The sequence below is a fragment of the Glycine soja genome, chromosome 15 (genome assembly GCF_004193775.1).
Source record: "Glycine soja cultivar W05 chromosome 15, ASM419377v2, whole genome shotgun sequence".
Taxonomy (NCBI): Eukaryota; Viridiplantae; Streptophyta; class Magnoliopsida; order Fabales; family Fabaceae; genus Glycine; species Glycine soja.
In genome coordinates, this window is record NC_041016.1 from 37,067,660 (window position 1) to 37,139,748 (window position 72,089).

Consider the following 72,089-nt stretch of genomic DNA (forward strand, 5'->3'; position numbering starts at 1 on the left):
GGTGAAATAATCTATCGCTACGAGGATGAAGCGATGACCATTCGAGGCCTTGGGCTCAATGGCCCCGATGACATCTATTCCCCACATGGAGAAAGGCCAAGGGGCCGACATGACATTCAGAGGATGTGGTGGGGCATTGACATTATCTGCGAACGCTTGACATTTGTGGCACTTCCTCACATGGACACAACAATCACTTTCCATGGTAAGCCAGTAATAACCTGCTCTTAAGATCTTCCTGGCCATAGCATGCCCGTTGGCGTGTGTTCCAAACGAGCCCTCATGGACTTCTTCGATCATATGATTTGCCTCCTTGGCATCCACACATCGCAGGAGTGTCATGTCGTGATTTCTCTTATACAGTGTGCCTCCGCTCATGAAGAAACTGGCTGCCAACCTCCTCAATGTCCTTTTATCGTTGTCGGCAATCTCTGGCGGGTATTCTTTGCTTTCGACATATCGCTTGATGTCGTAATACCAGGGCTTTCCGTCCCGTTCCTCTTCCACTTGGCAACAATGTGCAGGTTTGCCACGACACTGAAATTCAATGTAGGGTAGGTCCCCGTGCGGTGTTAGCTGGAACATAGATGCCAATGTAGCAAGTGCATCCGCCATTTGATTTTCCTCGCGGGGAACATGATGGAAGGAGATCTCATCGAAAGTCTCAGCCAACTCCTTGATGTAGGCTTTGTAGGGTATCAGCTTGGGATCTCTAGTTTCCCATTCTCCTCTCAGCTGATGGATTACCAACGCTGAGTCGCCGTACACCTTGAGTAGTTTGACATCGGAGTCAATTGCTGCCTGGACGGCTAGGGCACATGCTTCATATTCGGCCATGTTGTTGGTGCAGTCGAATCCTAGCCTGGCTGTGAAAGGTACACATTGATTGTCCGGAGAGATCAACACTGCCCCAATGCCATGACCTAGAATGTTTGACGCTCCGTCAAACCATACAGTCCATTTGTCCCGATCTTCGTCCAACTTTTCCTCGAACAAGGCCATGATGTCCTCATCCGGGAATTCCGGATGCATGGGCTGGTAGTCATTAAGAGGCTGTTGAGCCAAATAATCTGCCAAAGCGCTTCCTCTTATCGCCTTTTGGGTGACGTAGACTATATCAAACTCAGATAGCAAGACTTGCCACCGGGCGATTCGTCCTGTGAGAGCTGGCTTTTCAAAGATGTACTTAACCGGGTCCATTTTGGATATCAACCAGGTAGTATGACTCAACATGTACTGCCTTAGGCGATGGGACGCCCATACTAAAGCACAACACGTTCTTTCGAGCAAGGAGTAATTCATCTCACAGGTCGTGAACTTCTTACTTAGGTAGTAAACAGCGCGCTCTTTCTTCCCGGATTCGTCATGTTGCCCCAGCATACACCCCATTGACTCGTCCAAGATTGTCATGTACAAAATGAGAGGCCTTCCAGGTACTGGTGGCATAAGCACGGGAGGATTCATTAGGCACTTTTTGATCCTTCCAAAAGCCTCTTGGCAATCCTCATTCCACCGATCAGTTTGGTTTTTGCGCAAGAGTTTAAACAACGGCTCACAAATGGCTGTGAGCTGCGATATGAATCTGGCAATATAATTCAAGCGCCCCAGGAAACCTCGGACTTGCCTCTCTGTACGGGGTTCTGGCATCTCAAGGATAGCCTTCACTTTTTCGGGGTCTACCTCTATCCCTTTCTGGCTTACAACGAAACCAAGCAATTTCCCTGATTTGACCCCAAAGGTACACTTAGCGGGGTTCAACCTTAATTGATATTTCTTAAGCCTTTCGAACAACTTCCGCAGGTTGACAAGGTGTTCTTCCTCAGATTTAGATTTAGCAATTATGTCGTCCACGTAGACCTCGATCTCTTGATGCATCATATCATGGAACAAAGCTACCATGGCCCGTTGATAAGTTGCCCCGGCGTTCTTGAGTCCAAAGGACATCACCTTGTAACAGAACGTTCCCCACAGGGTGACGAAAGTAGTCTTTTCCATATCCTCGGGCGCCATCTTTATCTGATTGTAACCAGAGAAACCATCCATGAAGGAAAATAAAGCAAAATTGGCCGTGTTATCTACGAGGATATCGATGTGTGGTAACGGAAAATTGTCCTTGGGACTGGCCCGATTCAGGTCCCGGTAATCTACACACATTCGTACTTTCCCACCTTTTTTAGGAACTGGTACGATGTTGGCAACCCATTCTGGATACCGAGCGACGGCCAGAAATCCAGCGTCAAACTGCTTCTTCACTTCTTCTTTTATCTTCAAGGACGTTTCGGGTTTCATCCTCCTCAATTTCTGTTTTACTGGGGAACACCCGGGATTTAGAGGCAATTGGTGCTGCACAATGTCAGAACTCAAACCGGGCATATCTTGGTAGGACCAAGCAAAGATGTCTTGGTAGTCTTTTAGCAGGGTTATTAATTCTTCACGGATAGGTGCGGCAATGCCTGTACCTATCTTTACTTCCCTCTTTCCACTGCCAATTCCCAAGTCTACTAGCTCTGTTTCTTCTTGATGAGGCCCCATTTCTTGGTCCTCTTGGGCGACCATTCTTTCTAGCTCCGAAGGAAGTCCCACATCCTCATCTCTTTCATCTTCCGTTTGGTTCATTTCTTGCTCGAAGTTGATAGACGGGTCCCAGGTATTAGTACCTTCGGGGGACTCGTCATCGAATCTGCCGTTTTAGAAAAAGAAGTAAACATGCAAATGAATGAGAATGGGTAGAGACTAGGAACAGATGAAGAAAGATCCTTGTATTATAAATTCAAAAACAAAAGACACAAAGCCTTAACAAAATGAAAACTCTAAAGCCTAGGCCCAACTATAGAGCTTTTAAAACCGTAAAGGTTTACATTATGCTCGTTGCGTAAATGCCGGGGCGTTCCTCCACTCGCCAATTTCCCAGCTGGAAATCAGGAGGGCATGGTCGGACCAAATCCAGAGTTCTTGGAACATCATCTTCACATATCGCGACCACTTGACCTTCGTCTCCCAGACCCGCACTTATAAAGCTTCTACTTATGTGGCAGGGCGGGTTTCCTTCACTTTCTTGTTTCCAACGCGAGCTCTGACCACTGTTCTTCCTTCCCGCGATGCTTCTTTTCATGTCCGCCTGAGTGGGCTTATATCCTAAACCATACTCCCCCCTAACCTCTCGACGAGTGCCGTCGAAGGCCCGAACCACCATTGAACTTGGTTTTAAATGGGAAGCATTGAATGGTAACTTGTCCAAAGTGCTCTTAGGCATCACGTTTAAACTGGAACCATTATCGATGAGCACCTTGGCCACGATATGGTCCATACACTTGACTGATACGTGTAAAGCCTTATTATGCCCTCTCCCCTCGGCGGGGATTTCTTCTTCGGCGAAGGCAAGATAGTTGTTGGCCGTGATATTGTTGACCAGCCCTCCGAAACCTTCTACCGAAATATCTTGGGCCACGTGAGCCTCGTTCAGCATTTTTACTAGCAGAGCCCGATGAGGCTCGGAGCTTATAAGTAACTCTAGCAGCGAGACCCTAGCCGGGGTTTTGTTGAGCTGCTCGATAACCTTGAATTCGCTCTGCTGAATTATCCGAAGGAACTCGCTGGCTTCCTCTAGCGACACCTCCTTTCTACCATCCCTTTTCTCTGGGGGCCCCTTTGCTGGAATATCTTTATTCGAAGCGTGGGGTGCTTCGCCATCTTGTTCCTCCACCACCTTTCCTTTTCCCTTGACGTCGGCGGGTTGGACCGGTAGGTCCGGAGGTGCGAACACACGACCACTACGGGTCACACCACTCAGTCCCGTGATATTTGTTACTTTAGCCGACAGCGAGCTGACGTCTGTGACTTCTTCTTCCTTCTTCTCCGGAGGTGTATATCTCCACGGGACCGCGTGACTATTCTGGTACGGGAAAGGAACAGGTTTGACCATTAAGGGATGTCCGGGCTTTTGCGAGGCTGCACTTTTAGTGAAGTAGATCACCAAGGGTTTGGGCTTCACAACACCACTCCCCTCCGTAGATTGCATGCATATATGCTGCTCTTCTTTTCCTTCAATGCCGACTTCTAGTCGACCCTGGTCTATCATCCGTTGTAACAATTCCTCTACTTCCAAACACGTCTCCATGTCATGCATCTTGCCGGGATGTAGCAGACAGGAATCCTCCTTACACCCACTATGGGGAATTACACCTCCCTTTTGTAGGGCCTCAAAGATAAACCTCCTAGGGGTTGCCACATCTCTCAACGGTTTAGACCTGTGGGGCCTATCGGATCCAACTGCATTAACTGCTCCCCCTCCATGATTGGCGAGCGGGTTGGTCCTCACATTGGGCCGATCCTCTTGGAAAGTCAGCCATCCGGCATCCATTAGATGTTGGACCTTGTATTTAAGGGCCAAGCATTTTTCGATGGAATGCCCCGGGGCACCCCCATGGTACTTGCAAGTTGCATTAGGGTCATACCACTTCGGGAAAGGGGGTTCGAAGACCCTTCCGGGAGTTACCACGGCCAAATGATTGGCGATGAGGGATGGTAGAAGATCTTCGTACGTCATTGGGAGCGGGGTGAATTCCGGCAACGGTCTCGGAGGGAAGTTCCTTGTCGTGTTGGAATTACCGGCCGGTCGAGTCGCGTTCGGAGTTGGAACTTGGGGAGCTTCCCTCTGGGTGGGTGCCTTAGGCTGCACGGGTGTTGAGCTAGAGGCGTTCCCAGCATGAGCCGAGAAGCTTGGGTGATGTTGCGCGTACTGATGGGTACCATGAGGTGTTTGCTGGGGTTTGACCCATGCGGGTGTTGAAGAGACGGCATGGGCATCTCCTTCCTTCCTTTTTGCCCCTGTTGCCCCGATTCTTTTGGCGTTCACGTTTGTGGAGGAAACGTAATCAAACTTTCCTCTCTTCAAACCCACCTCGATTCTTTCCCCGGCAAACACCAGATCCGCAAAGCTGGACGGCATGTAACCCACTAGCTTCTCATAGTAGAACACTGGCAGAGTGTCTACCATCATGGTGATCATCTCTCTCTCAACCATGGGAGGAGCTACTTGTGCCGCCAAATCCCTCCATCGCTGCGCATATTCTTTAAAAGTTTCACCCTCTTTCTTGAACATATTCTGCAGTTGAGTACGGTCAGGAGCCATATCAGAATTGTACTGATACTGCCTTAGGAAGGCGGTAATCAGATCCTTCCAAGTACGGATACGGGTAGCTTCCAAATTAGTGTACCACACTACCGCAGCTCCGGCCAAGCTATCCTGAAAGAAGTGTATCAACAGCTTTTCATCTTTAGAATGGGCGCCCATCTTACGGCAGTACATTTTGAGATGGTTTTTGGGACAAGTCGTCCCTTTATACTTGTCGAAGTCCGGCACTTTGAACTTCGGGGGAATAACAACATCGGGTACTAAGCAAAGATCCGTCATGTCGGCAAACGGATAGTCCCCAAATCCTTCCACAGCCCTCAATCTTTCCTCAAGGAGATCGAGCTTCCTCCTTTCTTCAGTTGCCGGGGGCGGCCCTTCCATAGACAAAACTATTGGCGACGCTGCGATGTTGGGTTGGGGCAACGTGCCTGGTGCCGGCCCTTCGGGGATCGGGGGATAAAACTCGACATCCCTCCGAGCATAATCTTGAGGGTCTTTATGGACTTCGTCGGGCTGCTGATGAGGCTCTTTTTCATGGACGGGAGAAGCAATGTGGCCCGCATCTTCTTGCAAGATGGGTGGTGAATAGTTGGGCGGCAATCCATAAGGGTAAGCCGCTCGGTTGTATCCCAGGTGAGGGCTGCCATCGTGCCCCAGTGCGTCCCTTCCCCGTCCTACTATGTTTGAGGGAGGATGGTGCGTAGTTGCCAAGGGAGTCGGGTCTGCTTCGGCAGCCGAACTGACAGCGGCGGCGGTGGCCGCGTTCTTCTCTATGAGCTGCTTCATACTTAACATGGCCTCCATCATGGAGGCCATTTGTTCTTTCAGAGCCGACATGTCGGCTTTCATCTGTTCCTGCGTCTCCTCTTGATCACCCATCGTTCTAGATTTGGATCTGGTGCGATAGGGATCCCTTGCGGCGCGTTTAGTTATGGTGTTTTCCCTAAAAAACCAAACGTGAGGAGTGGGTAAAGAAAGAAAATGCATGCTAGAGATGAGATGTGAGAGTGATTTGATTTGCACAAGCTTTTTGGAGTAGAAACATGGGACCAACTCATTTTATTTCAAAAAGGAAGTCATATCTAGTCAAGGTCTGGGAGACCATACAAGTTTCCTAACGATTTCTAATTATGTGGGCCATTAAGTCTATCATATGCTGACAATAGCCGAGAAGCCCATGAATCTCTTCGGGGGCGGAGTAGGTGTCTGCCATCGCCTTGGCCTTGGCTAACAATCGGGGAAGTTCTTGACTCCCGTTCAAGGTAAGAGCAAACCGATCCATCCACATGGTTGCCTCTTGGTGTAAAGAGTCGATCACCCTTCCTCTAGCCTCTTTTTCCGCATATACTTGGGCATACTCATCCGCGATTCTATACTCGTGGGCCGTGGCTAGACCCAGCTCTTCTTGGTACTTGGCGATGATAGCTAACATGTTGGTCTCTGTCTCGCATAGACGCTGAGACAAGCTTCTTTTGGACCTTGAACAAGCAATCAACTCCTCTTTCAGAACCATGCTATGTGCTCGCGACTGGTCCCTTTCTTCCCTTCGCAACTTGAGTTCACTATTGCTACCCCATAGAGCTCCGCGAAATTTGTTCCGGCCATATTCTTCCTTGCGAGCCCTCTTGGTCTCTCGTTCAAGGGCTCTTGCGGTGATTGCATTCTCTTCCCGTAACCCGGCACACTCCTTCCGAACGTGTGTAGCAGCCAACTTGAACTTCTCCTTGGCGAGTTTTGCCTTTCCTAACTCGCTTTTGAGAGCTTGGACTTCCTCGTCCTCTTCCGGTGCTTCAAAATTCTCTTCGCTGACGACTTTTAACTTGGCGAGCCAATCTAAACCTCGTATGCGAACTTTCAGCCATTCGTGGTACCCACCAATGATGCCATTACGAATGCCTCTAAGCTCTTGATCTTTCCTTAACGGGGTTTCCCATGCCTTATGGATTCTTTGTATAGTCTTGGAATTTTGTGCGCCGAGATCCCTCACAAGGAAAGGAGACATGCTTTCTTCCGTCGGTGCTCCCCTCATGGGGTACCCTAGTTGTCTTATAGCGAGCGCGGGATTGTAATTAATACAACCCCTCGTTCCTACCAGCGGAATGTTTGGGTATCTCCCACATGAGAAAAGGACTCCTTCTTTTCCTTCCTTCCATCGGGGGAACCAACTGATTGTTCTACCTCCTATCCTGGCCAAGAGCTGGTCCCAATCCATTCTCCTCTTTTCAGTACACGAGCGATGGCTCAGGAGCGGACATGGATGTCTTGTGTCTTGTTGGAACAAGTGTGAAACCAACCAAACACAGAGGGCGGGTAAGCAACAGATGATCCGTGCGCTACTCTTCTCGCACCTTCGGTCAAATGTGTCAAATAGATCTGCCAAGACAGCTACCACCGGACTTTCCTTGCTATGGTGGTAGGCAAGGAAAGCGTCGATTGATGCTAGGCCTACCAAACCATCCACGTTTGGGAAGAGGACGACCCCAAAAATTAGCAAAGCTAACACATCCATAAACGGGACCCATTCTCCTTGATTGGCCATACCCCTCGCTTTGTCTTCTAGGTACTTCTGTGGTAGGCCCGCTATGCCGTTCCGAGTCTGTTTTATGCGGTCCAAACCTCTTGTGGAATCCTTGACCACAGTTGCAATTCTGTTCAAAGAGGGGAGACACCCGGAGGAAAGATATGGTTTTCTTCCCCCGAGAGGACATCCTAGAATCTCCTCAAATTCTTCAATGGTTGGTACTAATTGGAAGTCCCCGAATGTGAAGCATCTCAAAGGCTGGTCGTAGTATTGGGTAAGTGATGCAATGGCTTCTATGGACACCTCTGCTATGGTCAACTCTAAGATCTTTCCGTAAGTCTTGCGGAAGGCTTGCATTTGGAGGGGTTCCATCAACCGCCCTAATTCCTTGATGCTGGTGGTATCTGGGTTTTTGACCTTGACTTGGTAGAACCTCTTGCCGGTTTGATTTGTTCCCATGCTTACTAAAGTGAGACAAAAGCTGGTGCAAATCAAAACTCCGATATCTCATGGGTGGGATGGATGAATGCATGATGGAATGCATATGACACAGATGCAATCTAGGAATGCGGGGGTCCGGGGAATTTGTCCCCTTCTTAGATACGACGTCTAGGGGCAGCAAAATGCCCCCCAACGCACGTTTTTAAGAAGGCGACACGGACCCTCCGTTGGTTTGTTTACAGTAGGGATCAAGACAGAACCCGTATGCAATGCCTATGCAAAAGACACAATGCGGGAATGTACACAGTATGATAATATTTACCGAACATAAGCGAAAGGGTATATGATACTCATGCATGGCAGCGTGAAAGATGGCACGCAGCGTGTTTGCTCCGTGCCCCTATTTAAGGGACCTATAAGGGAGAGAACTAACTAGGCTTTTAGCAATAAACCCCAAGGTAGTTATATCTCTCTTGATGGTTTCTAGAGGTATCATCCCCTTTGAAGAACATATTGCAGCAGTAGGGACTACTAGCAACAATAAGTTTTCAAAGAAAAAGCTCTAGATGAGGGTTCACTGTAATCAAGCAAGTCGGAGACCTAGCATGATCACAGATTCACCTCCACTCCTTATGTTCCCATGAACCCGGGTATAGGGCCCTTTTTTCACTCACAGTGTGTGCAAATAGTGTTAGTGTTTGTGTGCATCAAATGAATAAATATTTACCTCATGCATACATTCTAAAACACACTAAAAGCAACAAATAGTTTATATACACAAGAACATCATGAAAGGAAACCAACAAAGGGGTAAGTCACGGTAAAACATTGCACAAAATTAAATGGCCTAACTCTCAAAAAACAGTCCCCAGCGGAGTCGCCAACTGTCGCAACCTGCCCTTCGGCGGGAGGGCGACGCGTGACTCGCGGGATGCGTGTTCCACGAAAGGAATACGCGCGGAGTCGCCACCAACGTTTATTTGAGGAAAACGTCGGAAAAACCGGAAAAGACGCGATCTACGAACTTTTAAGTTGAAAGGTTCGGGAGTTGTATTTACGCACGGGGAAGGTATTAGCATCCCACACGCCCGTCCCAAGGGACGGCAGCCTTTAATTGAATGTGCAAACATGACTTTGATTTTTTTGTTCCCTTTTATGTTCTTATATCCTTTATACCCTTTTTATATTTTTTCCTTTTTTGTGGTCGACAAGGGTATTTCCCTTTGCTCCTACGTATTCCTCAATTTGGGATGAGAAAATCAGACCTACGTAGTTCTTTCTTATCAAGTGATTCTTTTTTACTTAAGTGGTGATCATTTTAAGGCGTTGGACCTTAAAAATGGTCCATTTTACTTAGTGAGAAATTGAAATGACAAACTTCAAAAGCCTATTTTTGTGGACGAGCTTGACTAGGCGAGTTGATTTTAGCCTTAGTTTCACTTTAGTTATTAATCAATTCGGTTAAGAATGAGAAATCCCAAAGAGAAAACGTCCGATTGATTTTCCGCTTTATTTTACTAAAAGATGTCTTTTTGATTATTATATTATTTTTTACCTCTTTTTGATTTCCAACGTGGTTACGGCATGACCGAACAGTCGGAATTTATTTTAACCGAAGCTAATGGATAATACAATTCAAACGTTCGGTGGAAATTTATTTTATTTTTAGGTTAAGCGAGAAACGACTTAAGTAAAATGGCTTAAGCACGTCAACAGGGGATATAAAAAGTAAACAAAACGAGAATCAAAATGCACGAAACACAATGTGGACCACTACGGGTACATAGAATGAATCGAAGAGCTTGGTTCGAGGCACTTACCCGTTGAAGATCGAAGAACGATGAAGAACGAATGAAGAACGTCGAAGAACGGTTCAAACCTTTGCGAGATTCCTCACGGAAAACGTTACGGAAACGTTTCGGAAGCGCCTCGGCTTAGATTTTCTTCACGGAAACAATTTTTCCAAGCAAATTCGAAAGAGAGAGAAGTGCCTAAGGGGCTGGGATCCTTTTCTTCTTCATTTCCTCCCCTATTTATAGCAAAATAGGGGAGGTGGTTGCCGCCCAGCTCGCCCAGGCGAGCTCAGCTCGCCCAGGCGAGCAGGGTTGCTTCCTCCAGAAGCAACCGCCTTCTGGAGGAATCTTCTGGAGGGCCCAAATGGGCCTGGGTGCTATTTGCACCCCCATTTTTACCAAGTTCACCCCCTCTGCTGTTTTTTTGGTGATTCTTTTTTCGTAAAGTTACGGAAACTTACGAATTTCGTAACGATACTTGTTTTCTTTCCGTAATGTTACGGAACCTTGCGAATTACATAATCATCCCCTTTTTGACTTACGGAATGTTACGGAACCTCACTTAATTATGCAACGATGCTTCCTTTTGATTTCCGGTGTGTCACGGAAACTTACGGATTGTGCATCAATATTTTTTTGGTTTTCCGGCATGTCCTGAAATTTCACAAATTGCCTAATGATGGGTGCCAAGCACCTCACGAGGACCAAAGAATGGTCGCACGTCATCGAGCAAAGGTTCCCGGACGAAATTAGGGTATGACAGTCATACCAAGATATGCCCGGTTTGAGTTCTGACCTTGTACAGCACCGATTACCTCTAAATCCCGAGTGTTCCCCGGTAAAGCAGAAACTGAGAAGGATGAAGCCCGAAACATCCTTAAAGATAAAAGAAGAAGTGAAGAAGCAATTTGACGCTAGTTTTCTGGCCGTCGCTCGGTATCCATAATGGGTTGCCAACATTGTACCGGTCCCTAAGAAAGATGGGAAGGTACGAATGTGTGTGGATTATCGGGACCTGAATCGGGCCAGTCCTAAGGACAATTTTCCTTTGCCACACATCGATATCCTCGTGGATAACACGGCCAATTTCGCTTTATTTTCCTTCATGGACGGTTTCTCCGGTTACAATCAGATAAAGATGGTGCCCGAGGATATGGGAAAGACTACTTTCGTCACCCTGTGGGGGACGTTCTGTTACAAGGTGATGTCCTTTGGACTCAAGAATGCCGGGGCAACTTATCAACGGGCCATGGTAGCTTTGTTCCATGATATGATGCATCAAGAGATCGAGGTCTACGTGGACGACATAATTGCTAAATCTAAATCTGAGGAAGAACACCTTGTCAACCTGCGGAAGTTGTTCGAAAGGCTTAAGAAATATCAATTAAGGTTGAACCCCACTAAGTGTACCTTTGGGGTCAAATCAGGGAAATTGCTTGGTTTCATTGTAAGCCAGAAAGGGATAGAGGTAGACCCCGAAAAGGTGAAGGCTATCCTTGAGATGCCAGAACCCATACTGAGAGACAAGTCCGGGGCTTCTTGGGACGCTTGAATTATATTGCCAGATTCATATCGCAGCTCACCGCCATTTGTGAGCCGTTGTTCAAGCTCTTACGCAAAAACCAAACTAATCGCTGGAATGAGGATTGCCAAGAAGCTTTTGGAAGGATCAAGAAGTGCCTTATGAATCCTCCCGTGCTTATGCCACCAGTACCTGGAAGGCCTCTCATCTTGTACATGACAATCTTAGACGAGTCAATGGGGTGTATGCTGGGGCAACATGACGAATCCGGGAAGAAAGAGCGCGCTGTTTACTACCTAAGTAAGAAGTTCACAACCTGTGAAATGAATTACTCCTTGCTCGAAAGAACGTGTTGTGCTTTAGTATGGGCATCCCATCGCCTAAGGCAGTACATGCTGAACCATACTACCTGGTTGATATCCAAGATGGACCCGGTTAAGTACATCTTTGAAAAGCCAGCTCTCACGGGACGAATCGCCCGGTGGCAAGTCCTGCTATCCGAGTTTGATATAGTCTACGTCACCCAAAAGGCGATAAAAGGAAGCGCCTTAGCAGATTATTTGGCTCAACAGCCTCTTAACGACTATCAGCCCATGCATCCTGAATTCCCGGATGAGGACATCATGGCCTTGTTTGAGGAAAAATTGGACGAAGATCGGGACAAATGGACCGTATGGTTTGACGGAGCGTCAAACATTCTAGGCCATGGCGTTGGGGCAGTATTGGTCTCTCCGGACAATCAATGTGTACCCTTCACAGCCAGGCTAGGATTCGACTGCACCAACAACATGGCCGAATATGAAGCATGTGCCCTAGCCGTCCATGCAGCGATTGACTCCAATGTCAAACTACTCAAGGTATACGGTGACTCAGCATTGGTAATCCATCAGCTGAGAGGGGAATGGGAAACTAGAGATCCCAAGTTGATACCCTACAAAGCCTATATCAAGGAATTGGCTAAGACCTTCGATGAGATCTGTCATACCCTAATTTCGTCCGGGGACCTTTGCTTGATGACATGCGACCATTCTTTGGTCCTTGTGAGGTGCTTGGCATCCATCATTAGGCAATTTGTGAAATTCCAGGACATGCCGAAAAAACCAAAAAAATATTGATGCACAATCCGTATGTTTCCGTGACACACCGGAAATCAAATGGAAGCATCATTGCATAATTAAGTGAGGTTCCGTAACATTCCGTAAGTCAAAAGGGGGATGATTATGTAATCCGCAAGGTTCCGTAACATTACGGAAAGAAAACAAGTATCGTTACGAGATTCGTAAGTTTCCGTAACTTTACGAAAAAAGAATCACCAAAAAAACAGCAGAGGGGGTGTACTTAGTAAAAATGGGGGTGCAAATAGCACCCAGGCCCACTTGGGCCCTCTAGAATATTCCTCCAGAAGGCTGTTGCTTTTGGAGGAAGCAACCTGGCTCGCCTGGGCGAGCTGAGCTCGCCTGGGCGAGCTGGGCGGCAACCACCTCCCCTATTGCTATAAATAGGGGAGGAAGTGAAGAAGAAAAGGGTTCAGCCCCTTTGGCACTTCCCTCTCTTTTGAATTTGCTTGGAAAAATTGTTTCCGTGAAGAAAATCTAAGCCGAGGCGCTTCCGAAACGTTTCTGTAACGTTTTCCGTGAAGGATTTCGCAAAGGTTTCAACCGTTCTTCGACGTTCTTCATTCGTTCTTCATCGTTCTTCGATCTTCAACGGGTAAGTACCTCGAACCAAGCTTTTCGATTCATTCTATGTACCCGTAGTGGTCCACATTGTGTTTCGTGCATTTTTATTCTCGTTTTGTTTACTTTTTATACCCCCTGTTGACGTGCTTAAGCCATTTTACTTAAGTCATTTCTCGCTTAACTTAAAAATAAAATAAATTTCCACCGAACGTTTGAATTGTATTATCCATTAACTTCGGTTAAAATAAATTCCGACCGTTCGGTCGTGCCGTAACCACGTTGGAAATCAAAAAGAGGTAAAAAATAATATAATAATCAAAAAGACATCTTTTAGTAAAATAAAGCGGAAAATCAATCGGACGTTTTCTCTTTGGGATTTCTCATTCTTAATCGAATTGATTAATAACTAAAGTGAAACTAAGGCTAAAATCAACTCGCCTAGTCAAGCTCGTCCACAAAAATAGGCTTTTGAAGTTTGTCATTTCAATTTCTCACTAAGTAAAATGTGTTAGTGCTTAGCTTTACTTAGTTTTAAAAGATTGGCTAAAATTTTGTTAAAACATAAGCACTTAGACAATGAAGGAAAGCTGGAGTTGCTGCACATGATGTCTAACATTATGTCAAGGAATCAGATTGGGTTGCACAATGCACAAGGCAAGATAAAATGTCAAATGAAGAATTGAAGCTGCAGGATCCACGATGTCGGATACAATGTCCAGGACATCCTGCCCGAAAATACTGGACACATAAATCTGATATATCTTTAACAGATTAATGTGCAGTCAGCAACAGATTAGGAGCTCTATCTTTAGGAACGAATTAAAAGATAATTAAAGATTGAATTACAAACTTGAATAGTTTCGTTCAGGGATTAGAGATTGAAGATAAAAACTAAAAGATAAAACTTTATCTTTTAGATCTTTAAGTGCAGATTTTTCAGGAGAATGATAGAGCTTATCCAGCGCAAGTTGTTGCAGCCCAGATACGTACACTGCTATATAAACATGAAGGCTGCACGGGTTTTTAATCAAGTCAGAGATTGAAGAGTTATTTTGTGAGTTTTGTGACTTGAGTGTTTTGTGAGCTACCTTGATGCTACCCTAACATCAAGTGTTGGACCTGAGTGTGTAGAGTTGATCTCTATTGTTCAGAGAGCAATCTCTAGTGTGTCTTTGATTTGTTTGTAAACACGGGTGAGTGATTGAGAGGGAGTGAGAGGGGTTCTCATATCTAAAAGTGGCTCTTAGGTAGAAGTTGCATGGGTAGTGGTTAGGTGAGAAGGTTGTATACAGTGGCTGTTAGATCTTCGAACTAATACTATTTTAGTGGATTTCCTCCCTGGCTTGGTAGCCCCCAGATGTAGGTGACGTTGCACCGAACTGGGTTAACAATTCTCTTGTGTTATTTACTTGTTTAATCTGTTCATACTGTCATATACAATCTGCATGTTCTGAAGCGCGATGTCGTGACATCCTGTACGACATCTGTCCTCAGTATCAGAATTTCAATTGGTATCAGAGCGGGCACTCTAAATCACTGAGTGAGATCTAGGGAGATAAATTCTGATGAACATGGAGAAAGAAGGAGGACCAGTGAACAGACCACCAATTCTGGATGGAACCAACTATGAATACTGGAAAGCAAGGATGGTGGCCTTCCTCAAATCACTGGATAGCAGAACCTGGAAAGCTGTCATCAAAGGCTGGGAACATCCCAAGATGCTGGACGCAGAAGGAAAGCCCACTGATGAATTGAAGCCATAAGAAGACTGGACAAAAGAAGAAGACGAATTGGCACTTGGAAACTCCAAAGCCTTGAATGCCCTATTCAATGGAGTTGACAAGAATATCTTCAGATTGATCAACACATGCACAGTTGCCAAGGATGCATGGGAGATTCTGAAAACCACTCATGAAGGAACCTCCAAAGTGAAGATGTCCAGATTGCAACTATTGGCTACAAAATTCGAAAATCTGAAGATGAAGGAGGAAGAATGCATTCATGACTTCCACATGAACATTCTTGAAATTGCCAATGCTTGCACTGCCTTGGGAGAAAGGATGACAGATGAAAAGCTGGTGAGAAAGATCCTCAGATCTTTGCCTAAGAGATTTGACATGAAAGTCACTGCAATAGAGGAGGCCCAAGACATTTGCAACATGAGAGTAGATGAACTCATTGGTTCCCTTCAAACCTTTGAGCTAGGACTCTCGGATAGGACTGAAAAGAAGAGCAAGAACCTGGCGTTCGTGTCCAATGATAAAGGAGAAGAAGATGAGTATGACCTGGATACTGATGAAGGTCTGACTAACGCAGTTGTGCTCCTTGGAAAACAGTTCAACAAAGTGCTGAAAAGAATGGACAGGAGGCAGAAACCACATGTCCGGAACATCCCTTTCGACATCAGGAAAGGTAGTGAATACCAGAAGAAGTCAGATGAAAAGCCCAGTCACAGCAAAGGAATTCAATGCCATGGGTGTGAAGGCTATGGACACATCAAAGCTGAATGTCCCACCCATCTCAAGAAGCAGAGGAAAGGACTTTCTGTATGTTGGTCTGATGATACAGAGAGTGAACAAGAAAGTGATTCTGACAGAGATGTGAATGCACTCACTGGGAGATTTGAATCTGATGAAGATTCAAGTGATATTGATATTGAAATCACTTTTGATGAGCTTGCTATATCCTATAGAGAACTATGCATCAAAAGTGAGAAGATTCTTCAGCAAGAAGCTCAACTGAAGAAGATCATTGCAAATCTGGAGGCTGAGAAGGAGGCACATGAAGAGGAGATCTCTGAGCTTAAAGGAGAAATTGGTTTTCTGAACTCTAAACTGGAAAACATGACAAAATCAATAAAGATGCTGAATAAAGGCTCAGATATGCTTGATGAGGTGCTACAGCTTGGGAAGAATGTTGGAAACCAGAGAGGACTTGGATTTAATCATAAATCTGCTGGCAGAACAACCATGACAGAATTTGTTCCTGCCAAAAACAGCACTGGAGCCACGATGTCACAACATCGGTCTCGACATCATGGAACGCAGCAGAAAAAGAGCAAAAGAAAGAAGTGGAGGTGTCACTACTGTGGCAAGTATGGTCACATAAAGCCCTTTTGCTATCATCTACATGGCCATCCACATCATGGAACTCAAAGTAGCAGCAGCGGAAGGAAGATGATGTGGGTTCCAAAACACAAGATTGTTAGTCTTGTTGTTCATACTTCACTTAGAGCATCAGCTAAGGAAGATTGGTACCTAGATAGCGGCTGTTCCAGACACATGACAGGAGTTAAAGAATTCCTGGTGAACATTGAACCTTGCTCCACTAGCTATGTGACATTTGGAGATGGCTCTAAAGGAAAGATCACTGGAATGGGAAAGCTAGTCCATGATGGACTTCCTAGTCTGAACAAAGTACTGCTGGTGAAGGGACTGACTGCAAACTTGATCAGCATCAGTCAGTTGTGTGATGAAGGATTCAATGTAAACTTCACAAAGTCAGAATGCTTGGTGACAAATGAGAAGAGTGAAGTTCTAATGAAGGGCAGCAGATCAAAGGACAACTGTTACCTATGGACACCTCAAGAAACCAGTTACTCCTCCACATGTCTATCCTCCAAAGAAGATGAAGTCAAAATATGGCATCAAAGATTTGGACATCTGCACTTAAGAGGCATGAAGAAAATCATTGACAAAGGTGCTGTTAGAGGCATTCCCAATCTGAAAATAGAAGAAGGCAGAATCTGTGGTGAATGTCAGATTGGAAAGCAAGTCAAGATGTCCCACCAGAAGCTTCAACATCAGACCACTTCCAGGGTGCTGGAACTACTTCACATGGACTTGATGGGGCCTATGCAAGTTGAAAGCCTTGGAGGAAAGAGGTATGCCTATGTTGTTGTGGATGATTTCTCCAGATTTACCTGGGTCAACTTTATCAGAGAGAAATCAGACACCTTTGAAGTATTCAAAGAGTTCAGTCTAAGACTTCAAAGAGAAAAAGACTGTGTCATCAAGAGAATTAGGAGTGACCATGGCAGAGAGTTTGAAAACAGCAAGTTTACTGAATTCTGCACATCTGAAGGCATCACTCATGAGTTCTCTGCAGCCATCACACCACAACAAAATGGCATAGTTGAAAGGAAAAACAGGACTTTGCAAGAAGCTGCTAGGGTCATGCTTCATGCCAAAGAACTTCCCTATAATCTCTGGGCTGAAGCCATGAACACAGCATGCTATATCCACAACAGAGTCACACTTAGAAGAGGGACTCCAACCACACTGTATGAAATCTGGAAAGGGAGGAAGCCAACTGTCAAGCACTTCCACATCTTTGGAAGTCCATGTTACATTTTGGCAGATAGAGAGCAAAGGAGAAAGATGGATCCCAAGAGTGATGCAGGAATATTCTTGGGATACTCTACAAACAGCAGAGCATATAGAATATTCAATTCCAGAACCAGAACTGTGATGGAATCCATCAATGTGGTTGTTGATGATCTAACTCCAGCAAGAAAGAAGGATGTCGAAGACGATGTCAGAACATCGGGAGACAATGTAGCAGATACAGCTAAAAGTGCAGAAAATGCAGAAAATGCAGAAAACTCTGATTCTGCTACAGATGAACCAAACATCAATCAACCTGACAAGAGTCCCTCCATTAGAATCCAGAAGATGCACCCCAAGGAGCTGATTATAGGAGATCCAAACAGAGGAGTCACTACAAGATCAAGGGAGATTGAGATTGTCTCCAATTCATGCTTTGTCTCCAAAACTGAGCCAAAGAATGTGAAAGAGGCACTGACTAATGAGTTCTGGATCAATGCTATGCAAGAAGAATTGGAGCAATTCAAAAGGAATGAAGTTTGGGAGCTAGTTCCTAGACCCGAGGGAACTAATGTGATTGGCACCAAGTGGATCTTCAAGAACAAAACCAATGAAGAAGGTGTTATAACCAGAAACAAGGCCAGACTTGTTGCTCAAGGGTACACTCAGATTGAAGGTGTCGACTTTGATGAAACTTTCGCCCCTGTTGCTAGACTTGAGTCCATCAGATTGTTACTTGGGGTAGCTTGCATCCTCAAATTCAAGCTGTACCAGATGGATGTGAAGAGCGCGTTTCTGAATGGATACCTGAATGAAGAAGTCTATGTGGAGCAGCCAAAGGGATTTGTAGATCCAACTCATCCAGATCATGTATACAGGCTCAAGAAGGCTCTCTATGGATTGAAGCAAGCTCCAAGAGCATGGTATGAAAGGCTAACAGAGTTCCTTACTCAGCAAGGGTATAGGAAGGGAGGAATTGACAAGACTCTCTTTGTCAAACAAGATGCTGAAAACTTGATGATAGCACGGATATATGTTGATGACATTGTGTTTGGAGGGATGTCGAATGAGATGCTTCGACATTTTGTCCAACAGATGCAATCTGAATTTGAGATGAGTCTTGTTGGAGAGCTGACTTATTTTCTGGGACTCCAAGTGAAGCAGATGGAAGACTCCATATTCCTCTCACAAAGCAAGTATGCAAAGAACATTGTCAAGAAGTTTGGGATGGAAAATGCCAGCCATAAAAGAACACCTGCACCTACTCACTTGAAGTTGTCAAAGGATGAAGCTGGCACCAGTGTTGATCAAAGTCTGTACAGAAGCATGATTGGGAGCTTACTATATTTAACAGCAAGCAGACCTGACGTCACCTTTGCAGTAGGTGTTTGTGCAAGATATCAAGCCAATCCCAAGATAAGTCACTTGAATCAAGTAAAGAGAATTCTGAAATATGTAAATGGCACCAGTGACTATGGGATTATGTACTGTCATTGTTCAGATTCAATGCTGGTTGGATATTGTGATGCTGATTGGGCTGGAAGTGCAGATGATAGAAAAAGCACTTCTGGTGGATGTTTCTATTTGGGAAACAGTCTTATTTCATGGTTCAGCAAGAAGCAGAACTGTGTGTCCCTATCTACTGCAGAAGCAGAGTATATTGCAGCAGGAAGCAGCTGTTCACAACTAGTTTGGATGAAGCAGATGCTGAAGGAGTACAATGTCGAACAAGATGTCATGACATTGTACTGTGACAACATGAGTGCTATTAATATTTCTAAAAATCCTGTTCAACACAGCAGAACCAAGCACATTGACATTAGACATCACTATATTAGAGATCTTGTTGATGATAAAGTTATCACACTGGAGCATGTTGCCACTGAGGAACAAGTAGCAGATATTTTCACAAAGGCATTGGATGCAAATCAGTTTGAAAAACTGAGGGGCAAGCTGGGCATTTGTCTGCTAGAGGAGTTATAGCAGTTACTTCTATCTGAACGTGCTCAAACTTCTCACTCAACATTAATAGCACGTTCACTACTGGGCCAAAACAAATTCAACCTCCGTTTCACACGTTCTCCTACATTCCTCATTCAAACTTACATGTTCGTGGCAATCTCGTTTTCATCAGCATTCCCCAACACTTCTCAGATATTCACGAAACCACTCCCAAAGCTCTGCTTCTCCATGGCTACCTCACCAAAAGAAACCTCATCCCCTGTTTCACCCTCTGTACCATCATCTCCATCATCCTCCAAAACTCCATCAAACCAGGAACAACCTGCACTCAATATCCAATCCATACAAATGATTCCTGGTCCAGGCCCTGTTCCTGAGAAACTGGTCCCTAAAAGACAACAGGGAGTGAAGATTTCTGAAAACCCTAGCTGTACAACAAGCCCTAGGGAAGAAGACACTGAGATGGATAAGAAGATCCGCAGTTTTGTGAATAGCATTTTGAAAAATGCTTCTGTCCCTGATGCTGATAAAGATGTCCCAACATCTTCCACCCCAAATGCTGAAGTCCTCTCTTCATCCAGTGAAGAGAAATCAACAGAGGAAGAGGATCAAGCCACAGAGGAGACCCCGGCACCAAGGGCACCAGAACCTGCTCCAGGTGACTTCATTGACCTAGAAGAAGTAGAATCTGATGAGGAACCCATTGCCAAAAAGTTGGCACCTGGCATCGCAGAAAGATTACAAAGCAGAAAGGGAAAAACCCCCATTACTAGGTCTGGACGAATCAAAACTACTGCACAGAAGAAGAGCACACCAATCACTCCTACCACATCCAGATGGAGCAAAGTTGCAATCCCTTCCAAGAAGAGGAAAGAAATTTCCTCATCTGATTCTGATGATGATGTCGAACTAGATGTTCCCGACATCAAGAGAGCCAAGAAATCAGGGAAAAAGGTGCCTGGAAATGTCCCTGATGCCCCATTGGACAACATTTCATTCCACTCCATTGGCAATGTTGAAAGGTGGAAATTTGTATATCAACGCAGACTTGCTTTAGAAAGAGAACTGGGAAGAGATGCCTTGGATTGCAAGGAGATCATGGACCTCATCAAGGCTGCTGGACTGCTGAAAACTGTCACCAAGCTGGGAGATTGTTATGAAAGTCTAGTCAGGGAATTCATTGTCAACATTCCCTCTGACATAACAAACAGAAAGAGTGATGAGTATCAGAAAGTGTTTGTCAGAGGAAAATGTATTAGATTCTCCCCTGCTGTAATCAACAAGTACCTGGGCAGACCAACTGAAGGAGTGGTGGATATTGCTGTTTTTGAGCATCAAATTGCCAAGGAAATCACTGCCAAGCAAGTCCAGCATTGGCCAAAGAAAGGGAAGCTTTCTGCAGGGAAGCTAAGTGTGAAGTATGCAATCCTGCATAGGATTGGCACTGCCAACTGGGTACCCACCAATCATACTTCCACTGTTGCCACAGGTTTGGGTAAATTTCTGTATGCTGTTGGAACCAAGTCCAAATTTAATTTTGGAAACTATATTTTTGATCAAACTATTAAGCATTCAGAATCTTTTGCTGTCAAATTACCCATTGCCTTCCCAACTGTATTGTGTGGCATTATGTTGAGTCAACATCCCAATATTTTAAACAACATTGACTCTGTGAAGAAGAGAGTAGTATTTATACTACTGCTGCTGATGATGATTGATGTAAGCTACTGAAACTAGTAGCTGATAGAAGATGCTGCAGTGAACTGCTGCCTAGCAGAATATTCACTTCACAGCAGTAAGAGCATGGAGACAGGGGGAGCAGAAAGCTGATGTCACGTGAGATGTCTTGACATCCTGGAAAAGACTTGTAGATTTGCAACTTGCAGAATTTTGCTGTCACCACTACAGATACTGCTGTGCTTGATTACTCTGATAATGAAAGTTGCTGATCCCACTTGCATGACTGCTCGTACCTGCTCAGGAAGTGTCTAAGTATGTTTTAGACAAAATTTGCCAAAGGGGGAGATTGTTAGTGCTTAGCTTTACTTAGTTTTAAAAGATTTGCTAAAATTTTGTTAAAACATAAGCACTTAGACAATGAAGGAAAGCTGGAGTTGCTGCACATGATGTCTAACATTATGTCAAGGAATCAGATTGGGTTGCACAACGCACAAGGCAAGATAAAATGTCAAATGAAGAATTGAAGCTGCAGGATCCACGATGTCGGATACAATGTCCAGGACATCCTGCCCGAAAATACTGGACACATAAATCTGATATATCTTTAACAGATTAATGTGCAGTCAGCAACAAATTAGGAGCTCTATCTTTAGGAACGAATTAAAAGATAATTAAAGACTGAATTACAAACTTGAATAGTTTCGTTCAGGGATTAGAGATTGAAGATAAAAACTAAAAGATAAAACTTTATCTTTTAGATCTTTAAGTGCAGATTTTTCAGGAGAATGATAGAGCTTATCCAGCGCAAGTTGTTGCAGCCCAGATACATACACTGCTATATAAACATGAAGGTTGCACGGGTTTTTAATCAAGTCAGAGATTGAAGAGTTATTTTGTGAGTTTTGTGACTTGAGTGTTTTGTGAGCCACCTTGATGCTACCCTAACATCAAGTGTTGGACCTGAGTGTGTAGAGTTGATCTCTATTGTTCAGAGAGCAATCTCTGGTGTGTCTTTGATTTGTTTGTAAACACGGGTGAGTGATTGAGAGGGAGTGAGAGGGGTTCTCATATCTAAGAGTGGCTCTTAGGTAGAAGTTGCATGGGTAGTGGTTAGGTGAGAAGGTTGTATACAGTGGCTGTTAGATCTTCGAACTAATACTATTTTAGTGGATTTCCTCCCTGGCTTGGTAGCCCCCAGATGTAGGTGACGTTGCACCGAACTGGGTTAACAATTCTCTTGTGTTATTTACTTGTTTAATCTGTTCATACTGTCATATACAATCTGCATGTTCTGAAGCGCGATGTCGTGACATCCTGTACGACATCTGTCCTCAGTATCAGAATTTCAAAATGGATCATTTTTAAGGTCCAACGCCTTAAAATGATCACCTCTTAAAAGTAAAAAAGAATCACTTGATAAAAAAAGAACTACGTAGGTCTGATTTTCTCATCCCAAATTGAGGAATACGTAGGAGCAAAGGGAAACACCCTTGTCGACCACAAAAAGAGAAAATATAAAAAGGGTATAAAGGATATAGAGACATAAAAAGGGAACATAAAAAATCAAAGTCATGTTTGCACATTCGATTAAAGGCTGCCGTCCCTTGGGGCGGACGTGTGGGGTGCTAATACCTTCCCCGTGCGTAAATACAACTCCCGAACCTTTCACTTAAAAGTTCGTAGATCGCGTCTTTTCCGGTTTTTCCGACGTTTTCCTCAAATAAACGTTGGTGGCGACTCCGCGCGTATTCCTTTCGTGGAACACGCATCCCGCGCGTCACGCGTCGCCCTCCCGCCGAAGGGTAGGTTGCGACAGTTGGCGACTCCACTGGGGACTGTTTTTTAGAGAGTTAGGCCATTTAATCTTGTGCAATGTTTTATCATGACTTTCTCCTTTGTTGGTTTCCCTTTATTTGTCTTATGTTCTTGTGTATATAAACTTTTTGTTGCTTTTAGTGTGTTTTAGAATGTATGCATGAGGTAAATATTTATTCATTTGATGCACACAAACACTAACACTATTTGCACACACTGTGAGTGAAAAAGGGCCCTATACCCAGGTTCATGGGAACATAAGGAGTGGAGGTGAATCTGTGATCATGCTAGGTCTCCGACTTGCTTGATTACAGTGAACCCTCATCTAGAGCTTTTCTCTTTGAAAACTTATTGTTGCTAGTAGTCCCTACTGCTGCAATATGTTCTTCAAAGGGGATGATACCTCTAGAAACCATCAAGAGAGATATAACTACCTTGGGGTTTATTGCTAAAAGCCTAGTTAGTTCTCTCCCTTATAGGTCCCTTAAATAGGGGCACGGAGCAAACACGCTGCGTGCCATTTTTCACACTGCCATGCATGAGTATCATATACCCTTTTGCTTATGTTCGGCAAATATTGTCATACTGTGTACATTCCCGCATTGTGTCTTTTGCATAGGCATTGCATATGGGTTCTTCTTGATCCCTACTGTAAACAAACCAACGGAGGGTCCGTGTCGCCTTCTTAAAAACGTGCGTTGGGGAATTTCGCTACCCCTAGACGTCGTATCTAAGAAGGGGACAAATTCCCCGGACCCCCGCATTCCTAGATTGCATCTGTGTCATATGCATTCCATCATGCATTCATCCATCCCACCCATGAGATATCGGAGTTTTGATTTGCACCAGCTTTTGTCTCACTTTAGTAAGCATGGGAACAAATCAAACTGGCAAGAGGTTCTACCAAGTCAAGGTCAAAAGCCTAGATACCACCAGCATCAAGGAATTAGGGCGGTTGATGGAACCCCTCCAAATGCAAGCCTTCCGCAAGACTTATGAAAAGATCTTAGAGTTGACCATAACAGAGGTGTCCATAGAAGCCATTGCATCACTTACCCAATACTACGACCAGCCTTTGAGGTGCTTCACATTCGCAGACTTCCAATTAGTACCAACCATTGAAGAATTTGAGGAAATTCTAGGATGTCCTCTCGGGGGAAGAAAACCATATCTTTCCTCCGGGTGTCTCCCCTCTTTGAGCAGAATTGCAACTGTGGTCAAGGATTCAGCAAGAGGTTTGGACCGCATAAAACAGACTCGGAACGGCATAGCGGGCCTACCACAGAAATACCTAGAAGACAAGGCGAGGGGTATGGCCAATCAAGGAGACTGGGTCCCGTTTATGGATGTGTTAGCTTTGCTAATTTTTGGGGTCGTCCTCTTTCCAAACGTGGATGGTTTGGTAGACCTAGCAGCAATCGACGCTTTCCTTGCCTACCACCATAGCACGGATCATTTGTTGCTTACTCGCCCTCTGTGTTTGGTTGGTTTCGCACTTGTTCCAACAAGACACAAGACATCTATGTCCGCTCCTGAGCCATCGCTCGTGTACTGAAAAGAGGAGAATGGATTGGGACCAGCTCTTGGCCGGGATAAGAGGTAGAACAATCAGTTGGTTCCCCCGATGGAAGGAAGGAAAAGAAGGAGTCCTTTTCTCATGTGGAAGATACCCAAACATTCCGCTGGTAGCAACGAGGGGTTGTATTAACTACAATCCCGCGCTCGCTATAAGACAACTAGGGTACCCCATGAGGGGAGCACCGACAGAAGAAAGCATGTCTCCTTTCCTTATGAGGGATCTCGGCGCACAAAATTCCAAGACTATACAAAGAATCCATAAGGCATGGGAAACCCCGTTAAGGAAAGATCAAGAGCTTAGAGGCATTCGTAATGGTATCATTGGTGGGTACCACGAATGGCTGAAAGTTCATATACGAGGTTTAGATTGGCTCGCCAAGTTAAAAGTCGTCAGCGAAGAGGATTTTGAAGCACCGGAAGAGGACGAAGAAGTCCAATCTCTCAAAAGCGAGTTAGGAAAGGCAAAACTTGCCAAGGAGAAGTTCAAGTTGGCCGCTACACACGTTCGGAAGGAGTGTGCCGGGTTACGGGAAGAGAATGCAATTACCGCAAGAGCCCTTGAACAAGAGACCAAGAGGGCTCGCAAGGAAGAGTATGGCCGGAACAAATTTCGCGGAGCTCTATGGGGTAGCAATAGTGAACTCAAGTTGCGAAAGGAAGAAAGGGACCAGTCGCGAGCACATAGCATGGTTTTGAAAGAGGAGTTAGTTGCCTGTTCAAGGTCCAAAAGAAGCTTGTCTCAGCGTTTATGCGAGACGGAGACCAACATGCTAGCTATCATCGCCAAGTACCAAGAAGAGTTAGGTCTAGCCGCGGCCCACGAGCATAGGATTGCGGACGAATATGCCCAAGTATACGCGGAAAAAGAGGCTAGAGGAAGGGTGATCGACTCTTTACACCAAGAGGCAACCATGTGGATGGATCGGTTTGCTCTTACCTTGAACGGGAGTCAAGAACTTCCCCGATTGTTAGCCAAGGCCAAGGCAATGGCAGACACCTACTCCGCCCCTGAAGAGATTCATGGGCTTCTCGGCTATTGTCAGCATATGATAGACTTAATGGCCCACATAATTAGAAATCGTTAGGAAACTTGTATGGTCTCTAAGACCTTGACTAGATACGACTTCTTTTTTGAAATAAAATGAGTTGGTCCCATGTTTCTACTCCAAGAAGCTTGTGCAAATCAAATCACTCCTACATTTCATCTCTAGCATGCATTTTCTTTCTTTACCCACTCCTCACGTTTGGTTTTTTAGGGAAAACACCATAACTAAACGCGCCGCAAGGGATCCCTATCGCACCAGATCCAAATCTAGAACGATGGGTGATCAAGAGGAGACGCAGGAACAGATGAAAGCCGACATGTCAGCTCTGAAAGAACAAATGGCCTCCATTATGGGATCCCCCAAGCGCTTAATTAGAATTGAACCTGAACCAACTTTCCCTAAATTTTCTGCGTTTGAAAACATTCATGCATACGCATACGCATACGCATGTATATTGTTGTGGTAAAACAGGGGCAGGATCACCTTGGGCTACCTTCTGGAGTAGAGACAAAACATGAACGGCAGAAACCAATCAAGGTAGGGTAATGACGCGGTCAAGATTGGCCATACCTGGTTGTTTATTACTTGCAGGTACTTAAGGACGAACGCAAGTGGGGATGGGGTCACGACCGACCGATCGTTGCCCTTCTCTGTGCGAAACAAGCAGAGAATGTCGCTGCAAGGCAGCCCCGTATCCTTTGTATTTTGCAGCTTTCTTTTACTTTTTGTTTGTTTTAAAAAGTAAAAAAATAAGTAATCAACGCCTAATTCTAACCTAAGTAAGTTCAAGTTAGGCAAGATGCTAATCCATGAGAAGGGAGGGGACATGGTTAATATTCCCCTCCGTATCCTTTGTATTTTGCAGCTTTCTTTTACTTTTTGTTTGTTTTAAAAAGTAAAAAAATAAGTAATCAACGCCTAATTCTAACCTAAGTAAGTTCAAGTTAGGCAAGATGCTAATCCATGAGAAGGGAGGGGACATGGTTAATATTCCCCTCAAAAAAAAAAAAAAAATGTGCAGGTTAGCTCGCCTGGGCGAGCTGGGCTCGCCTGGGCGAGCTGGGCTCGCCTGGGCGAGCTGGGCTCGCCTGGGCGAGCTGGGCTCGCCTGGGCGAGCCAACCCTGCACCAAATTATAAGAATGACGAAAGGGGGGGCGTTTTAACATTCAAAAACTTCTTTTCCCCCCTTTCAAAAGCCATACCCACGGGATTGACGAGTTTGCAGCCCTAGGGCCATCCTTTTTCGCATTTTTGATTCCGTTTTGCGCTTTTGTTCATCACCAACAAGTAAGTGTTCCATCCCTAAGCTTTCTAGCTTTTCATTGGTGTATTTTGATCTCCTTTTGGTGCTCTAAATTGTGGGAGTATGCTCAAATATATGGGGCAATTTTGGTTTGTTTTCTTGCTTGATTAGGTTGAATTAGGGGTTTGTATGGGATGGCCCTAAGCCTATAATGCATTTTGAAACAATGGGACATGCCACATTGTCCCCGTTCTCTTGCTATTGACGCCTAAACGCGCGCCCACCAAGTGTTCGGTGAAATGCCTCAATGGCATTAGCGCGTGACTTTTGTAAGGAAACAACCCATGGGGCATTTTGGTTTGTACATATTTTCTATTTTTGGAATATGTATTCATTCCCGAAAAAGGCTATCTGGGAACATAAGGAGTGGAGGTGAATCTGTGATCATGCTAGGTCTCCGACTTGCTTGATTACAGTGAACCCTCATCTAGAGCTTTTCTCTTTGAAAACTTATTGTTGCTAGTAGTCCCTACTGCTGCAATATGTTCTTCAAAGGGGATGATACCTCTAGAAACCATCAAGAGAGATATAACTACCTTGGGGTTTATTGCTAAAAGCCTAGTTAGTTCTCTCCCTTATAGGTCCCTTAAATAGGGGCACGGAGCAAACACGCTGCGTGCCATTTTTCACACTGCCATGCATGAGTATCATATACCCTTTTGCTTATGTTCGGCAAATATTGTCATACTGTGTACATTCCCGCATTGTGTCTTTTGCATAGGCATTGCATATGGGTTCTTCTTGATCCCTACTGTAAACAAACCAACGGAGGGTCCGTGTCGCCTTCTTAAAAACGTGCGTTGGGGAATTTCGCTACCCCTAGACGTCGTATCTAAGAAGGGGACAAATTCCCCGGACCCCCGCATTCCTAGATTGCATCTGTGTCATATGCATTCCATCATGCATTCATCCATCCCACCCATGAGATATCGGAGTTTTGATTTGCACCAGCTTTTGTCTCACTTTAGTAAGCATGGGAACAAATCAAACTGGCAAGAGGTTCTACCAAGTCAAGGTCAAAAGCCTAGATACCACCAGCATCAAGGAATTAGGGCGGTTGATGGAACCCCTCCAAATGCAAGCCTTCCGCAAGACTTATGAAAGATCTTAGAGTTGACCATAACAGAGGTGTCCATAGAAGCCATTGCATCACTTACCCAATACTACGACCAGCCTTTGAGGTGCTTCACATTCGCAGACTTCCAATTAGTACCAACCATTGAAGAATTTGAGGAAATTCTAGGATGTCCTCTCGGGGGAAGAAAACCATATCTTTCCTCCGGGTGTCTCCCCTCTTTGAGCAGAATTGCAACTGTGGTCAAGGATTCAGCAAGAGGTTTGGACCGCATAAAACAGACTCGGAACGGCATAGCGGGCCTACCACAGAAATACCTAGAAGACAAGGCGAGGGGTATGGCCAATCAAGGAGACTGGGTCCCGTTTATGGATGTGTTAGCTTTGCTAATTTTTGGGGTCGTCCTCTTTCCAAACGTGGATGGTTTGGTAGACCTAGCAGCAATCGACGCTTTCCTTGCCTACCACCATAGCACGGATCATTTGTTGCTTACTCGCCCTCTGTGTTTGGTTGGTTTCGCACTTGTTCCAACAAGACACAAGACATCTATGTCCGCTCCTGAGCCATCGCTCGTGTACTGAAAAGAGGAGAATGGATTGGGACCAGCTCTTGGCCGGGATAAGAGGTAGAACAATCAGTTGGTTCCCCCGATGGAAGGAAGGAAAAGAAGGAGTCCTTTTCTCATGTGGAAGATACCCAAACATTCCGCTGGTAGCAACGAGGGGTTGTATTAACTACAATCCCGCGCTCGCTATAAGACAACTAGGGTACCCCATGAGGGGAGCACCGACAGAAGAAAGCATGTCTCCTTTCCTTATGAGGGATCTCGGCGCACAAAATTCCAAGACTATACAAAGAATCCATAAGGCATGGGAAACCCCGTTAAGGAAAGATCAAGAGCTTAGAGGCATTCGTAATGGTATCATTGGTGGGTACCACGAATGGCTGAAAGTTCATATACGAGGTTTAGATTGGCTCGCCAAGTTAAAAGTCGTCAGCGAAGAGGATTTTGAAGCACCGGAAGAGGACGAAGAAGTCCAATCTCTCAAAAGCGAGTTAGGAAAGGCAAAACTTGCCAAGGAGAAGTTCAAGTTGGCCGCTACACACGTTCGGAAGGAGTGTGCCGGGTTACGGGAAGAGAATGCAATTACCGCAAGAGCCCTTGAACAAGAGACCAAGAGGGCTCGCAAGGAAGAGTATGGCCGGAACAAATTTCGCGGAGCTCTATGGGGTAGCAATAGTGAACTCAAGTTGCGAAAGGAAGAAAGGGACCAGTCGCGAGCACATAGCATGGTTTTGAAAGAGGAGTTAGTTGCCTGTTCAAGGTCCAAAAGAAGCTTGTCTCAGCGTTTATGCGAGACGGAGACCAACATGCTAGCTATCATCGCCAAGTACCAAGAAGAGTTAGGTCTAGCCGCGGCCCACGAGCATAGGATTGCGGACGAATATGCCCAAGTATACGCGGAAAAAGAGGCTAGAGGAAGGGTGATCGACTCTTTACACCAAGAGGCAACCATGTGGATGGATCGGTTTGCTCTTACCTTGAACGGGAGTCAAGAACTTCCCCGATTGTTAGCCAAGGCCAAGGCAATGGCAGACACCTACTCCGCCCCTGAAGAGATTCATGGGCTTCTCGGCTATTGTCAGCATATGATAGACTTAATGGCCCACATAATTAGAAATCGTTAGGAAACTTGTATGGTCTCTAAGACCTTGACTAGATACGACTTCTTTTTTGAAATAAAATGAGTTGGTCCCATGTTTCTACTCCAAGAAGCTTGTGCAAATCAAATCACTCCTACATTTCATCTCTAGCATGCATTTTCTTTCTTTACCCACTCCTCACGTTTGGTTTTTTAGGGAAAACACCATAACTAAACGCGCCGCAAGGGATCCCTATCGCACCAGATCCAAATCTAGAACGATGGGTGATCAAGAGGAGACGCAGGAACAGATGAAAGCCGACATGTCAGCTCTGAAAGAACAAATGGCCTCCATTATGGGATCCCCCAAGCGCTTAATTAGAATTGAACCTGAACCAACTTTCCCTAAATTTTCTGCGTTTGAAAACATTCATGCATACGCATACGCATACGCATGTATATTGTTGTGGTAAAACAGGGGCAGGATCACCTTGGGCTACCTTCTGGAGTAGAGACAAAACATGAACGGCAGAAACCAATCAAGGTAGGGTAATGACGCGGTCAAGATTGGCCATACCTGGTTGTTTATTACTTGCAGGTACTTAAGGACGAACGCAAGTGGGGATGGGGTCACGACCGACCGATCGTTGCCCTTCTCTGTGCGAAACAAGCAGAGAATGTCGCTGCAAGGCAGCCCCGTATCCTTTGTATTTTGCAGCTTTCTTTTACTTTTTGTTTGTTTTAAAAAGTAAAAAAATAAGTAATCAACGCCTAATTCTAACCTAAGTAAGTTCAAGTTAGGCAAGATGCTAATCCATGAGAAGGGAGGGGACATGGTTAATATTCCCCTCCGTATCCTTTGTATTTTGCAGCTTTCTTTTACTTTTTGTTTGTTTTAAAAAGTAAAAAAATAAGTAATCAACGCCTAATTCTAACCTAAGTAAGTTCAAGTTAGGCAAGATGCTAATCCATGAGAAGGGAGGGGACATGGTTAATGTTCCCCTCAAAAAAAAAAAATAAAAAAAAATGTGCAGGTTAGCTCGCCTGGGCGAGCTGGGCTCGCCTGGGCGAGCTGGGCTCGCCTGGGCGAGCTGGGCTCGCCTGGGCGAGTCACCCCTGCACCAAATTATAAGAATGACGAAAGGGGGGGCGTTTTTGCATTCAAAAACTTCTTTTCCCCCCCTTTCAAAAGCCATACCCATGGGATTGACGAGTTTGCAGCCCTAGGGCCATCCTTTTTCGCATTTTTGATTCCGTTTTGCGCTTTTGTTCATCACCAACAAGTAAGTGTTCCATCCCTAAGCTTTCTAGCTTTTCATTGGTGTATTTTGATCTCCTTTTGGTGCTCTAAATTGTGGGAGTATGCTCAAATATATGGGGCAATTTTGGTTTGTTTTCTTGCTTGATTAGGTTGAATTAGGGGTTTGTATGGGATGGCCCTAGGCCTATAATGCATTTTGGAACAATGGGACATGCCACATTGTCCCCGTTCTCTTGCTATTGACGCCTAAACGCGCGCCCACCAAGTGTTCGGTGAAATGCCTCAATGGCATTAGCGCGTGACTTTTGTAAGGAAACAACCCATGGGGCATTTTGGTTTGTACATATTTTCTATTTTTGGAATATGTATTCATTCCCGAAAAAGGCTAGAGTAATTGCCCCGCATATATCCTAGGCCTAGGAACTAAAATTTTATGCAAAAAGAACACAAGAGGAGGTGCATATTGGGTAAAGTTACCCTTTTTGGCCAGCAATCAGCTATGGGCCACACTACAATATTTTCCCTACGCCTAGATGTTTAGGAATTTTGCTCGTCATGAATGTGTAGGTTTAGAATAGGTAGCAAGATACCTTTGGCAATTTACACTTTGGGTATGATAGCAAGATACTTGGATGTATGTATATATAATTTTTGGTAGTCAAAATGTCTCACAAAAAAATATATATAAATATATGTTGCATGTTATGTGAAGAAACCATATTACAAAAAAAATATATACCTTTTAATTTGAATACAATTTTAGTCAGCAAAGGAAAATATGCTTGAATTTGCATGCGGCTTTAGGTAGCAAAAACTTGAAAAAAAGGCATGAAATGTAGCACCTTATTGTGTAGGTAGTCAAGATTCATCGTGAAGTTTGTGTATGTATAGGTATTAGAAATACCAAGATGTGCGCATGTGCAATTTTTGGTACCCCAAAATGCTTTGAGTATGCATGTGTGTAAATTCAGCCAAGGAGGCGTGTGTGATGTAAATAACAAATACACCTTGGAAGTACATGTAAATAATCTAGGTAATGAAGCTACCTTGATTGTATATGGGTGCATTTTCTTAGTTAATAGGATGTCTTGTGCAAGTGAACGTTCGTAAGGAAATATGCGCATAAGCTTGCTCTAAATTTACATTGATGTTTGTATTTATGGGAGGAGGTTGTATGCCATTTTTGTTTTAAGAGTAGTGTCCCACTGGTAAGACTAACTTTCCAAATGTTTTCCTTCGCAGGAAATGGCCCCGAGGAAGCTTGCCTCAAAGAGGTCCAGGAAGGACAAGGCAGCCGAAGGAACTAGTTCCGCTCCGGAGTATGACAGTCACCGCTTTAGGAGTGCTGTACACCAGCAGCGCTTCGAGGCCATCAAGGGATGGTCGTTTCTCCGGGAGCGACGCATCCAGCTCAGGGACGACGAGTATACTGATTTCCAGGAGGAAATAGGGCGCCGGCGGTGGGCACCACTGGTTACTCCTATGGCCAAGTTTGATCCAGAAATAGTCCTTGAGTTTTATGCCAATGCTTGGCCAACAGAGGAGGGTGTGCGTGACATGAGATCCTGGGTAAGGAGTCAGTGGATCCCGTTTGATGCCGACGCTATCGGCCAACTCCTAGGATATCCGTTGGTGTTGGAAGAGGGCCAGGAATGTGAGTATGGCCAGAGGAGGAACCGGTCTGATGGGTTCGATGAGGAGGCCATCGCCCAGCTGCTATGTATACCGGGGCAGGATTTCGCCCGGACTGCTGCAGGGAGGCGAGTGCGAATCATGCGCACCAACATGACCACCCTGACCCAGATATGGATGACGTTGCTCCTTAGCAACATCCTGCCCACCGATCATAATTTCGACCTCCCCATGCCGAAGTGCCAGCTGGTGTACGCCATCCTGACACGGATGAGCATCCATGTGGCTCAGTTGATCGCTGATGCCATCTATATTTTTGCAGGTATGGCGCCCACTAGGCACCCTTTGGACCCAGATAAGTCCAACAGGGCCCTGGGATTCCCCGCACTGATCACAAGACTCTGCCAGTCGTTCGGAGTCCCCGTTGCACCTACCAAGGTGATTCGGCCGCCCATCACCCGGGCTTTTATTGAGAAGTACTGTACCCAGAGACAGGCTTAGGGTGATGCTCCACAGGCTGCAGGCGCGCCCCCACCACCTCATCAGGCTGGCCAGGCTGGGGTATTTGACATGGAGCAGTATTTACGGCATTTGGTTCGCCAGCAGGCGGCCAACCACCGAGCACATGTACGGACCCATGATTGTCTGTACCAGATGAGCCTTAGCATGCAGAGCCAGGGCTTCGCTTCTTTTTCATGCCCTACTCCAGACCAGTTCAGGGCAGAGGTTGCATGGCCCGGAGATTGGCCCGAGGCCCAAGCAAGAGAGGCACCCCCAGAAGCTCCCGGCGATGGAGAAGAAGCCCACGAGGATGAGGAGATGGCCGATTTGCTTGACTTCTTGGGAGGGAGTAGAGATACGTGACTGGGAGATCCCCAGATTCATGTTTTCTTTCATATTTCTTTTATCATTTTTATTCTATGTTATTGTTTTGACTTGAGAGACTAATGTTTGTTTTTGTTGTTTCGATTGTCATTTGTACAGCGCATACATTTTTGTTTAGATTGTTGCGTTAGTATTTATATATCATTACTATCGATGATGTTTGAAATTCTGGAACCGTGTAGAGTTCTTCGTTTAGGAACATCGTCCAAAAGTATATATGTAAAATAAACAAAAAAATCATGATAAAAATAAAAATAGAAAAGAAAAGTAAAAAAAAAAAAAGAAGAGGAGGGCAAGTAAAGAAAAAGAGAGCAAATAAGAAAAAAGAAGAAAGCAAGTAAGGAAAAAGGTGGAAAAAGAGAAAATAAGTTGTCTAGCTAAAAACCAACATGCTTTTGAAAAGAGATGACTTCCAACTTTTCTTTGAAGAAAAATTCATTGATCATAACCGATTTTTGAAGAGAAAAAAAACGTGTCTACACCTGAAGGGTGAATGCTGTGAAATTTCCCCGGGCGCCCGAAATGGACCCGGATGAATGCACAAATTGATAAAAGAACATATTTTGGAAACGTTGGGTTGACTAAAATAGAGGAAATGAATCCTGAGCCCTAGCATCACATGACCATAAAAGTTTGACACTTGAGTGTCCACATAGGTGCATGCGTGGCCAGTTTTGCATAAAATTTCCAAATCATCATTTTTGCATTTGTGTCATGGAAATAGTGTGGGGCATCCCTTTTATCCTTGAACCAAACCAAACCCCGACATGTATCATGTCTAGCCATTCTACAAACCTTGAGCCAAAATCCTGGCTCACCATAAACCTTGACATAAGGTGAGAATGTCAATCCTTACCCTCGGAAGCAAAAAAGAAAAGAAGGAAAATTTCCAATCAAAGAGAAAGCAAAAAAAGAGAAGAAGGAAAATTTCCAATCAAAGAGAAAGCAAAAAAAAAAAAAAAAGAAGAAAAAGAAGAAGAAGAAGGAAAGAAAGCCCCTGATCGGGGATCGAAGGAAAAACAGAAGAAATATGCAGAGAGGTCTTTGGACCGGACAATATCTGAACAATACAGAATTGTCACCAAATGAACGAAAAAAGAAGGAAAGGGAACCACGACCTAAAATAGTCTTCTCCCTTTGATTACCAACCAAAATCCCGTGCGCTAGCGACTTTTTTTTTCTCTCGCCCCGCACTAAACAAAAAAAAACAGAAAAAGGAAAAGCCAGAAAAATCAAAAGCCAAAAACACACAAAAGCCGAAAAAAAAAACCACCAAAAGAACCCATTCCCAAGGGAAGCCCTATTGATCCATGATCACGCGTGTAATTTTTGATTTGATAGGAAATAATTTGCAAAGTCAAGTCATGACATATCTATGGTTCGGAATTAGGATGAAACACTTACCTGTGCGAGATTGATACACTTTGAGTGGATTTCTTCTATTTTTGTCGAACCCAGTGTTTCCTCTAAATGATCATTTAGAAACGAAATGCTAACATCCAAAATCTCATTTATGGTTATGGGAGATTTCATCAGCAGACTCTCCTTCCCCGGTAGACGCATTGTTTTTCACTCAAAAAAGCATATGCTGCTCTAAATCAGTTGGAATATTTGTCTCCTTGCTAAAGCATGTTTGCATTTTAGTGGAGAAAACACCGAGACTTTTTCAAATCTCACAAGTTATCCAGAACTACGTAGGTCTGAGTTCCTCATTGGAGGATACGTAGGAGCAAGAGCCTTGCTTTTGTCGGCCGCCCCATAATCTTTGTCATACTGACCCTGAGGTCATGTGACGTGCACCCTTGTATCATCCAGAGGCGGCGGGCCCGATGATACGCGGAGATACCTTACGGTTATCCGCACCCTTTTGTCATCCAGAGGCGGCGGGCCCGATGACAAGCAGAGACCAAATTTGGTCATTCTGCACCCTTGTATCATCCAGAGGCGGCGGGCCCGATGATACGCGGAGATACCTTACGGTTATTCGCACCCTTTTGTCATCCAGAGGCGGCGGGCCCGATGACAAGCAGAGACCAAGTTTGGTCATTCTGCACCCTTGTATCATCCAGAGGCGCGCGGGCCCGATGATACGCGGAGATACCTTACGGTTATTCGCACCCTTTTGTCATCCAGAGGCGGCGGGCCCGATGAGGGGCAGAGACCAAGTTTGGTCATTCTGCACCCTTGTATCATCCAGAGGCGGCGGGCCCGATGATACGCGGAGATACCTTATGGTTATTCGCACCCTTTTGTCATCCAGAGGCGGCGGGCCCGATGACAAGCAGAGACCAAGTTTGGTCATTCTGCACCCTTGTATCATCCAGAGGCGGCGGGCCCGATGATACGCGGAGATACCTTACGGTTATTCGCACCCTTTTGTCATCCAGAGGCGGCGGGCCCGATGACAAGCAGAGACCAAATTTGGTCATTCTGCACCCTTGTATCATCCAGAGGCAGCGGGCCCGATGACAAGCAGAGACCAAGTTTGGTCATTCTGCACCCTTGTATCATCTAGAGGCGGCGGGCCCGATGATACGCGGAGATACCTTACGGTTATTTGCACCCTTTTGTCATCCAGAGGCGGCGGGCCCGATGACAAGCAGAGACCAAGTTTGGTCATTCTGCACCCTTGTATCATCCAGAGGCGGCGGGCCCAATGATACGCGGAGATACCTTATGGTTATTCGCACCCTTTTGTCATCCAGAGGCGGCGGGCCCGATGACAAGCAGAGACCAAGTTTGGTCATTCTGCACCCTTGTATCATCCAGAGGCGGCGGGCCCGATGATACGCGGAGATACCTTACGGTTATCCGCACCCTTTTGTCATCCAGAGGCGGCGGGCCCGATGACAAGCAGAGACCAAGTTTGGTCATTCTGCACCCTTGTATCATCCAGAGGCGGCGGGCCCGATGATACGCGGAAATACCCGAGTGGTTATCCGTATAAACATTCTTTTGCTATCTGTAAGACAGAACGCTTGATAGCATGCAGAGACTGACATAGTCTTCTGCACCTTTTGTTCCTTCGGGAACAACAAGTCATTTACATGCGGAAATTTCATGGTCACCCGCGACTCTCGTCAACCGAGAGGAGCGAAATTAGTGTCATACACTAATTTTCGTCCGGAGACCTTTGCTTGATGACATGCGACCTTTCTTTGGTCCTTGTGAGGTGCTTGGCACCCATCATTAGGCAATTTGTGAAATTCTAGGAACGACAAGTCATGGTCACCCGCGACTCTCGTCAACCGAGAGGAGCGAAATTAGTGTCATACCCTAATTTTCGTCCGGGGACCTTTGCTTGATGACATGCGACCATTCTTTGGTCCTTGTGAGGTGCTTGGCGCCCATCATTAGGCAATTTATGAAATTTTGGGAACAACAAGTCATTTGCATGTGGAGATTTTATGGTCACCTGCGACTCTCGTCAAATCGAGAGGAACGAAATTAGTGTCTTATCTTTACTTTCCTTTTATCTCCAATAAAAGACAAGTAAAGAGGGGCAACTGTCATACCCTAATTTCGTCCGGGGACCTTTGCTTGATGACATGCGACCATTCTTTGGTCCTTGTGAGGTGCTTGGCATCCATCATTAGGCAATTTGTGAAATTCCAGGACATGCCGAAAAAACCAAAAAAATATTGATGCACAATCCGTAAGTTTCCGTGACACACCGGAAATCAAATGGAAGCATCGTTGCATAATTAAGTGAGGTTCCGTAACATTCCGTAAGTCAAAAGGGGGATGATTATGTAATCCGCAAGGTTCCGTAACATTACGGAAAGAAAACAAGTATCCTTACGAGATTCGTAAGTTTCCGTAACTTTACGAAAAAAGAATCACCAAAAAAACAGCAGAGGGGGTGTACTTAGTAAAAATGGGGGTGCAAATAGCACCCAGGCCCACTTGGGCCCTCTAGAATATTCCTCCAGAAGGCTGTTGCTTCTGGAGGAAGCAACTTGGCTCGCCTGGGCGAGCTGGGCGGCAACCACCTCCCCTATTTTGCTATAAATAGGGGAGGAAGTGAAGAAGAAAAGGGTTCAGCCCCTTTGGCACTTCCCTCTCTTTCGAATTTGCTTGGAAAAATTGTTTCCGTGAAGAAAATCTAAGCCGAGGCGCTTCCGAAACGTTTCCGTAACGTTTTCCGTGAAGAATTTCGCAAAGGTTTCAACCGTTCTTCGACGTTCTTCATTCGTTCTTCATCGTTCTTCGATCTTCAACGGGTAAGTACCTCGAACCAAGCTTTTCGATTCATTCTATGTACCCGTAGTGGTCCACATTGTGTTTCGTGCATTTTTATTCTCGTTTTGTTTACTTTTTATACCCCCTGTTGACGTGCTTAAGCCATTTTACTTAAGTCATTTCTCGCTTAACTTAAAAATAAAATAAATTTCCACCGAACGTTTGAATTGTATTATCCATTAACTTCGGTTAAAATAAATTCCGACCGTTCGGTCGTGCCGTAACCACGTTGGAAATCAAAAAGAGGTAAAAAATAATATAATAATCAAAAAGACATCTTTTAGTAAAATAAAGCGGAAAATCAATCGGACGTTTTCTCTTTGGGATTTCTCATTCTTAATCGAATTGATTAATAACTAAAGTGAAACTAAGGCTAAAATCAACTCGCCTAGTCATGCTCGTCCACAAAAATAGGCTTTTGAAGTTTGTCATTTCAATTTCTCACTAAGTAAAATGGATCATTTTTAAGGTCCAACGCCTTAAAATGATCACCTCTTAAAAGTAAAAAAGAATCACTTGATAAAAAAAGAACTACGTAGGTCTGATTTTCTCATCCCAAATTGAGGAATACGTAGGAGCAAAGGGAAACACCCTTGTCGACCACAAAAAGAGAAAATATAAAAAGGGTATAAAGGATATAGAGACATAAAAAGGGAACATAAAAAATCAAAGTCATGTTTGCACATTCGATTAAAGGCTGCCGTCCCTTGGGGCGGACGTGTGGGGTGCTAATACCTTCCCCGTGCGTAAATACAACTCCCGAACCTTTCACTTAAAAGTTCGTAGATCGCGTCTTTTCCGGTTTTTCCGACGTTTTCCTCAAATAAACGTTGGTGGCGACTCCGTGCGTATTCCTTTCGTGGAACACGCATCCCGCGAGTCACGCGTCGCCCTCCCGCCGAAGGGTAGGTTGCGACAAGATCTCCTTCCATCATGTTCCCTGCGAGGAAAATCAAATGGCGGATGCACTTGCTACTTTGGCGTCTATGTTCCAGCTAACGCCGCACGGGGATCTACCCTACATTGAGTTTTGGTGTCGTGGCAAACCCGCGCATTGTTGCCAAGTAGAAGAGGAACGGGACGAAAAGCCTTGGTATTTCGACATCAAGCGATATGTCGTAAGCAAAGAATACCCGCCAGAGATCGCCGACAATGATAAGAGGACATTGAGAAGATTGGCAGCCGATTTCTTCATGAGCGGAAGTATACTGTATAAGAGAAATCACGACATGACACTCCTGCGGTGTGTGGATGCCAGGGAGGCAAATCACATGATCGAGGAAGTCCATGAGGGCTCGTTTGGAACACACGCCAACGGGCATGCTATGGCCAGGAAGATCCTAAGAGCAGGTTATTACTGGCTTACCATGGAAAGTGATTGTTGTGTCCATGTGAGGAAATGCCACAAATGTCAAGCGTTTGCAGATAATGTCAATGCCCCACCACATCCTCTGAATGTCATGTCCGCCCCTTGGCCTTTCTCCATGTGGGGAATAGATGTCATCGGGGCCATTGAGCCCAAGGCCTTGAATGGTCATCGCTTCATCCTCGTAGCAATAGATTATTTCACCAAGTGGGTCGAGGCAGCTTCCTATACCAACGTCACGAGGGGTGTGGTGGTCAGGTTCATTAAGAAAGAGATCATCTGCCGATATGGTTTGCCAAGGAAGATTATCACGGACAACAGCACCAACCTGAATAACAAGATGATGGGGGAAATGTGCGAGGAGTTTAAAATCCAGCATCACAATTCCACACCCTACCGGCCAAAGATGAATGGAGCCGTGGAAGCGGCCAATAAGAATATCAAAAAGATTATCCAAAAGATGACCGTGTCATACAAGGATTGGCACGAAATGCTTCCATTCGCATTACACGGTTACCGAACTTCAGTGCGAACGTCAACTGGGGCAATGCCGTTCTCATTGGTATATGGGATGGAGGCTGTGTTATCGTTTGAGGTAGAAGTCCCGTCATTAAGGATCTTGGCAGAATCCGGATTAAAGGAATCAGAGTGGGCTCAAACGCGCTATGACCAGCTCAACCTCATCGAGGGTAAGCGCTTAACGGCCATGAGTCATGGGCGCGTGTACCAGCAAAGAATGAAGAGTGCATTCAACAAGAAAGTACGCTTGCACAAGTTCCATGAGGGAGAACTTGTGCTAAAGAAAATGTCCCATGCTGTCAAGGACAATCGAGGGAAATGGGCCCCGAACTACGAAGGGCCTTTTGTTGTGAAGAGGGCTTTTTCCGGAGGAGCCTTGGTGCTTACCAACATGGATGGCGAAGAGCTACCTTCACCCGTGAATTCTGATGTCGTCAAGCGATATTATGCTTAGAATCTGGGGCAATTAACGATGTCGCTGCATGTTCTTTATCTTTATGCGTTTTCTGGATTTCCCCCAGGGATTTCCTGTCTGCTGTATCTCTCGTTACAATCTTTCAAAGAAATGAACGTGGATTCGAGGCTTTAGTCCTCACGTTGGTTTCAAACCTTGCATTTGATTTGTGATCACCTGAGCCCTTCGGCTCAGTTCGTGGGATGCCCCAAGCGCTTAATTAAAATTGAACCTAAACCAACTTTTGCTAAAATTTGCTGCGTTTGAAAACATTCATGCATACGCATACGCATGCATATTGTTGTGGTAAAGCAGGGGCAGGATCATCTTGAGCTACCTTCTGGGGTGGGGACAAAACGTGGACAGCAGAAACCAATCAAGGTAAGACAATGACGCAGTCAAGATTGGCCGAACCTGGTTGTTTATTACTTGCAGGTACTTAGGAACGGATGCAAGTGGGGATGGGGTCACGACCGACTGATCGTTGCCCTTTCTCTGCGCTAGACAAGCAGAGAACGTCGCTGCAAGGCAGCCCCGTATCCTTTGTATTCGCAGTTGTCTTACTATTTGTTTGTTTTAAAAATAAGTAATCAACGCCTAATTCTAACTTAAGTAAGTTCAAGTTAGGCAAAGTGCTAAACCATAAGGAAGGAGGGGACATGGTTAATGTTCCTCTCAAAAAAAAAAATGCAGGTTAGCTCGCCTAGGCGAGCCACCCCTGCACCAAAATATAAGAATGACGAAAGGGGGGACGTTTTTGCATTCAAAAACTTCTTTTCCCCCCTTTCAAAAGCCATACCCACGGGATTTACGAGTTTGCAGCCCTAGGGTCATCATTTTTCGCATTTTTTGATTCCGTTTCGCGCTTTTGTTCATCACCAACAAGTAAGTATTCCATCCCTAAGCTTTCTAGCTTTTCATTGGTGTATTTTGATCTCCTTTTGGTGCTCTAAAATGTGGGAATGTGCTCAAATATGTGGGGCAATTTTGGTTTGTTTTCTTGCTTGTTTGGGTTGGATTGGGGGTTTGTATGGGATGGCCCTAGGCCTATAATGCATTTTGAAGCAATGGGACATGCCACATTGTCCCCGTTCTCTTGCTATTGATACCTAAACGCGCACCCACCAAGTGTTCGGTGAAATGCCTCAATGGAATTAGCGCGTGACCTTTGTAAGGAAACAACCCATGGGGCATTTTGGTTTGCACATATTTTCTATTTTTCGGGACATGCATTCATTCCCGAAAAAGGTTAGAGTAATTGCCCCACATATATCCTAGGCTTAGGAACCAAAGTTTTATGCAAAAGAACACAAGAGGAGGTGCATATTGGGTAAAGTTACCCTTTTTTTGGCCAGCAATCAGCTATGGGCCACGCTACAATAATTTCCCTACGCCTAGATGGTTAGGAATTTTGCTCATCATAAATGTGTAGGTTTAGAATAGGTAGCAAAATACCTTTTGGCAATTTACACTTTGGGTGTGGTAGCAAAATACTTGGATGTATGTACATGTAATTTTTGGTAGTCAAAATGTCTCGCAAAAAAAATATATTTAAAAATATGTTGCATGTTATGTAAAGGAAATACCTTACTAAAATACCTTTTAATTTGAATACAATTTTAGTCAGCAAAAGAAAATGTACTTGAATTTGCATGCGGCTTTAGGTAGCAAAAACACTTGAGTAAAGCATGAAATGTAGCACCTTATTGTGTAGATAGCCAAGATTCATCACAAAGTTTGTATATGCATAAGTATTAGGAATACCGGAATGTGCACATGTGCAATTTTTGGTACCCCAAATGCTTTGAGTATGCATGCATGTAAACTTAGCCAAGGAAGTGCATGTGATGTAGGTAGCAAATACACCTTGGAAGTACATATAAATAATCTAGGTAACGAAGGTGCCTTGATTGTACATGGGTGCATTTTTTTTAGTTATAAGAATGTCTTGTGCAAGTGAACGCTCGTAAAGAAGTATGTACATAAGTTTGCTCTAAATTTACATTGATGTTTGTGTTTATTGGAGGAGGTTGTATGCCATTTTTGTTTTAAGAGTAGCATTCCTTGGTAAAACTAACTTTCCAAATGTTTGCCTTCGTAGGAAATGGCCCCGAGGAAGCTTGCCTCAAAGAGGTCCAGGAAGGATAAGGCGGCCGAAGGGACTAGTTCCACTCCTGAGTATGACAATCACCGCTTTAGGAGCGCTGTACATCAGCAGCGCTTCGAGGCCATCAAGGGATGGTCGTTTCTCCGGGAGCGATGCGTCCAGCTCAGGGACGACGAGTACACTGATTTCCAGGAGGAAATAGGGCGCCGGCGCTGGACATCACTGGTTACCCCCATGGCCAAGTTCGATCCAGAAATAGTCCTTGAGTTTTATGCCAATGCTTGGCCAACAGAGGAGGGCGTGCATGACATGAGATCCTGGGTAAGGGGTCAGTGGATCCCGTTTGATGCCGACGCTATCGGCCAGCTCCTGGGATATCCGTTGGTATTGGAAGAGGGCCAGGAATGCGAGTATGGCCAGAGGAGGAACCGGTCTGATGGGTTCGATGAGGAGGCCATCGCCCAACTGCTATGTATACCGGGGCAGGATTTTGCCCGGACTGCTGCAGGGAGGCGAGTGCGAATCATGCGCACCAACATGACCACCCTGACTCAGATATGGGTGACTCTGCTGCTCAGCAACATCCTGCCCACCGATCATAATTCCGACCTCCCCATGCCGAAGTGTCAGCTGGTGTACGCCATCCTGACACGGATGAGCATCCATGTGGCTCAGTTGATCGCTGATGCCATCTATATTTTTGCAGGTATGGCGCCTACTAGGCACCCTTTGGACCCAGATAAGTCCAACAGGGCCCTGGGATTTCCCTCGCTGATCACAGGACTCTGCCAGTCATTCGGAGTCCCCATTGCACCTACCAAGGTAATTCGGTCGCCCATCACCCGGGCTTTTATCGAGAAGTACTGTACCCTGAGACAGGCTCAGGGTGATGCTCCACAGGCCGCAGGCGCGCCACCACCACCTCATCAGGCTGGCCAGGCTGGGGCATTTGACATGGAGCAGTATTTACGGCATTTGGTTCGCCAGCAGGCGGCCAACCACCGAGCACATGTACAAACCCATGATTGTCTGTACCAGATGAGCCTCAGCATGTAGAGCCAGGGCTTCGCTTCTTTTTCATGCCCTACTCCAGACCAGTTCAGGGCAGAGGTCGCATGGCCCGGGGATTGGCCCGAGGCCCAAGCAGGAGAGGCACCCCCAGAAGCTCCCGGCGATGGAGAAAAGGCCCACGAGGACGAGGAGATGGCCGATTTGCTTGACTTCTTGGGAGGGAGTGGAGATACATGACTGGGAGATCCCCAGATTCATGTTTTTCTTTCGTATTTCTTTTATCATTTTTTTTTATGTTATGTTATTGTTTTGACTTGAGAGACTAATGTTTGTTTTTGTTGTTTCGATTGTCATTTGTACAGCGCATACATTTTTGTTTGGATTGTTGCGTTAGTGTTTATATATATTTACTATCAATGATGTTTGAAGTTCTGGAACCGTGTAGAGTTCTTCGTTTAGGAACATCGTCCAAAAAAAATATGTAAAACAAACAAAAATCATGATAAAAATAAAAATAGAAAAGAAAAAAAATGAAATGGAAAAAGAGCAAATAAAGAAAAAGAGAGCAAATAAGGAAAAAGAAAGCAAGTAAGGAAAAAAGATGGAAAAAAGCAAAATAAGTTGTCTAGCTGAAAAACCGACATGCTTTTGAAAAGAGATGACTTCCAACTTTTCTTTGAAAAAATTCATTGATCATAACCCATTTTTGAAAAAAAATGTGTATACACCTGAAGGGTGAATGCTGTGAAAATTTTCCCGGACGCCCGAAATGGACTCGGGTGAATGCACAAATTTATAAAAGAACATATTTTGGAAACATTGGGTTGATTTAAAATAGAGGAAATGAATCCTGAGCCCTAGCATCACATGACCATAAAAATTTGACATTTGAGAGTCCGCATAGTGATGTGCCATCATTTTCTTCTATTTTCTAAACCCTTTTTGCACCATTTTAATTATTGATTGGTCTTAATTGTCAATTAATTAGGCAGTTTTATTATTTGGGCCCATTCAGCTAATTTGATGTTTTTAATCTAATTTCAGGAATTAATGAAGCATTGGGCTTGAATCTAGCATTGGGCTTGAATCTAGAATTGGGCTTGGACTTGAAGAGGGCAGACTAATTTATTCTATAAAATTAGATCTTATCTTATCTAGATATTATTTAGATTTGATCTCATCTAGATATTATTTCATCTAGATCTTATCTTATCTTATCTTATCTAGATTTGATTTGATTTTACTTATGGGCTTGGATTTAAAACATATTTGTAAGCTTTGGGGCTGAAAAAAACTATATAACAGCACCAAGGTTCTAGTTTAGCCCCCCCCCCCCTCTCTCCCTCGCGGGAGACTTTCTCTCTCTCTCCTCTCTCTCTTCTATTTTTCGTTTTTAGTTTTAGTCTCTCTTCTCTTTCTCTTTTATTTTCGTTTTTTTTCAATTCCAGTTCAGACTTTTAGTTTTATCAATAAAATTTCATTCTCTATTTGATTAATGGAAGGCTAAGTCCGCAGCGTTGTTTTCCCTTGAGGATCAAGCACAGTTCTCTTTGAGGTTCTATTATTACTGTTAAATTCTGTTTAGTTTTTCCTCTTCACTAATTACTTTGAATTTGTTGCTTTTAATTCATGCATGCTTAGTGCTTGATTAATTGTCTCTGCGCTTAATTTACGTTCATGCTTAATGATCGTTTATGAGTAATTGGTGTATGTGATGCTTAATCACATAATGAATGCCTTATGTTGAATTTCGCTTAGTAATTTAATTTAGGGTTGGATTAAGTGGTTAAACTGATAAAGGATAAACTCTCGTAACCTAGGATAAGAGACTTGCTTGTGAATCAAGGGGAAGCAACGTGTTTTAATTCTGATATTTTCTAATTCACATATATTCGCTGTTTAATTTACAAAAGCAAACAACCCCCCCCCCCCCCCCATCGTTACTGTTACTGTTACTGCAAGTATATTATGAACATTTGGCTTGTCACTGCTCGTTGGGAAACGACCTAGGATCACTTCCTAGTTACTGCATTTTCATGTTTATTTGATTCGGGTACGGCCTCGATCACATAGATGCATGCATGACCAGTTTTGCATAAAATTTCCAAATCATCATTTTTGCATTTGTGTCATGGAAATAATGTGGGGCATCCCTTTTATCCTTGAACCAAACCAAACCCCGCCATGTATCATGCCTAGTCATTCTACAAGTCTTGAGCCAAAATCCTGACTCACCATAAACCTTGACCCAGGGTGAGAATGTCAATCCTTACCCTCGGAAGCAAAAAAGAAGGAAAGGAAATTTCCAATCAAAGAAAGAAAAAAAAGGGAAAGGAAATTTCCAATCAAAGAGAAAGCAAAAAGGAAAGAAAGGAAATTCCCAACCAAAGAGTGGGAGAAAGCAAAAAGAAAAGAAAGAAAATTCCCAACCAAAGAATGGGAGAAAGTAAAAAAGGGAAGGAAAGAAAGTTCCTGATCAAAGAAACTAGAAGAAATGTGCAGAAAGGTCTTTTTGACCAGACAATATCTGAACAATATAGAATTGTCACCAAATGAACAAAAGAAAGAAAAGGAAACCATAACCTAAAAGTGGTCTTCTCCCTTTGATTACCAACCAAAATCTTGTGCGTCGGTGACTTGCTCGCCTCGCGTCAAACAAAAATAGAAAAGGAAAAGCCAAAACACACAAAAGCCAAAAAACCCACCAAAAGAACCCGTTTCCAAGGGAAGTCCTATTGATCCATGATCACGCATGTAATCTTTGATTTGATAGGAAATGATTTGCAAAGTCAAGTCATGACATATCTATGGTTCGGAATTAGGATGAAACACTTACCTGTGCGAGATTGATACACTTTGAGTGATTTTCTTCTATTTTTGTCGAACCCAGTGTTTCCTCTAAATGGTCATTTAGAAACAAAATGCTAACATCCAAAATCTCATTTATGGTTATGGGGGATTCCATCAGCAGACTCTCCTTCCCTGGTAGACGCATTGTTTGTCACTCAAAAAAGCATATGTTTCTCTAATCAGTTGGAATATTTGTCTCTTTGCTAAAGCATGTTTGCATTCTAGTGGAGAAAACACCGAGACTTTTTCAAGTCTCACAAGTTATCTAGAACTATGTAGGTCTGAGTTCCTCATTGGAGGATACGTAGGAGCAAGAGCCTTGCTTTTGTCGGCCGCCCCACAAGATCTGTCATACTGACCCTGAGGTCATGTGACATGCGGAGACAAAATTTGGTCATTCCGCACCCCTTTGCCATTCAGACACAGTCGTGTCCGATGGCGCGCAGAGACAAAATTTGGTCATTCTGCACCCTTTGTCATCCAGAGGCGGCGGGCCCGATGACATGCGGAGACAAAATTTGGTCATTCCGCACCCCTTTGCCATTCAGACACAGTCGTGTCCGATGGCGCGCAGAGACAAAATTTGGTCATTCTGCACCCTTTGTCATCCAGAGGCGGCGGGCCCGATGACATGCGGAGACAAAATTTGGTCATTCCGCACCCCTTTGCCATTCAGACACAGTCGTGTCCGATGGCGCGCAGAGACAAAATTTGGTCATTCTGCACCCTTTGTCATCCAGAGGCGGCGGGCCCGATGACATGCGGACACAAAATTTGGTCATTCTGCACCCCTTTGTCATTCAGACACAATCGTGTCCGATGGCGCGCAGAGACAAAATTTGGTCATTCTGCACCCTTTGTCATCCAAAGGCGGCGGGCCCGATGACATGCGGAGACAAAATTTAGTCATTCTGCACCCCTTTGCCATTCAGACACAGTCGTGTCCGATGGCGCGTAGAGACAAAATTTGGTCATTCTGCACCCTTTGTCATCCAGAGGCGGCGGGCCCGATGACATGCGGAGATTTACATCATCTTCCGCGCTCACAAGATCTGTCATACTGACTTGAGTCACGCTGACGGGCGGAAATACCCGAGTGGTTATCCGTATAAACATTCTTTTGCTATCTGTAAGACAGAACGCTTGATAGCATGCAGAGACTGATATCGTCTTCTGCACCTTTTGTTCCCTCGGGAACAACAAGTCATTTGCATGCGGAGATTTTATGGTCACCCGCGACTCTCGTCAATCGAGAGGAACGAAATTAGTGTCTTATCTTTACTTTCCTTTTATCTCCAATAAAAGACAAGTAAAGAGGGGCAACTGTCATACCCTAATTTCGTCCGGGGACCTTTGCTTGATGACATGCGACCTTTGTTTGGTCCTTGTAAGGTGCTTGGCACCCATCATTAGGCAATTTGTGAAATTCCGGGACATGCCGAAAAACAAAAGAAAATATTGATGCACAATCCGTAAAGGTTCTGTGACACACCGGAAATCAAATGGAAGCATCGTTGCACAATTAGTGAGGTTCCGTAACATTCCGTAAGTCAAAAAGGGGATGATTATGTAATCCGCAAGGTTCCGTAACAATACGGAAAGAAAACAAGTATCGTTACGAAATTCATAAGTTTCCGTAACTTTACGAAAAAAGAATCACCAAAAAAAAGCAGAGGGGGTGTACTTAGTAAAAATGGGGGTGCAAATAGCAACCAGGCCCACTTGGGCCCTCCAGAAGATTCCTCCAGAATGCTGTTGCTTCTGGAGGAAGCAACCTGGCTCGCCTGGGCGAGCTGGGCGGCAACCATCTCCCCTATTTTGCTATAAATAGGGGAGGAAGTGAAGAAGAAAAGGGTTCAGCCCCTTAGGCACTTCTCTCTCTTTCGAATTTGCTTGGAAAAATTGTTTCCGTGAAGAAAATCTAAGCCGAGGCGCTTCCGAAACGTTTCCGTAACGTTTCCCGTGAGGACTTTCGCAAAGGTTTTGACCGTTCTTCGACGTTCTTCATTCGTTCTTCATCATTCTTCGATCTTCAACGGGTAAGTACCTCGAACCAAGCTTTTTGATTCATTCTATGTACCCATGGTGGTCCACATTGTGTTTTGTGTATTTCTATTCTCGTTTCGTTTACTTTTTATACCCCCTCTTGACGTGCTTAAGCCATTTTACTTAAGTCATTTCTCGCTTAACTTAAAAATAAAATAAATTTCCACCGAACGTTTGATTTGTATTATCCGTTAACTTCGGTTAAAATGAATTCCGACCGTTCGGTCGTGCCGTAACCACGTTGGAAATCAAAAAGAGATAAAATAATAATATAAAAACAAAAATATACCTTTTAGTAAAATAAAGCGGAAAATCAATCGGACATTTTCTCTTTGGGATTTCTCATTCTTAATTGAATTGACTAATAACTAAGGTGAAACTAAGGCTAAAATCAACTCGCCTAGTCAAGCTCGTCCACAAAAATAGGTTTTTGAAGTTTGTCATTTCAATTTCTCACTAAGTAAAAATGGATCATTTTCAAGGTCCAACGCCTTAAAATGATCACCTCTTAAAGTAAAAAAGAATCACTTGATGAGAAAGAACTACGTAGGTCTGATTTCCTCATCGCAAATTGAGGAATACGTAGGAGCAAAGGGAAACACCCTTGTCGACCACAAAAAGAGAAAAATATAAAAAGGGTATAGAGGATATAGAGACATAAAAAGGGAACATAAAAAATCAAAGTCATGTTTGCACATTCGATTAAAGGCTTCCGTCCCTTGGGACGGACGTTCGGGATGCTAATACCTTCCCCGTGCGTAAACACAACTCCCGAACCTTTCACTTAAAAGTTCGTAGACCGCATCTTTTCCGGTTTTTCCGATGTTTTCCTCAAATAAACGTTGGTGGCGACTCCGCGCGTATTCCTTTCGTGGAACACGCATCCCGCGAGTCATGCGTCGCCCTCCCACCGAAGGGTAGGTTGCGACACTAGTTATATGGGCCATTAAGTCTATCATATGCTGACAATAGCTGAGAAGTCCGTGGATCTCCTCAGGAGCGGAGTAGGTGTCCGCCATTGCTTTGGCCTTGGCTAGCAATCGGGGAAGTTCTTGACTCTCGTTCAAGGTAAAAGCAAATCGGTCCATCCACATGGTTGCCTCTTGGTGTAACGAGTCGATCACCCTTCCTCTAGTCTCCTTTTCCGCGTACACTTGGGCATACTCGTCCGCCACCCTATGCTCGTGGGTCATGGCTAGACTTAGTTCCTCTTGGTACTTGCTGATGATGACTAACATGTTGGTCTCTGTCTCGCATAAACGCTAAGACAAACTTCTCTTGGACCTCGATCAAGCCTTCAACTCATCCTGTATACCCGCGATTGGTCCCTTTCCTCCCTCCGGAGTTTAAGCTCGTTGTTACTACCCCACAGAGCCCTCTTGGTCTCTTGTTCCAAGGCCTTGGTGGTAGCTACATTTACATCCCTCAGTTCGGAATTCTCCTTTCGGATCCTAAGAGCCACTGATTTGAACTTTTCTTTGACTGTTTAAGCTTGCTCGAGTTCTGTCCTAAGAGCCTACACCTCTTCGTCTTCCTCCGCTGCCTCAACTTCCTCCCTTTTAGCGATTCTCAAACTTGGGAGCCAATCCAAACCTTGCACGTGGGCTTTCAACCACTCACGGTAGCCACCAATGGGCCCACTGCCTCTGAGCTCTTTGTCATTCTTTTGTACCACCTCCCATGCCTTGCGGACCTTCTGAAGTGTCTCCATGTTGGTCTTATTGAATCCTCGTGAAATGATAGGTGCGAGCTCTTCCTCTAGTGGTGCCCCTTTCATCAGGTAGCCAAGTTTCCTTATCGCAAGAATGGGATTCTAATTGATGCAACCCCTTGTCCCCATCAAGGGAACATTCAGAAATCCTCCGCACGAGATATGAACTCCGGTTCTTCCTTCTTTCCATCGAGGGAACCAGTTGACAGATGCTCCTTCTCTGTTTGCTAAGATTTGGTCCCAATTCGCCCTTCCTTTCTCTGTGCATGAACGGTGGCTTTCTAACGGGCAGGCATGCCTCACCTCCTGGCAAAAAAGGTGTGAAACCAACCATACATAAAGAGCTGGAGTACAGCAAACAATCCTTGTATTACTCTTTTCACATCTTCGGTTGAAGGTGTCATATAGATCGGCTAGCATAGCGACAACCGGGCTTTCCTTGTGGTTATGATAGGTGAGAAAAGCGTCGATCGCTGCCAGGTCCACCAACCCATCCACGTTCGGAAAGAGGACTCCCCTGAAAATCAACAGCGCGAGAATGTCTATGAACGGGGCCCATTTGCCTTTACCTTCCAAGATTCTTGCTTTTGCCTCCAAATATTTTCTCGGTATTCCAACCACCCCATTTTCAACTTGCTTCCTGTGGTCTAATTCCTGCGCCGAGATTTGGACTATCTTGGAAATTCTAGCTAATGAGGGATAGAACCCTGAGAAGAGGTATGGTTTCCTTCCTTCTAGAGGGCATCCTAGGATCTCTTCAAATTCTTCTACCAAAGGTGAAGCACCTCAACGGATGATCATAATACTGGGCGAGGGAGGCAATGGTCTCTGTAGAGACTTCTACCATGGCTAGGTCCCAGATTTTACCGTAAGCTTTGTGAAAAGCTTGCCGCTGGAGCTGACCCATCAACTGCCCTAACTCTTTTAGACTGGTGATCCCTAGGCTCTTGACCTTGACTTGATAGAACCTCTTTTTAAGCGAAGGCATTCGACTTGATCCCATGTTTTACTAAAGTGAACAAAAATCGGCGCGAATCAAAACTCCAACATCTATCATGGGTGGAAATGGATGAATGCATAAAGAAATGCATATGACATAGATGCAATTTGGGAGCCCGGGAAATTGTCTCCTTCTTAGATACAACATCTTGCGGTAGCAAAGTGCCCGACGTATGTATTTAAGAAGGTGGCACGGACCCTCCGTTGGTTTGACAAAGAGAGGGGACCAAAACAGAATCCGTGTGTGATGCATATGCGAATGGCGCAACACGGGAATGTACAGTATGACAATATTCACAAAATATAAGCAAAAGGGTACGTGACACTTATGCATGGCAGTGTGAAAAAATGGCACGCAGCGTGTCCGCTTCGTGCCCCTATTCAAGAGACTTCTACCATGGCTAGGTCCCAGATTTTACCGTAAGCTTTGCGAAAAGCTTGCCGCTGGAGCTGACCCATCAACTGCCCTAACTCTTTTAGACTGGTGATCCCTAGGCTCTTGACCTTGACTTGATAGAACCTCTTTTTAAGCGAAGGCATTCGACTTGATCCCATGTTTTACTAAAGTGAACAAAAATCGGCGCGAATCAAAACTCCAACATCTATCATGGGTGGAAATGGATGAATGCATAAAGAAATGCATATGACATAGATGCAATTTACGAATACGGGAGCCCGGGAAATTGTCTCCTTTTTAGAGACAACGTCTTGGGGTAGCAAAGTGCCCAACGTATGTATTTAAGAAGGTGACACGGACCCTCCGTTGGTTTTCTAATGAGAGGGAATCAAGACAGAATCCGTGCGTGATGCATATGCGAAAGGCGCAACACGGGAATGTACAGTATGACAATATTCACAAAATATAAGCAAAAGGGTACGTGACACTTATGCATGGCAGTGTGAAAAAATGGCACGCAGCGTGTCCGCTTCGTGCCCCTATTCAAGGGACCTATATGGGAGGGAGCTAACTAGGCTTTTAGTGATAATTCCCAAGGTGGTCATATCTCTCTTGATGGTCTCTAGAGGTATCATCCCCTTCGAAGAACATATTGCAGCAGTAGGGACTACTAGCAACAATATGTTATCAAAGAGAAAAACTCTAGATGAGGGTTCACTGTAACCAAGCAAGTCGAAGACCTAGCATGATCACAGATTCACCTCCACTCCTTATGTTCCCACGAGCCCGGGTATAGGGCCCTTTTTCAACTCACTGTGCGTGCAAATAGTGTTGGTGTTTGTGTGCATCAAATGAATAAATATTTACCTCATGCATACATTTTAAAACGCACTAAAAGTAACAAAGAGTTTATATACACAAGAACATAAGACAAATAAAGGGAAACCAACAAAGGAGAAAGTCATGATAGAACATTGCACAAGATTAAATGGCCTAACTCTCTAAAAATTGTCACCAGTGGAGTCGCCAACTGTCGCAACCTACCCTTCAGCGAGAGGGCGACGCGTGACTCATGGGTGCATGTTCCAAGAAAGAAATACGCGCGGAGTCGCCACCAACGTTTATTTGAGGAAAACGTCGGAAAAACCGGAAAAGACGTGATCTACGAACTTTATAGTGAAAGGTTCGGGAGTTGAATTTACGCACGGGGAAGGTATTAGCACCCCACATGTCCGTCACAAGAGACGGCAGCCTTTAATTAAATGTGCAAACATGACTTCAATTTTTATGTTCCCTTTTATGTCTTTATTTCTTTTTGTACTTTTTATACTTTTTATCTTTTTGCGGTCAACGAGGGGGTTTCCCTTGCTCCTACGTATTCCTTAATTGCGATAAGGAAATCAGACCTACGTAGTTCTTTGTGAACAAAATGTTTAGTTAAGTTGTTTTTATCCTTTTTGCAAGATATGTTTTTGTTGAATGAATGGTTATTTAAGGCGTTGAACCGTTAAACAAACTTTCGATTCTTTTGAAAATGAGAGAAGACATTAAGGCATTGGACCATTTAATGTTCTCTTTATTTTTGAAAGAGGTAATAAAGCTACATATTGATTTTAGCCCTTAGTTTCACTTTGGTTATTAATCGATTCGATTAAGAAAGAGAAATCCCAAAGGAAAATGTCCGATTGATTTTTTTGATTTATTTTACTAAAAGATATTTTTTATTATTATATTATTATTTTACCTCTTTTTGGTTTCCAACGTGGTTACGACATCACCGAACGGTCGGATTTCATTTTAAACGAAATTAACGGATATTACAATTCAAACGATCGGTGGAAATTTATTTTATTTTTTATTTAGGCGAGAAAATGACTTAAGCAAATGACTGAAGCACGTCAAAAGGGGGTACGGAAAGTAAATGAAACGAGAATAAATGTACACAAAACAAATGGGGACCACCACAGGTACATAGAATGAATTGAAAAGCTCGATTTGGAAACTTACCCGTTGAAGAACGAAGAACGGATGAAGAACGGTGAATAACGGAGGAAAATCTTTACGGATTTGCTTACGGAAACATCTCAGAAGCGTTACAGAAGCACCTCGGCTTGGATTTTCTTCACAGAAACAATTTTTTTTCACCCAAAATAGCTGAAATACATCATCAGGGGGATCCAGGACCCTTAGAACCCCTTCAGCCTATTTAAAGGAAAAAGGGAGAGGAGGTTGCCGCCCAGCTCGCCCAGGCGAGCTTGGTTGCTTCCAACTTAAGCAAGAAATTGCCCAGATTCAAAAATTACTATTTGCACCCCCATTTTACTAAATACACCCCTTTGCTTTTTTTTTGTGATTCTTTTTTCGTAAAGTTACGGAAACTTACGAATTTCGTAACGATACTTGTTTTCTTTCCGTAATGTTACGGAACCTTGCGGATTACATAATCATCCCCTTCTGACTTACAGAATGTTACGGAACCTCACAAATCGTGCAACGATGCTTCCTTTTGAGTTCCGGCATGTCACGGAACTTCACGAATTGCCTAACAATGGGTGCCAAGTACCTCAAAATGGTCAAATGAAAGTTGCATGCCACCAAGCAAAGGTCCCCGGACGAAATTAGGGTATGACAGTACCTTTTATATTTTTTATCTTTTTGTGGTCGACAAGGGTGTTTCCCTTGCTCCTGCGTATCCCTCGATTGTGATAAGGAAATCAGACCTACGTAGTTCTTTTGTGAACAAAGCGTTTTGGTTAAGTTATTTTTTTTATCCTTTTTTGCAAGATATGTTTTTATTGAATGAAAGGTCATTTAAGGCGTTGGACCATTAGACAATCTTTCGATTCTTTTTGAAAAGTGAGAAAAACATTAAGGCATTGGACCATTAATGATTTCTTTATTTTTGAAAGAGGTAACAATGTTACATATTCATTTTAGGCTTTTTAGAAATCTACACTTAACCAATAAAAGCGGAAAAGACCATTTCAAGGCGTTGGACCTTTGAAAATGGCTTTTTTAGGTGATGACAAAAGTTTGGTTTATGAATTGATTTTAGCCTTAGTTTCACTTTGGTTATTAGTCGATTTGATTTAAGAAAGAGAAATCCCAAAGAAAAACGTCTGATTGATTTTTTGATTTATTTTACTAAAAGATATTTTTTATTATTATATTATTATTTTACCTCTTTTTGGTTTCCAACGTGGTTACGGCATGACCGAACGGTCGGATTTCATTTTAACGGAAATTAACGGATATTACAATTCAAATGATCAGTGAAAATTTATTTTATTTTTTGATTAGGTGAGAAAATGACTTAATAACTGGTTGCTATTTGAACCCTCATTCTTACTAAATACACCCCCTGCCTTTTTTGGTGATTCTTTTTCCGTAAAGTTACAGAAACTTACGAATTTCGTAACGATACTTGTTTTCTTTCCGTAATGTTGCGGAACCTTACGGATTACGTAATCATCCCTTTTTTGCCTTCCAGAACGTTACGGAACTTTACGGATTGCGCACTAACACTTCCTTTTAATTTCTGGCATGTCACGGAACTTCACGGATTGTGCTACAACGTTTTTCTTTTGGCTTCTGGCATGTCTCGGAACTTCACAAATTTCCTAACCATGGGTGCCAAATACCTCGAAGTGGTCAAACGAGGGTCGCATCCCAACAACGGATGGTCCCTGGACGAAATTAGGGTATGACAAGGTCCAACGCCTTAAACGGTCCTCTTTGCCTTTATCGGTTAACATGGACCATTCAAAAGCATAAAATCAACCCATAACTTTACCGCTTTTGCAAGAACTACGTAGGTCTTATTTCCTCATCGCAATTGAGGATACGTAGGAGCAAAAACCCTGCTTTTGTCGACCACCCCAAGAGATCATTAATGGTCTAACGCCTTAACGTTTCTCTCCTTTCAAAAACCAAGAAATCGTTAATGGTCCAATGTCTTAACGTTTCTCTCCTTTCAAAAACCAAGAGATCGTTAATGGTCCAACGCCTTAACGTTTCTCTCCTTTCAAAACCAAGAGATTGTTAATGGTCCAATGCCTTAACGTTTCTCTCCTTTCCAAAAATCAAAAGATCGTTTAATGGTCCAATGCCTTAAACGAATTTTGTTCGGTTAAAATATATATTGCGAAAAAAGATAAAAAAAAAACAATTTAACCAACGTTTAGTTCTGCAAGAACTACGTAGGTCTGATTTCCTCATTGCGATTGAGGATACGTAGGAACAAAAGCCCCACTTTTGTTGACCACCCAAAGAGATCATTAATGGTCCAACGCCTTAACGTTTCTCTCCTTTCAAAACCAAGAGATCGTCAATGGTCCAACGCCTTAACGTTTCTCTCCTTTCAAAATCAAAAGATCGTTTAATGGTTCAAAGCCTTAAACGACTTTTGTTCGGTTAAAATATATCTTGCGAAAAAAGATAAAAACAACTTAACCAACATTTAATTCTAAAAGAACTATGTAGGTCTGATTTCCTCATCGCAATTGAGGATACGTAGGAGTGAGGGAAACACCCTTGTCGACCACAAAAAGATAAAAAATACAAAAGGCATAAAAATACATAAAAACATAAAAAAGGGAAAATAAAACAAATTGAAGACATGATATTGCACATTTGATTAAAGGCTGTCATCCTTTGTCACGGACGTGTGGGGTGCTAATACTTTCCCTGTGCGTAAATACAACTCCAGTTTTTCTGATGTTTTCCTCGAATAAATGTTGGTGGCGACTCCGTGCACCTTCCTCCCTTGGAAGACGCACCCGTGAGCCCCGCGTCGCCCTCCCGCCAAAGGGTAGGTTGCGACACTCCCCGTAAGAGAAAAGTCACAACTTCATTGTCCCAGGCCAATTATGACTCATCCAGATTTGTATCAAGGGATGCTTGGGACCGTTACGCAGATAACATCCTCGATCGAAACATTCTTCCGGAGAGGAATGTGAAGCTATACATTACTGAGTTTGATGACTTCAGAAGAGAAGTCGAGAGGAGGAACTGGCACAGGGAGTTCACTAATTTTTCTAAAGGAAGAATAGATGTGGCAATTGTTAAAGAATTCTATGCAAACCTATATGTCCATGAGGACAAAGAACCAAAGCAAGTTAGGGTTCAAGGGCACTTGATTAAGTTCGATACGGAATCCCTCAACACCTTCTTAAAGACTCCAGTGGTCTTGGAGCAAGGGGGGAGCTTACCTTTTTACTCTAGGTTCTGCAGGTTAAGGCCAGACCCTCGAGAGCTGGCAGCCCGATTGTGTATCCCTGGAAGGGGATTTGTTCTTAACGCCGAGGGCTTGCTGTGGAAGCTCTTGAGGAAGGATCTTACAACTCTGGCACAAACCTAGAGTGTTTAATCTTATTCTAACCTAGCCCCGACTTCACATACCTCTGATCTTAATCTTGATAGGGCTAGGTTAGTTTATGGGCAAGTAATGAAGATGGACATGAACATAGGAGCACTTATATCTGGACAGATCTCGCTCATTGCTCAGTCCAACTCCTCGAGGCTTAGATTTCTAGCCCTCATCACTGCCTTGTGCAAGGCCCGAGGAGTCACCTCAGAGTCTCTCACTTATGAATCACTCAGCCCAGCCATTAATTTGGCTTATATTAAGAAGAATTGTTGGAACCTGGATGCCCCTCCGGTCAGTTTTCCAGGGACCCAAAAATCCAGGGCTAGAAGATCTGAGGCCCCATCTCCTTCAACTGACCTTGCTCCCCCTACTTATGCTCCCCCTACTTTTGCTTCCTCTACTTCTGCTCTCCCTTCAACTCCAACAGCCCCAGTTCTTCCAGGTCCCTCCGCTCAGAGCTCAAAGCCTTTCATGTCTATGCTACAAAGCATGCACGAGGGCCAGCTCCTGATTATGCAAAGCTTACAGGATGTGGTCCAACAACGACCAGTTATGAGCATGGAGGAGTTTCTGCAGAAGGTTGCCTGGCCAGGAGTCCAGCCTTCTCCTTTGGGAGGGGGTGAGGCCTCCGCAGCCCAGGAACCTCAGCCAGACCAGGAAAATGACTCTTCTGAAGCCACTCCCACTCCACCTGAGCCATTTATTTTTGAGGATGATCTAGTGACCGCAAAGGGTACTCAACAGGAATCTCCAGCAGGCACTCCTGCACTGGACTTGAACGAGGAGGCCATGGATCAGGACCCACCACCACCACAGGACCAAGATCACTGATAGGATTTTTATTTCCCTGCTTTTTGAACAGTTTTAATAGCATCTCGTCTTTAGTACATTTTATAATTTAGATTTATGTTTATGTTTTAGTATTTAAATTTCAGTTTATAGTTTTTATTTTGGTTGATAGCTTGTATAAAGCTTGATTGAACATTGCACTTATATTATCCAGTGGTTTGATGCTTGGTTTTGAAATTCAGTGTTTGTTGATTGGTTTGAAGTGATCGATTGCGTGATTTGAGTGAATTGGAATGCATAAATCATATATGTTTTGAATCAGTGTGTAGTGATTAGAAGAGAAAGAACATGGATTAGGATCATGACTAAAAATGTTAGTCAGTTTGACAGTTTGATTGTGAAGGTATTCATTAGCCACAACCCGGTGAGAGTGTGATCTTTAAGAACGACTAGCATTAAGTAATGGTTTTTGCATGAACCTCTGAATATGGAATGAATGCATGAGTTTGAAGAGGATGAAGGCCATGTTTTGATTGAATGAGCCACTTAGCTAAAAAGCTTACCTTGTGAATGAATGATATATCCTTTGTACCCATTTTGAACTGAAAGTATGATTGTTTGATTGAACCTTGAGCCTATACAATTTATCTCCTTCTACCTTGTCTTAGGTTGTAGGAGAGCATCATTCATAAAAGGATATTATGGTTCAAAGCAAGTTTGCCCCAAATTTGGGGGAGTTCACTGGGTGAAAGCTTCCAATGGTAAAGAAATAATAGCACACACAGTAAGTAATAAGTAGATAATATAATATATATATATATATATATATATATTTGTCTATCAGTATCTTAAATAAAATGCGTGTGCTGTTAAATGAGAAAAAAGAAAATTTAAGTACTTAAAGGAATGTAATAGAAATTGGGAATAATTATAGAAAGGGTTAATCTAAGGATGAATGCTCTCCTAGAACCTAAGCTTTTGCATCCTAGAAAAACCATGATTTGTTGCAGCCCAGCCTCATTACAAGCCTAGTAAAGTCCTTCGGATTCAGTTTGTCTGTTCTTGTCTGTTCTTGACTGTCCTTTGGGTGATGATCCTTCCTTGATATCTGTCATTCTTACTAGCTTATTTCAGTTGTGTTTCTTAATAATCATGTTCATATCTTTTAAAAGTTGCATGTCTTGTGAGAAGTTGTTGATTGAAGCATTGTATGTCATTCATGTCATGTGATTGAATTCTTTGGAATAAAAACCTTGTGAATAACCACTGTGATTTTGTCACTTGAGGACAAGTGAACTGTTCTTTCTTTGCTTGAGGGCAAGCAAAACTGTAAATTTGGGGGAGTTTGTTAGTCGTCTTTTACGACTAACTTTTGTATAGAAAAGTTTTCCAAAATGTATATAAATCTCCCAATTGATGGTTATTTTTGGTAGAATTGTAAATATTTCTAGTTTAGTTTTCATATGTGCTCAGTAGAAGCCTTCCATATGAATTTAATGTAAATTTCATCTCAATTTCAGGTAAAAAGGAGAAACTTATGAAGGTGCAAAAGTTGTTGTCTCACTAAGCCCGAACCATGCGCTTAGCGAGACCAAACCGCTAAGTGAGACAGCAGTGGCTTGGCGACTGAGGATAAGCCTGAAGAGAGTTCTTCCACGCCAGCACGCGCCCAGCGTGTATGTAGCTTGGTAAGCAAGACGGTTGTCTCTTCTGCGCTAAGCGCAAGATTGGCGCTAAGCCAAATCTCACTTACCCGCGCTTAGCGCGACTTCACGGATAGGAAGCCCTTTTTTAAGCCTGACTTATGTTGGTTGTTGATTGATGGATAACCTAAACACTTGTGATTTAGTGAAATAGTGACCGTGAGGCTTTGGGTGATGATCCTTCCTTGATATCTGTCATTCTTACTAGCTTATTTCAGCTGTGTTTCTTAATAATCATGTTCATATCTTTTAAAAGTTGCATGTACTGTGAGAAGCTATTGATTGAAGCATTGTATGTCATTCATGTCATGTGATTGAATTCTTTGGAATAAAAACCTTGTGAATAACCACTGTGATTTTGTCACTTGAGGACAAGTGAAATGTTCTTTCTTTGTTTGAGGGCAAGCAAAACTGTAAATTTCGGGGAGTTTGCTAGTCGTCTTTTACGACAAACTTTTGTATAGAAAAGTTTTCCAAAATGTATATAAATCTCCCAATTGATGATTATTTTTGGTAGAATTATAAATATTTCTAGTTTAGTTTTCATATGTGCTCAGTAGAAGCCTTCCATATGAATTTAATGTAAATTTCACCTCAATTTCAGGTAAAAAGGAGAAACTTATGAAGGTGCAAAAGTTGTTGTCTCACTAAGCCTGAACCATGCGCTTAGCGAGACCAAACCGCTAAGCGAGACAGTAGTGGCTTGGCGACTGAGGATAAGCCTGAAGAGAGTTCTTCCACGCCAGCACGTGCCCAGCGCGCATGCAGCTCGCTAAGTGAGACGGTTGTCTCTTCTGCACTAAGCGCGAGATTAGCACTAAGCCAAATCTCACTTACTCGCGCTTAGCGCGAGTTCATGGACAAGAAGCCCTTTTTTAAGCCTGACTTGTAGAGAATGTGAGGGAAGTCTGAATAGACGGCGAATTGTGTGCAGAGAACAGAGGAAAAGCTGAGCAAGGAAGCAAAGGCCCTAACTTTTAGGTAGATTCTAGGTTAAAGAGTAAGTCCTAGGTTTTTAGAGGTGGAGGAGGAATCCCTATTGCTTTGTAATTTGGTATTTTCTCTGAAACCCTTCTCCTATTTGTGAAAGCTGCTCCCTTGTAATGGAGGGCTAGAATCCTTTGTTGGGAATCTCTACTGAATACTTGATGTAAATATTATTATTATCTATTTGAAGTTATTTTCATGTGTTCAATGTTTCTATCTACGCTTATTGTATGCATGCTTGTGGTTTGATCACCCATTGTTGTGTGTTGTTAGGAACTTTAGCATTGGAAAATGTACTATTTCCTTAGAACTTGATAGAGCAGGACTACATAACTGCATTGCTAGGAATAGAGTGCAGGGTTTTGGTTTTTATTATGCTATGATTATAATGTTGTTTAAACTAAGCTAAGTTCAACAAGAGACATTTGCGAATGAAGTTTAGTTTAAATTAGTCCAAACTCATGAGACATCGGTGTTTGGTATTTTTGTCCTCAGTATAGAACACATAAATAATTTTAAATAGATAAAACTCTAATTTCATCAAGTATCTCGGTAGAAGGACCCAACGCTTTTACTTATTTGTTTTCACACTCAATTGCTTACGTTTATTGTTTCTTTGATCAGAATAGAAAATACCTTTGTTTTCAGTTCATGACACTTAACTCTTTTTACAAGCACTTGCATTTTGAATGACACTTTTCCAAGTAAAACAAGTTCCCTGAGTTCGATACTCAATTCATTCCGTTTTAATTATTTACTTGATGACCCGGTGCACTAGCCGGTTAGATTTCACATCCACAAAAATAAGTAGTACCAAGATGTGAACACCTACCATAGAGTATTTATCCCTTGCACCTTACTTTGAGCTTAATTGATGTATTCTTTTCTAATTCCCTAACCTTGAAATTTATATGTTTATATATCAGCTACTACCCTTAACTTAAAGGATAGGAGAGATAGGTCTAGGAATTGGGAAAAGTTTTAAGTTTGGAGTGGCAATGCACCACTCAAAGGGAACAAAATAAAGGGTACCAACAAGTTATCACGTGAACAAAGGTTGAAAATATTATCCTCATTCTCTCTTGTAAAGTATTGAAAAAGGAAAAATCTGAAAAACAAAAAAATAAAGAAAAACAAGAGAGAGACAAAGTAAAGAAAAAATAAAAAATTGAGAACAAAGAAAAGTATGTATGCAATTGAAAATTTGGGTACCAAGCATTGGTAGGAAGTAAATGAAATAAAATGAGTAGACTAATGCTTTCCTTCCTCTAAGTAACTTTGAAATATCTAGAAAAACCAATACTCCTTGTTAGCCAAGCCCCGTTACAAGCCAATAAAATCCTTAGTGATCTATGCATGCCTTTTATGTATTGATTAACTTGAGATGAAAGTCAAAGTTGAATTATGGTGTTCTAAGATGTGAATTGAGTGAAACACTTACCCAAGCTAAATCATGAGCTTTAGAGCGAAACACTTTATGAAAGGACAAGTTTCTATGTGATTAGATTTGTAATATCACTCTAGTTGCATGTTTTGAACTTTGCAAACGATTTGTTTGAGCTAAAAAGCTGAATGTGTGCACCATACTTAGACGATTGAAGCACATAATCAAATAAATCATTGAATAAAAAGAGGGAATGCAAGAGAAGCATGTTTGTAACTTATCATTGTGAATCCTTGTTCTTATTTTTAGTCTAGTTCTATTTTAAATTTTTACTGGTCAGTTTTGTTTTTAGTTTAGTCATGCTTGAGGACAAACAAGGTTCTAAGTTTGGAGTATTGATAAATGTCAAATTTACCGTATTTTTATATGCAATTTGAGATGTTTGTTTGATACTTTAGTATACTTTAGGTCTTGTTTTCAATCAAATTCATTATGTTTTCAGTTTTTAATATATTTTAGATAGGAATTATGATTTTAGAAGTTTTTAATATGATTTTGTGAGTTTTTGCAAAGAAATGGGGCAATTTTACAAGGTAGCCTCGTGAGGTATAGACCGTTCAAGTTAGCTTAAACATGATAGAAGATGAAATTTCACAGAAGACATCTTACTTAAGCAAGGCTGATTTTTCTTAAGCGAGGAGCATGCTAGACAGTGCATCTAGAAATTGAATTAATTCAAAAAAGAGATAATTATGGAGATGTAGCTCGAAAATAAATGAAGAAAATAACTTGGAAGATAATTGCAACAATTAAAACATATTATATTAGCTAAAGAGATAATTTCCTAGTATAGATTATATTATTTTGTAAATTAAGAAGATCATTTGCCTCTATAAAACACATCTATGATTTTATAAATAGAAAGGCATAGGCAGCAGCAAAAAACCTAGGAGAACACCTCTACACACCACCCTTTACTGAAAAATCATATTATCTTCTCTCTTCTTGTATTTCATAAGTGTCTAGTTTCTTTCTTAGCTAGGAGAAGAAAGGATTGAACTCTATTAGATGTAATTTTCTCACATTAATATAACGTTTGAGTTAATTATTTGTCTTTATACTTAATGTTTTGTGAGCTTGTGCACCTCATAGATAATTCCAAGAATTGACATGCACTTTCGTGAGTCTCTTTGAAACCTGAACTGAATCGAATGCTTAATTGAGGTTATCTGATGGAAGCTTGCTTGTGGGATATTTGAGCTTCAATGAGGTCCTTCAATGGTGATTTTCACCATGGAGATGCAGCGGAAGGTGTCATACCCTAATTTCGTCCGGGGACCTTTGCTTGATGACATGCGACCTTTCTTTGGTCCTTGTGAGGTGCTTGGCATCCATCATTAGGCAATTTGTGAAATTCCAGGACATGCCGAAAAACCAAAAAATATTGATGCACAATCCGTAAGTTTCCGTGACACACCGGAAATCAAAGGGAAGCATCGTTGCATAATTAAGTGAGGTTCTGTAACATTCCGTAAGTCAAAAAGGGGATGATTATGTAATCCGCAAGGTTCCGTAACATTACGGAAAGAAAACAAGTATCGTTACGAAATTCGTAAGTTTCCGTAACTTTACGAAAAAAGAATCACCAAAAAAAAGCAGAGGGGGTGTACTTAGTAAAAATAGGGGTGCAAATAGCACCCAGGCCCACTTGGGCCCTCCAGAATATTCCTCCAGAAGGCTGTTGCTTCTGGAGGAAGCAACCTGGCTCGCCTGGGCGAGCTGGGCGGCAACCACCTCCCCTATTTTGCTATAAATAGGGGAGGAAGTGAAGAAGAAAAGGGTTCAGCCCCTTAGGCACTTCTCTCTCTTTCGAATTTGCTTGGAAAAATTGTTTCCGTGAAGAAAATCTAAGCCGAGGCGCTTCCGAAACGTTTCCGTAACGTTTTCCGTGAGGAATTTCGCAAAGGTTTCAACCGTTCTTCGACGTTCTTCATTCGTTCTTCATCGTTCTTCGATCTTCAACGGGTAAGTACCTCGAACCAAGCTTTTCGATTCATTCTATGTACCCGTAGTGGTCCACATTGCGGTTCATGCATTTTTATTCTCGTTTTGTTTACTTTTTATACCCCCTCTTGACGTGCTTAAGTCATTTTACTTAAGTCATTTCTCGCTTAATTTAAAAATAAAATCAATTTCCACCGAACGTTTGAATTGTATTATCCGTTAACTTCGGTTAAAACGAATTCCGACCGTTCAATCGTGCCGTAACCACGTTGGAAATCAAAAAAAGAGGTAAAAAATAAATATCAAAAAAACATCTTTTAGTAAAATAAAGCGGAAAATCAATCGGACGTTTTCTCTTTGGGATTTCTCATTCTTAATCAAATTGATTAATAACTAAAGTGAAACTAAGGCTAAAATCAACTCGCCTAGTCAAGCTCGTCCACAAAAATAGGCTTTTGAAGTTTGTCATCTCAATTTCTCACTAAGTAAAATGGATCATTTTTAAGGTCCAACGCCTTAAAATGATCGCCTCTTAAAGTAAAAAGAATCACTTGATAAGAAAGAACTACGTAGGTCTGATTTTCTCATACCAAATTGAGGAATACGTAGGAGCAAAGGGAAACACCCTTGTCGACCACAAAAAAGGAAAAATATAAAAAAGGTATAAAGGATATAAGGACATAAAAGGGAACGTAAAAAATCAAAGTCATGTTTGCACATTCAATTAAAGGCTGTCGTCCCTTGGGACGGACGTGTGGGGTGCTAATACCTTCCCCGTACGTAAATACAACTCCCGAACCTTTCACTTAAAAAATTCGTAGATCGCGTCTTTTCCGGTTTTTCCGACGTTTTCCTCAAATAAACGTTGGTGGCGACTCCGCGCGTATTCCTTTCGTGGAACACGCATCCCGCGAGTCACGCGTCGCCCTCCCGCCGAAGGGCAGGTTGCGACAGTTGGCGACTCCACTGGGGACTGTTTTTTTGAGAGTTAGGCCATTTAATTTTGTGCAATGTTGTACCGTGACTTACCCCTTTGTTGGTTTCCTTCATTATGTTCTTGTGTATATAAACTCTTTGTTGCTTTTAGTGCGTTTTAGAATGTATGCATGAGGTAAATATTTATTCATTTGATGCACACAAACACTAACACTATTTGCACACACTTTGAGTGAAAAAGGGCCCTATACCCGGGTTCATGGGAACATAAGGAGTGGAGGTGAATCTGTGATCATGCTAGGTCTCCGACTTGCTTGATTACAGTGAACCCTCATCTAGAGCTTTTCTCTTTGAAAACTTATTGTTGCTAGTAGTCCCTACTGCTGCAATATGTTCTTCGAGGGGGATGATACCTCTAGAAACCATCAAGAGAGATATGACTACCTTGGGGATTATTGCTAAAAGCCTAGTTAGTTCTCTCCCTTATAGGTCCCTTAAATAGGGGCACGGAGCAAACACGCTGCGTGCCATTTTTCACACTGCCATGCATAAGTATCATATACCCGTTTTCTTATGTTCAGTGAATATTATCATACTATGTACATCCCCGTATTGTACCTTTCGCATGTGCATCATGTGCGGGTTCCGTCTTAATCCCCTCTCTTGGGCAAACCAACGGAGGGTCCGTGTCACCTTCTTAAATACATACGTTGGGCACTTTGCTACCCCAAGACGTTGTATCTAAGAAGGAGACAATTTCCCGAGCTCCCGTATTCGTAAATTGCATCTGTGTCATATGCATTTCTTCATGCATTCATCCATTCCACCCATGATAGATGTAGGAGTTTTGTTTCGCACTATATTTTATTTCACTTTAGTAAAACATGGGATCAAGTCAAAAGCCTTCGCTTAAAAAGAGGTTCTATCAAGTCAAAATCAAGAGCTTAGAGGTCACCAGTTTACGAAAGTTGGGGCAATTAATGGGTCGACTTCAACGGCAAGCCTTCCGCAAAGCCTATGGTAAGATTTGGGACCTAGCTAGGGTAGAAGTCTCCATGGAACCGATTGCATCCCTTTCCCAGTATTATGACCAGCCCCTAAGGTGCTTCACATTTGAGGACTTCCAGCTAGTGCCGACTTGAAAGAGTTTGAAGAAATCCTGGGATGCCCACTGGGAGGAAGGAAGCCATATCTTTTCTCTGGGTTCTATCCCTCCACGACAAGAGTTGCCAAGGTAGTGAAAACCTCAGCACAAGAGTTGGACCGTGTAAAGCAAAACAGAAATGGAGTAGTCGGAGTACCAAGGAAGTGTTTGGAGGAAAAGGGCAAAGGCCTTGGCAAAATCAAGGCGAATGGGCTTCTTCTATTGACATCTTGGCGCTTTTGATCTTTGGAGTTGTCCTCTTTCCGAATATGGAAGGGTTGGTGGACCTAGCAGTGATCGACGCTTTTCTCGCCTATCATAACCACAAAGAAAGCCCGGTCGTCGCCATTTTGGCCATGTATGACACGTTCAACCGGGGATGTAAAAAGAGTGATGCAAGAATTGTTTGTTGTGCACTGGCTCTCTAAGTGTGGCTGGTTTCATACCTTTTTCTCCAAGAAGGTAGGCCCGTCTATCCGCTACAAGGTCACCGCTCGTGTGTCGAAAAAGGAAAGGCGAATTGGGACCAACTCTTGGCTAGCATGGAGAGGCGTCTGTTAATTGGTTCCCTCGCTGGAAGGAAGGAAGAATCAGGATTCTATCTTCATGCGAAGGATGTCCAAATGTCCCTTGATGGAACAAGGGGTTGTATTAATTATAATCCCGTCCTCGTCATAAGACAGCTTGGCTACCCCATGAGAGGAGTGCCATCAGACGAAAGCATCACGCCTTTCATCGCATGGGGTTTCAGTGACCACAACACGAGGGTATTCCAAGGAGTTCACAAGGCATGGGATGCGGCGTGAAGAAAGGACAGAGAGCTTAGGGGAAGCAGTAATGGGATCATCGGCGGCTATCATATGTGGCTGAGAGTCCGAACACAAGGATTGGATTGGCTCCCAAATCTAAAGACTGTGAGAGACGATGAGGTTAAAGCTTCGGAAGAAAGTGATGAGGTATAAGCCCTAAAGGCAGAGCTTGAAAGAGCCCGGGTATTCGAAGAGAAGTTCAAGTCCATAGCCATCAAAGTCTGAAGAGAGTATGATGAACTAAAGGACGTCAATATGGCCACCGATGAAGCCTTGGAATGAGAAACCAAGAAGGCCCGAAAGGAAGAACACGACCAAAACAAGTTTTGAGGGGCTTTATAGGGCAGCAATAGTGAGCTCAAGCTCCGAAGAGGTGAAAGGAATCATCACGGGTCAAAGGCATGATCTTGAAGGACGAGCTAAAGGTTTGCCTTAGGTCGAAAAGAAATTTGTCCCAATAGTTAAGCGAGACTGAAGGGAATATGTGGGCCATCATCGATAAGTGCAAAGAGAAGCTAAATCTAGCGGCGACTCATGAGCAAAGGCTAGAGGATGAGTACGCCAAGATATCAGTAGAAAGGGAAGCAAGGGAAAGGGTAATTGATTCATTGCACCAAGAGGCAGCAATGAGGATGGACCGATTTGTTCTTACTTTGAACAGGAGTCAAGAACTTCCCCGATTGTTAGCCAAGGCCAAGGCAATGGCGGACACCTACTCCGCCCCCGAGGAGATCCACAGACTTCTCAGTTATTGTCAGCATATGATAGACTTAATGGACCATATGATTAGAAACCGCTAGGAAGTTTGTATTGTCGCTCAGATCTTGACTAGTTATAACTTTTTGAATAAAATGAGTTTATCCCACGTTTTTACTCCAAAAATCAGTGCGAATCAAGTCACTCCCGCATTTTATCTCTAGCATGCATTGTATGTTGGTCTCGTCCTTTGTCACGGGAAGCCGGAAGGTCCATATCACCTTCTTAATTGTACACATGGGGCACTCCGCCCCCAAATGCACAAGTAAGAAGAGATAATTTTCCGGGCTCTCGTGTCCGTAAAATGCATTCATATCACGCATCGCATAAGCATCTCTTCATAACATCATAATGAACATATCGTTCCTGCATTTGTCCGTTATCATATTCCAGCCTCACATTTTGCATGAGTCATGGCATCATCATGCATATGCGTTCAACAAACTTTTTGATCTGCAAAATTGCATACCATTTGTTTTCATGTTTGCTCATCCTTGTGTTTTCCTCTACAAAAACAAAAAAGGGGAAGCGTGAAACTTCACACTACATTCTTAGTTGCATGTGTTAGGCACCATGAGCCAACCATGTTGGGATCATAAACCCATTTCTAAAAAAAAAAAACACACAACAAAACAAAATAATTGAACATGGTACCTAATGCATGGTTAACTAGGAAATGGTGTTTCTTCGGGCATCTCAATTTCATAATTACATTTTCCATGCATAGCTTAAAGTATGCCCGAGTCATTCATCCCTATGAGATGTTGTTGAAGTATTGGCGATCAGAATTGCCATTCCTTGGATTATAGGGTTGAACCAAGCTCATGCTTTTATAAAAAGGTTCATCAAGTCAAAATATGGAAGTAACCGTCTTGCAAAATTGGGGCAAAAGATGAATCGAGTCACATCACTGCTTCGTCTACTGCCAAACATATTTAGGATTGTTGATGTCCTTGTTACTTCCAGTTTCACCTTGACAAAGATGTCATGGACCATGTTGAAAATCTAAATTGATTCAACCCCATATCCTGCGTAAAAATTCGCAATCTTCAACTGTACATCATTCGCATACATCCATGCTTTTCATTGGTTGCATTGCTCATTGCATTCTTTCCTTGAAAAATAAAATAAAATAAAATAAAATGAACTTAATCATTGTTATCAAAAAAAAAAAAAACATGCTTTACGGCGTCCTCACCGAACTTGTGCTAGAGCTAGAGTAATGGGTGAAGTAGAGGAGATACAAGAGAAGATGAAGGCCGACATGGAGGCCATTAAAGAGAAAATGGCCACAATGATGGAGGCCATGATGAGCGTGAAGAAGATAATGGAAGCCAATGCGGTTGCAATTGCCGCAACCAGCGTTGTTGCTAAGGTGAACCTAATGTTCCCATCCGGCATCAACCAAATGAATCATCCAACCTCAGATATGGTAGGCAAAGATTTGGGAAGTACGGGCAGCCCCCATAATGTACCAATTCAAAACGAGCACACCTTCCCGTCATATGGCTTGCCTCTCAACTATACGCCACCCAATGTGGCGTACACTCCCAATAAGAATGTCAATAACTCCACTCCTATACCCATTGAAAGCCAGCAACCCCAAACTGATCATGCACATGTCTCTTAAACCGTGGAAGAGACCCATGAAATTCCCCATCACAATCTAGCCGACTTCGAGCCTTGGCTCGGATATACCACTGAAGGGCAAGCAGTTGGTGGTATACCCCTACAAAACCCTTTGGAGGGCCCTCAGTATCACCCACAACTGCACCTCTTGCATTCCACAGCGGTTAAAAACCCTCATGACTATGGCAGGAATGGGAAAGTTGGATCATCTAGAGGAAAGGCTCAGGGCCATTGAAGGAGGTGAAGATTATGCCTTTGCTAACCTAGAAGAGTTGTTCCTAATACCCAAACATGGTCATTCCCAAGTTCAAGGTGCCGGACTTTGGCAAGTACAAGGGGACTACTCGCTCCAAGAACCATCTAAATATGTACTGTCGGAAGATGGGGTCATACGCAAAAGATGAGAAACTGCTGATACATTTTTCCTGAGAAAGTCTTACTAGGACAACTGTCGCCTGGTATACTAACTTAGGAACCTTCTTGAGTCCATTCTTGGAAGGACCTAATGGTTGCCTTCATTAGGCAGTGTCAGTACAATTCTGATATGGCTCCGGATAGGATGCAACTACAAAAAGTGTGCAAAAAGGGGGCACGAATCTTTCAAAGAATACGCCCAAAGATGGAGAGACTTGGCAACTCAAGTAGCACCCCCAAAAACAGAGAAAGAGATTATCACAATGATAGTAGACACGTGACCGGTGTTCTACTATGAAAAAATGGTGGGTTACACACCTTCAAGTTTTACAGATTTGGTCTTCGCCAGCAAAAAGATCGAAGTGGATCCGAAAAGAGGCAAATTTGATCATCCTACTAGGATGACTGAGAAAACTGGGGCAAATGAAGAGGGTGAGAAAGAGGGAGAAACCTATGCTGTGACTACCATTCCTATACGGCCAACCCACCAACCCAACAATGTCATTACTCAGCCAATAACAAACCTCCTCCTTACCCACCACCCAGTTATCCACAAAGGCCATCCCTAAATCAACCACAAAGCCTGTCTATCGCACTTCCAATGACGAACATCACCTTTAGCACAAACCAAGAGCACCAACCAAGAAATGAATTTTGCAACGAGAAAACCTGTAGAATTCACTCCAGTTCCAGTGTCCTATGCTGACTTGCTCCCATATCTACTTGATAATTCAATGGTAGCCATAACCCCAACCAAGGTTCATCAACCTTCATTTCTCCGAGAATACGACTCGAACGCAACGTGTGCTTGTCACGGAGAAGCCTCGGGGTGTCCCATTGAGCATTGTAGGGCTCTGAAGTGTAGGGTGCGAGGTCTAATTGATGCTGGCTGAAATTTGAGGAGAATCGTGTGTAAATCCTGACATTGACAAGAGATGCCACACATGGGGCAATTTTGAAAGCTGTTGTTAGATGTCTCTAATGACTCACCAGGATTTTCAACTTTCACCGGAATTAGGTGCAAGCCATTGGTCTATTTGCTCAAGCGACCTGTGACCATTCAATCAGAGGTTACTCGTCTTGCACGTTGGCGGGGCTGCCGTAAAACAACAAATAAAGCTCAAAACAAATAAGTTTCAAAATAAAAAAAAAAAGGGAGTTCAAAAAGAAAAAAAAAGAGCATTTGATTGACTGTGTTTTCAAGACATTCATGTGACCTCATTATATCATTCCGGAAAGTTTGTCTTTTTAGAGAGAAGTGAGTTATCAAGAATAGGATGTTGGACAAATGGCCTCAGTTATTTTAAGAAAGGGGGGTTGAATTAAGATGCAAAGACTATTCCCCAATTAAACTTTCACTCTCTCTTTTCGGATTAAACAATGCACATAGGGACAACCCTTCCCTTGTGTTCAAGAATCCTCTACTACAAGAGACCCACGGTCTCTTAATCCCTTTTCAGAAATAAGAAGAAGAAATCTCTCTTAAAAGGGATAGATTGTACAATGAAGACCAATCAAAATTCATTATTGAATATGCAAGTGGTTGACCAAGGAATCTTTTTGAGAGGATAAGACATTTCAATTCAGAAAAACTCTTGATCTTTCGAGAGGATAAAACTGTTTGGGCAATGAAAACTCTCTTTAAAACATTTGAATGGCCGTTCATAAAAACATTTGAATAGATATGTCTCTTGGAAATTATTTTCTGAAAATCCCCTCTGGTAATCAATTACAAGACTTACGTAATCGATTACAGGTTTTAAAAATTTGAATAAAAACATTTTTAACTACTAGTAATCGATTACCAGAGAGCAAATCTCAATTTGAAAGGATAGAATTCTTTGGTCAAACCTTTGTTTGTTTCAATTTGGAAACTTCTTCCTAAAGATTCTAAAGAGATCAAACTTGATCATATATCTTGATTTTCTTGGATAAAACTTGGAAGCACTTGATCCTTTGGCATCATCAAAACATCAAAACATCTTGCTTCTACATAGGAGTCATTTGACTTAATCCACCAACTGAAAGATCCTTCAATTATTTCTCGTCCTTGGAAAATTCTTTTTTGCAAGAATCAGCTGCTTCTTTCATTCTTCCTCACTACGAGGTCGTGAAAACAAGACAACAATTGGTACCTCTAAGCCCTACACTGGGGCAACGAAAGGCACCATGAAAAAACTTCAAGCGAACCTAGGGGCAGATTAGAAGTTCTCACCCAATAGGTTCCCTCCTACAAGGTCATGACGAAAGGCAACGATTGATACCTCAAAGCCTTACACTGGGGCAATGAGGGGCACCGTGCATGAGCCTCAAGTGAACATAGGGGCCGATCAAAAGTTCTCACCCATCGATGTTTTTAACAAAAAAAAAGGGGGACAAACCCTAGGATTTCAATGGATTGATCAAACATCAAACGACTCCATTGCCGTCACTCCAAAATGGTCAAGTGACTAAATCGAACAGAACACACACTCTGAGGGAGTTCTCGGAGAGATTTGCAAAAAAAGATAGGATGAGGTTGCATGAATTATCACCTCTTTCAAAAGGACAGTCAATCTGTGTTTTCCAAAAAAATTAAATCAAAATCAAAATCACAAAATAGGGAAAGAATGTCATGAACATTGTACAACTTTCCATTACATTGCATTGTTTCAAATGAAGTCCGCATTTACCAAATTTCACGACAAAGGTTGCATGCATCTGCATCCCTAAAAATCATGTTAACTGCATAGATTTCCTACATCTAATGTCCAAATCATGTGGATTTGGGATGACTGGCCCTCTCGATGAGTCGATCTCTTGCTTTCTCATAAGGGTGGACCTTGGGTACTAGTTACCCTCACCGTTGAGAGGACTACACGTCCTCGCCTTGAGAGGACTACGCGTCCTCACCATCAGAGGGCTGCACGCCCTCACCATCAGAGGACTACACGTCCTTGCCTTAAGAGGGCTACATGCCCTCATCTTGGGTACTAGTTACCCTCACCGTTGAGAGGACTACACGTCCTCGCCTTGAGAGGACTACACGTCCTCACCATCAGAGGGCTGCACGCCCTCACCTCTAGAGGACTACATGTCCTCGCCTTGAGAGGGCTACACGCCCTCACCTTGGGTACTAGTTACCCTCACCGTTGAGAGGACTACACGTCCTCGCCTTGAGAGGACTAC